This window comes from Lytechinus variegatus, chromosome 18 (assembly GCF_018143015.1).
Source record: "Lytechinus variegatus isolate NC3 chromosome 18, Lvar_3.0, whole genome shotgun sequence".
In the NCBI taxonomy this organism is placed as follows: Eukaryota; Metazoa; Echinodermata; class Echinoidea; order Temnopleuroida; family Toxopneustidae; genus Lytechinus; species Lytechinus variegatus.
In genome coordinates, this window is record NC_054757.1 from 2956325 (window position 1) to 3028413 (window position 72089).

General features: G+C 35.2%; 5 protein-coding genes across 6 annotated transcripts; 4 read left to right on the forward strand and 1 right to left on the reverse strand.

Moving 5' to 3' along the window:
* The first annotated feature begins 251 nt into the window (after positions 1-251).
* On the forward strand, positions 252-4000 carry LOC121405560. 2 transcript variants are annotated; one of them, XR_005968647.1, is made up of 8 exons: positions 252-391; positions 779-1006; positions 1364-1428; positions 2017-2136; positions 2275-2506; positions 2796-2992; positions 3382-3595; positions 3795-4000. XR_005968647.1 is itself a non-coding variant. In XM_041596486.1 (4 exons), exons 1-2 carry the CDS (start codon positions 2348-2350, stop codon positions 2970-2972), a joined length of 336 nt encoding a protein of 111 aa, XP_041452420.1. In that variant the 5' UTR covers positions 2247-2347; the 3' UTR covers positions 2973-2992; positions 3382-3595; positions 3795-4000. The 2 variants fall into 2 exon arrangements, 1 of the variants encoding a protein (XP_041452420.1); XM_041596486.1 differs by lacking the exons at positions 252-391; positions 779-1006; positions 1364-1428; positions 2017-2136 and having other exon boundaries at positions 2247-2506.
* A 5185-nt stretch (positions 4001-9185) lies between these two features.
* Positions 9186-14268, forward strand: LOC121405584. The gene is made up of 4 exons (XM_041596511.1): positions 9186-9964; positions 10866-10936; positions 12590-12758; positions 13535-14268. The coding sequence occupies exons 1-4, from the start codon at positions 9646-9648 to the stop codon at positions 13861-13863; spliced, it is 888 nt and encodes a 295-aa protein (XP_041452445.1). The 5' UTR covers positions 9186-9645; the 3' UTR covers positions 13864-14268.
* A 2618-nt stretch (positions 14269-16886) lies between these two features.
* On the reverse strand, positions 16887-27578 carry LOC121405606 (eukaryotic translation initiation factor 4E-binding protein 2-like). The gene is made up of 3 exons (XM_041596538.1): positions 27298-27578; positions 25114-25275; positions 16887-23817 (listed from the first exon to the last, which is right to left on the reverse strand). Exons 1-3 carry the CDS (start codon positions 27437-27439, stop codon positions 23783-23785), a joined length of 339 nt encoding a protein of 112 aa, XP_041452472.1. The 5' UTR covers positions 27440-27578; the 3' UTR covers positions 16887-23782.
* A 324-nt stretch (positions 27579-27902) lies between these two features.
* Positions 27903-33228, forward strand: LOC121431914 (leucine-rich repeat-containing protein 20-like). Its single transcript, XM_041629695.1, has 4 exons — positions 27903-28218; positions 29156-29299; positions 30607-30774; positions 32865-33228. The coding sequence occupies exons 1-4, from the start codon at positions 28152-28154 to the stop codon at positions 33026-33028; spliced, it is 543 nt and encodes a 180-aa protein (XP_041485629.1). The 5' UTR covers positions 27903-28151; the 3' UTR covers positions 33029-33228.
* A 30907-nt stretch (positions 33229-64135) lies between these two features.
* LOC121432252 lies at positions 64136-71942 on the forward strand. Its single transcript, XM_041630106.1, has 2 exons — positions 64136-64845; positions 71240-71942. The coding sequence occupies exon 2, from the start codon at positions 71266-71268 to the stop codon at positions 71773-71775; it is 510 nt and encodes a 169-aa protein (XP_041486040.1). The 5' UTR covers positions 64136-64845; positions 71240-71265; the 3' UTR covers positions 71776-71942.
* The last annotated feature ends 147 nt before the right edge of the window (positions 71943-72089 follow it).

Below are 72089 nucleotides of genomic sequence, written 5' to 3' on the forward strand. Positions count from 1 at the left end.
TTTTCTAAACAAACAAATAAGTAAAGGGATGAATAAATAAATAAATGAATAAATAGATAATGAATAAATGAGGCCTACTTATTTTTTTTCTAAACAAACTAGCACCCCCTCTTAGAAAATAGTTCCCAGCCCCCTGCATAATTATGATATCTAGACACTGATTTATTGACACTATTGGTGTCGTCTTCATCATTATCAAAATAAAACTATTCTCAATAATCAATTTCTTTAATTAAATTACTACCAACAGAAGCTGTGCTGGTCTTACGGTGACCCAACCATCCCCCTTCCATCTCAGACGTCCCCACCAGCCAACCATCTGACGGGCAAGCTCCTCACAGAATGCCTAAAGAACTCTTCCGAGATACTTCAAATTAAGGAACAGCTTCTTGTAAGTACATTGTTTAAGGTTCAGTATATTCTTCATTGCAATTATTCTTTTACATACCAATATTTCTGACATTGGATTTCAGTTTTATTTGTTATGGTTCTAATCTTACAATTAGGAGTTTATTTTGGTCGAGTCCACCCCCCCCTCTCAATACCTTTCCAAGTAGATTTCATTAAAAAAAATGCTTCTTCTTTTTTTTTCAAGATTCCTGAAAGCTGAGAAATTCTTATTTGATCATATCAACAATTTGAGGTAATGAATTATCGCAATAAAGTAACATGAATGAAACATTTCAGTAAACATGGTAAAAGGGTATTAAAAAGAAGAAGGGACAAAATACAATGCTATATAAAGCATATATAAATTATATTTCTGTCCTTTTCATAGGACTTGGCATCAGAGTTTGGCATTGAGACTGGTGGAGGTGGCGTCAACGAACTCGTGGACGTCGTCAGACGTGGTTTTCACGAGGCCGAGGGGAAGAGGCTGGCTGCTGAGAAGAGGGCTCAGACCATCGAGCAGAAACACCTCGACTCAGCCATGAGGATTCAAGTCTTGGAGCTGGAGTTAGCTGAGGCTAGGAAACAGCGAAACATCGCTGTTCATCAACTCCAGGTATAAAGTCATAATTATAAAACAATCTAACAGCATTATGGGAATTCAAAGGCCGTTTTACGAAAATACTCTGCACGACTTGGCAGCCAACCGAAGCCACGGTCTATATAGTTAGTTACCTTACCATTGAAGTCATCATAATCACAAGTCTTCATGTCCCGTAGGCCTACTGTAAAACAAAGATATGTGTGTTGATGAATTAGATACAGTATGTCCAAAATAAATTGCATTAAAAAAAATCTGCTCGGATTTTTTTATCTAAATTCATAATCATTCCCACAAAAATCTATAGAGAATGAATGACTCTTTACCGTATTTTACTGTATTTGTAATATTGTAATATTCTATATATTTCAGGATTTGACTCAACAGCCTGCCCTTGCTTCTTCTCCTGTCAGCAGTCAGATTCCTAGTGTCTCTTGGTAAGAAATAATCTTAAGAAAAAAAAGAACAAGATGAAGATGTATTTTTTTCTTCCAAACTTAGTTTAATGAGTATTTATAAGTAAAGTTATCTTTTGAGATAAATGGATTATCGAAAAACATGAAATTAAGATAAAGAAGCATCCTACATGAATACTGATCAGAATGTATATATTATCATGATTATTTTCCAAATCCCCCAGCTCTTCTGAGGTTAGCTCCATAGCATCTTCCTCAGAACTTTCTGACACCGGAGAATCTGACAACAACACCTCTTCCATTTCTACACCAGAATCTCCCTTTACACCCTCCATTCCCTCTAGTACACCTGATTTAGCACCATGTCCAACCACTACACCCGACATAGCACCTACTGATACCTTAGCTGTGCCCACTGGGTAAGGAAATAGCGATTATTATGATATAGAAGTCATTGTGTTTGTTCCCTCGAAGATGTACTTGAATATCAGAAATACGAAAACAAATAACCGAAAAAAATAATGCAGCCAAGTAAAATCTGCAAAATAGCTTGCTGAATAATTCCCCTCCGATGTGGTAGTTTTCTCATTTTATATTCCTATATTATAGATTACCAACACCAAGTCCAGAGTCTAGTGGTTCGGTGCTTGAAGTCAGCGACCATACTTCTTCCGATCCTGCCGTTCAGAGCTCAGTGGCTATCGTTTTATCACCTCTTCCTAGTCCACGGTAAGACTTTCAAATTTTATCATGACGGATATACTTTTTGGTAGGTAAAGTTCTCTAGGAATATATAATTTATATCTTTTAATCGACATTAAAAAACTACAACACATTTTTAACACTGTCAATCTTTATATTTTGCAGATCACCATCAGTGGGTGGGGTTGTAGCCACCGTGAGCCAAAGCACTGCCCAAGCCATCTCTCGAGTATGGAGCATGGACGACCTTAAGTCCTTCCATCCAGGAGGTGATGATATCATCCTGGGTAGTGGTATGAGCGGTACTGTCCATCTCTACAGGCATAAGGTCACCGACGAACCCATTGCTGTTAAGAACTTCAAACTCCCTGCTGACATTGATGGGATGAACAGACAGGTAAGCTCATCTTTTTATTATAGGTAATCTATATTTAGATTATGGCCAGGCCCTGACACTGACTCCAATCAAAGTAAATATCTTTTCTTTTTTAAATAGTGAATTTCGTTAGGGTAGTTCAAAAACTTTGATTGGAAGTGATCATTTTAGGGTGAACTAATATCCTCAAACTATGTCCTACATAATAGCAGGCCTTTGTAAAGAAGGAGGAAGAAAAAAGTTTGTTTGATTCATACAACAAAGAACAAAGTTATAATATTTATTCTTCTTTTATTGTGTAACTTGACAGATGGCCTTCATCCTTGAGGAAGCTGACCTCTTAGAGACCTTGGGTCGAAATGACTGCTTCCCAAGCTACCTGGGATGTCTCCAGACAAGTCCAGGCTACGTAGGCCTAGCAATGGAGTTCATCGGTGACGTGACCAATGGAGAATCATGGACATTGGATAGAGGTATGGACGAGTAAGATCTGACCAAAAAGCAATGGTAAGTAACCTTATAACATTGAAATTTCTATAAGTAAGAAATAGAATGTGAACAAAAGTGTAGGCCTAATCCTTTTTCCAGTGTGGAACACCCAACCACGCACCTAAAAATACTGCAAGAACTGCAAAGTGTGCCACTGAAGGTATGCCTGTATAACTGTGGCATATCATATTGATCTTACGAATATAATGTAGTAATTATATAGGTTTCTCAGTATTATTATCAATGTAGCTGTCATTAAGTCAGTCAAAATCTTAAGTTCTTTTAGAATTATATTGAAAAAATATCACTGTTTCTTTATTATTTAAGAATATGCCTTTTAAGTGTTCACTTTTAAAACTTTTATTCATATTCCGGTGGAAAACTGATATTCTTTCATTTCATTACAGGCTTAAGCTCGCCCACAACATCTCCACCTCCTTGGGTCAGATGCATGAGATGGGGTTCCTCATGAATGACCTCAAGGACGACAACTGTCTCCTAAGGAAGACACAGACTGGTCAGTGGGAGGCAGTGATCATCGACTTTGGACTCGTCTCTCCAAGGACGAAGCCTTTCTTCTGTCTACTTTCTGATGATAAGAAAGAAAAGTACAGGAGAAATGTAAGTATGGTTCTACTCTGATTAGAAATGTTAGCTTGAGTTGCAGAAAATTATTAAAATATACATATATATGTTTATATAAACCTGTTTGTGCGATATAATATCAAAATGATCAAGTGATTTTGAAATTTGCTTTCATCTCATCTCATGGTTGAGACACTGCTTGTGATTTTTTGTCGTGTCTTTTATCAACCTACAGGAAAACTTCGTTCACCTCGCTCCTGAGTGCGCCCTTGATGATGAGGCCACAACCACCATGAGCGATGTATACCAACTTGGACGACTTCTGAAGTTGATGGGAGATGAAACTGACATCGCCGAGCTTAACTCCATTGGTGTCATGTGTATGCAGACCCCTCCCACTAGTCGACCGACCATCGAAGATGTCGTCGACTTGCTGGAGTGTATGATGTAAAAAGGCACTGTTTTAGAAAAAAAATTCTAAAAATAAAAGAAAAAGAGTTTGGGGAAATATTTTGAAAGGTCATAACAATCTTGAGATAATTATTCCAAAAAAAAAAGTTTGAGCGAAATATAAAAAAAAACTGCTGCAAACTTGAAATATTATATATAAAAAATAATAAGAAAAAAAAACAGTGTGGGTTAAACTTAAAATTATCATTGGAAACTTGAAAATAATTATATAAAAAAATGAAGAAAAGTTTCGGGCGAAAGAAAATAAATCCTGGGGACTTGAGATGATTTCATTTTTAATGCAAATTCTAAAATGATTAAAAGGATAACTCGAATATAAAGATTGAAATTAATGCAGATCTGTAACAATTTACCAAACAATTTCAAATAAAATGATATTTTTCAAAATCACTGCTGACCTCAAATTATTTTATTAAAAATAGTTATTAAATGATAACATTCAAAAAAATTCTAAAACAGTGTCTAGGTAAGTATTTGTAAATATTTCTTTTTTATTTATCAAAGCTTGTAAATAGTTGATTTTAAACATTGAAATCATAATAAACTGAAATCTTAGAAGCACAAATATTTAAATTTCTCGGTACCATGCACAAACTAACTACGTGAACAAACATTTTTATCTTCGTTTTATTTAAACATAATTATGAAGGCTGAATTAAAGGGGAAAAAGAAGATCGATTTAATCAATGCTTTGAAATGAAAATAATGAACTTATAAAGATCACAGAAATTGCATCATATTTAATCAAATCAACCAAAACATAGTTTTACTGAGAATGTAGGCATACTAATTTTAATATTTGGAGATGGAACAATCGTTCAATCGATGGTAGTCCATCACGGTGCAGAGCGGGGTGGGGCTCTGCACAAACATTGTTCGCTTATTTTCTGAATTATCTCTTTTAATAGTGCATGCTTAAGATGTTTAATGAAATCATGAAAGATGCAAATCATTTTGGACAAAGATACCTGAGCAGAGGAGGCAAACAAAAGCAGATTATCCTAACCTACCCAACGTAATTCATTTTCAATATACCGTACCCGTATTCAACGTAATTCATTTTCAATATACCGTACCCGAGGGGGCGGGGCAAAGCGTCACCGACAATTTTGTTATCCTTTTTTTTTCTGCTTACTCGAAAGACATTTTTTGCACCTCCTAGCAGGGTTCGGGAAGGTACTCCACTGAATAGATAAATCCTTCCACACTATTTAAAACTAAATGAACGCCTGACGAAAATGTTTTACAAGCACATGTCATATTATGCCAAACATTTTAGAGATGGAACAATCGTTCAATCGATGGTAGTCCATCACGGTGCAGAGCGGGGTGGGGCTCTGCACATTCATTTATTATTATTATTTTTATTTTTACAGATTAATTTTTTGTATATATATTTTTTCATTCAAAATAAATGCCTCCCATACAGGGCTCCTGAACCTCCATTATTTCTGTCGTATCTTGTTTATAATTCTGTGTAGAGCTGTCATGAATGAGATGAAATATGAAAAGGGGAAAAGTGCGAATTAATTAATTAGGGATGGCACAAGAGTCACTTGAAGAGGAGGGGGGGGGGGGGGCAAACCAAAGGGCAAACATATTCATAAAGCAATAAGGGCTATAATTGTTCATTAGGTCTGCAATTCTTGTGGGATGGTCACTCTTTGCCGCGAGAGTCATTAATCATAGAGGACCGTTATTCATAATCGGGGCTATTATTCATACAGCTGAATAAAAAATCGCTAATCAGGTTATACATAAAAGCACGTACTCTGAGGTCAGGTTTAACTTAGACATGTTTTAGACATGTTAGAACATGGTCCTGTGCTAAAATTATGGGAAGCCAAATGTGTCAAAATTTTGTTTACAGTGAATGCTTCTCATGTGTACTGTACGTGCTCTTTACTAATTCTTTAATGGTGAAGACAACTGTCATACTCATCCTTCCCAGTGAGTTAAACTAGCCGATAGAATGGACATCTACTATTATAGATTTATGTAACAACTGGCTTTCCATAGTTAAACCACAACTTAAAGTTTGAATTAAACCCGACTTCAGAATACGCCTTAGGATCACTAATCATTAAATCCGATTATGACTGGCAACAATCTTGTTTAATCATGTAGAGTGACATTGCCAAGTTAATTATGAAGAGCAACCCAAATGTTTGATTGCAATATATTTCTTATATGAATATTAAACTTTATCATACATCTTTATTTATATGAAAGAGACTTCAGATTTATGACCCCCTTTTCGTGATTTGACTAGCGATCATCTTTCTTTAAAAATCGACCCTTATAAATTGTAAACCATTTTATTTTATTATCCCGAATATAAGGTTAGTGAACTTCGAAAAAATGATGTATCATAATATAAATTTATAAATCTATACTATCTAATGCCCTCAGTCTTTCAAATAATCGCTCTTCCTTTCCCCTTTTTTCTTACTCTGTCCATTTTTGTTGTTGTTATTGTTGTTATGATTACTTGGAATATCATCCCGTGGTGCTGGATGTGAACATGGTAAAGTAAGAAGGTTTTTAAGTTTTTAAGTTTTGTTTGATGTACATCCCGAATGATATGCAAATTATGGAACTGATGTGATCCCCCACTCACTATTTCTCTACATATTTTATTATATGAACTGTGAGATATAATACTTCCCTCATAATGTAATAAGGTTTGAAATTTTCTTATTGGTGGGATTACCATTGCTGCGACGCGGTGCGATGTGATGCTTCATCAATATTGCCAAATCTCTACAAATTGAAATGTTATATAAAAAGTTCAAAAGAAATAGTGACATCATGTACTCACTAATTTGCATATGGTGCATATACGATAACTGCTTTGCGGGAAATAAATGAATATTTGAAATGTCACAACCTTCATATTTACATCTGATTTTGGTAAAATTTTCCAGCATAATGCTTGTTCTACTTTCCTCTCTAGTTCTTTAATCGACTCTTTGATGGGGATGGACTTGGCATCAAACATGTCAAAGCTAATATGATGATGATGGTGATAATATAAAGTTAATAAACAATGATAATATAAAGTTTCAAAATTTAATGATCAAAATCCACACATATTGGATCATTCTCAATTTTACACACACAAAAAAAAACACTTGGAAAATATGGACAATTACAGTGAGACACAAAGGTACAAATCAAATATATGAACATACAATAAATATAAATACGAAATACAGAAAAATTAAGGTTAACAATCTTCATGTTGAGCCCTAAAACATATTCGATACGATTCGATCTCATTGCAGGTGGGGGAGGAGGCGAGGCATAGACGAAGGAGGAGGAAGAGGAGATCGAGCAATGCCGTGACGCTGATACTAATAATTAGTGAATCAAGGATGGGGAGAAAGGGAGCAGGAGGGGGGGGGGAATGGGTGATAACGGAGAGAAGGGAAGGAGGATGATAATGGGGTGGAGAGGAGGCGGGAGGGTATGATAATGAGAAGAAGAGGAGAAGGAGAAAATATGCGGTGACAATATAATTATTGACTCGAAAACAGCACTTAGCCAAAATAAAGATCCTACATACGATCTATGACCAAAATTACTCTGTGGTATTATTACCGGTTCTACACCAATACTATACAGGTTTTTTTTTTATTAGTATTTGTGATGTGTGCATCACCTATTATACGGATGTTAAATGAAGTGTGAGCACTCTGGTCTGTTTTTAAGCTAGCTCGTTTCATTTATTTCAAATTCTCATTAAAAATATATAATATAACATACAATTCAAATGGGAAGAAGAATACAATGTATACAAATGAATATGCAAACAGCGAAATACATAAGAGAAAAAGAAGATTGCGGGGGACCAGCATAGTGGCCTATGCTATAGCAATAAATCAGCAACCACATATATATAGTTTCAAGTTTCAAAATTTATTGATCAAAATCCACGCAAATTGGATCATTTTCAATTTTACAAACAAGCATTTAAATGGACAATTACATTGAGACACAAAGTTACAAATCAAACATATGGATATATAAATACAAAATACAGAAAATACATATATGGGATGTTGGAAGTCATCAAATTTGATGCCCTAACTTTTTTGATAGAAATTGAGAATTTCATAACAGGCCTAAGTAAGAGAGGATTATGGCGCATTGCAGATGACCACATTATTGGGTTTGAAAAATTATTTTATAAATTATGAAAGTGAAGATTTCTCGCTCATTTTTTTTCAAAAACGAATAAATATCTGGACGAGCGAATGAACCACAAAGATGCCTTTCTCTTTTTCTCTCCTCCCTTCTTCCCCCTTTTTTTGGAGGGGGGCATTTGTGGAGACTGCCCCCTGGCTAGATGCCTACGTACATGTTTAAAGTTCTCTGACCTGTTAAGTTTTTCTCTTGAAATAGAACATTTATGTTCTCACTCGTATTTTAGGTTTCCTCAAGTATAAAATTGACACTTCTGGACTTGCATACAATACATGCACTGACATCTCCCTTATTGCCATAAGTCTTATCGCCACCGGCGAAATCATATAGGCCTATATTTTATAGGCCATGTATTTTGAAGAAAAAAAACCACATCAGTGAAAATGTAATAATATACATTCTTAATCAATTTTGATATATCATCATCTTTTTCGCTAATTCATTGTCATTCCCCATGCTACCCAGCATTACAATTATACTATGCATTATGTTGCCATGGGGGGGGGGGGCGGCACGGGCTGATATTGCCACATTGCAGATTCTGAAGCCTCCAACTGTCTTGTTAAGTCTCCCATGCACTCAATGGTGCTCACGATAGGCTTTATTGAAAATAATTTCACACATTTTATACTCTCTTTCAAATGTTAAATTTATGGGCTAATAACAGATTAAAAATATATTTGTATATTACAGAGGCCTCATTCTATAAATCATATAGGGAGCCTCTTTCGAGGCCTGGCTCGTTATAATTATTGTACGAATATAAATGAATGAACAATTTTAATTCAATGCGAATTCTATTCAATCATAAACTGTTATTATTAAGAAGGGGGAATTTACACTCCGGGTCCAAAGTTCTATTTTTTATGGATCACTAAATTTTCATTGAAATGACATGTTCTAATATTTACAAAAGGCCCATTTCAGTAACTCCGCATTTATCATCGTGTGCATTATGAATGAATACAGGGGTGGAACTATTTTAAACTGATCATATTTGGTTGGGTACGTGTGCATTGCTATTACCATGGACACTACACAATTTAGCAAATGGTAGTCGGTTTTATGACTGGTGATTTCTCTGTCCATCTTCTGCATCGATTTAAGTGGTTCAAGACCAACTTCTTTGAATTTTAATGAGAGGTTATCAAAGTTTTGAAGGTCGCGGTTCTTTTGCTCGTAGTGTAACTGGAATTAAATCATGCATTTTGAATCTTAGATGACAAGACTTGTAGTACTTCATGCGACATCAATGTGATATATATTTTTTCGTTTTCTGAACTTTAGATAGTGAATAGAATAATTTGAAGGAACTCAAGACGGATTAATCTATAAAAATACGTGTGTCTGCATGTTTGCTGACGAGAAGACGTCGAATTATTATAACTCTAGTTTGGCCCTTGTCAATGTTATTATTGATCTCCAACATGAAGTTCAACGTTAGTCCAGTCCGAATCCTCGAAAACAACTTCGTTATCCCAACCGTCCTCATCGTCATCGTCCATTATGTGACGATGTCGACTTCCACCTCGTCCGCGGAGTCGTTGGTGCTGGAGGACTTCCAGCATTTAACCGACAAGCTCACTCATAAGATCATGGAGAATATCGAGAGATTGAAAGCAACCGACCCAAACTGGGGGCAGCCCCCTAAGGATATGGGAGAGGACGATATGACACAGGAACAGATGAAAAGTATCTCAGAATGTGAATTTCATTGTCCAAATGGTAACTATTTCGGTCTATTTCGCTTTATCAATACGATCTGTAGGCCTACAATGGCATAGATACACTGTTTGAATCAGTTACGATTTGCATACATGTATATTTAAAGTTATTTAAAACATTCACAATCAGTTGAGAACATACAACATGATAAACCACCAACCATCATTTTTTATCATTCGTTTGTCAAATATGCATCACAGGTAATATATACAAATTTAGATAAATGAAGTTTCCCTGTTAAATGTTTTATCTGTTTTACAATTGACAACGCTTAATATTAACATGCGGGCCCGAAACAGGAACTGATTTTTTTTCAACACTAAGACCTGAAAATGGGAAATTCTAAGCACCATTGTTGTCTACACTGGATAGGTACTTTACTGTAAAGATAATGCGAGCGCGAAGCGCGATCTGAAATTTTGATATTTTGGCACGTCGAAAGGATAAATTTAAGACAATAACATCAACATAAGGCCAATATCAATGTGAGGTCGAAGCACGAGCTTCAATAGTTTGAAATTCAAACCTATATTGTTTCAGAGTATACGTATCCTCCTTAACAAATTAATATTGTGAGCGCGAAGCGCGAATTTAAACATTTTTATACTCAGACCTGAAGACAGAGAATTTCTAAACAATCAAAACAAAACATAGGGCCTCATCAGGATGCGTACTCCACTGCACAAAACAACTAGCTTGTGTAGTTTTCACCCAAAACACACATTATTGGTTTAGAACTACCCAGAAGTTTTAACCAATTGTGAGGACAGTATGTTGCCCAGCAACAGAGTGTACAATAATGATTGATTAGCAGGCTAATTACTCCTGAATTTTAGTAATACATGATTGATAAGAGAATAGCCAGCCAATAAGCTAACCGTTTTACCCCATTTTTTTACAGGTCAGATGGAAGTGGAAAACGAGCAATTCAAAATGCCAGGTTATAAAAACTGCAAGGATTATGACAGCATGGTTCGTATAACGACTACTCCTATTAAAGGTCAAGTCCACCTCAGAAAAATGTTGATATGAATCAATATAGAAAAATCAGACAAGCACAATGCTCAAAATTTCATCAAAATCGGATGTAAAATAAGAAAGTTATGACATTTCAAATTTTCGCTTATTTTTAACAAAATAGTTATATGAACGAGCCAGTTACATCCAAATGAGAGAGTCGATGATGTCACTCACTCACTATTTCTTTTGTTTTTTATTGTTTGAATTATAGAATATTTCAAAGTTTACGAATTTGACGATTCGGACCTCCTTGCCTGAAGCACAAAATGTTAAAATAATGGAATTCCACGTGTTCAGGGAGGAATGAAACTTCATTTCACATGACAATGACGAGAAAATAACAATATTTCATATTTCATATAATAAAGTACAAAAGAAATAGTGAGTGAGTGATGTCATCAGTTCCTCATTCGCATACCGACCGAGATGTGCATATAACTGTTTTGTGAAATGAAGCGAAATTTAAAATGCCATAACTTTCTTATTTTACATTCGATTTTGATGAAATTTTCAGTGTTATGCTTGTTGAATTTTTCTCTTTTTATTCACATCAGGTTTTTGTTGGGGTCGACTTGTCCTTTGCCTTACTGCCATTTAACTGAATGATTAGATAATAATATTGTTAAAGGTAACTTTATATTGGATCTATCATGAATGTTTAGCCGAGGCTACCCTTAAGATTGAAGAAATAGAAAGGGGCAGGGGAAATAACCAGACAGAGATAGAAATAATGGAAGGGATGGGGGGGGGGGGGGGGGCACAGAAATAGAGGGAGACAGGGGTGGTGGAGAGGGAGTGGAAGAAACAAAATACTTAAAAAAGGAATCATGATTTCCTTCTAATTTACAACAAACGAAGTACAAATTCCGTATAAATCAACAATTAAAGTATTATTTGAAACAGAATTTGATGAATAATAGTTCCAATCAATACTGGAAGAACAGTAGCATTTTATTTGTGAGAGAAAAAAATGAAGTCCGTCTTTTAATCACTCTTCAGCCACTTGTCCTACTTTGCCTCAATTCGCTCATTATATGTTAAAGTCGTTTTCATCAAAGACAGTTTCATTTTTATTTTACTTAGGTTCATTTTTAGAGTCGAGACATAAAGCAAGAAATACTTTTGATATACTGACTGACATCTAAAAGTAAATTGCCAATTCGACTATTGCAAACTCGTCCACTCATCACATGGCCTGCCTTCATTTAGTCTAGTGCCATTACGTCCATCAACGTTTCGTCTAACAACCATTTGGTCCAATTACCACTCGGTTCAATCATCACTTCGTTTAATCACCATTTCGGCTATATGACCAGTTCAACTAATAACTAGTTGGTCTAAATTCCATTTCCTTTTCACTCATTTCGCCCAATACCACTAAGTCCAATAAAGACGAAATGGTATATGGACTAAATGGCTATAAGACCAACTGGTTATTAGACGAAATAGTGAGTGGACGAAATGGCATTAGACCATGTGGATAGTAAACGAACTGACGGTAGACCAAATGATAGTAGACGAGTTAGTAATTGGACGAATTGGCATTGGACCAATGATAAACCCATGCACCATAACGAGTAAGCTTTGCATTTGTTTTAATTGTAGTGGGACCGGATACCAGGTGCCTCGGACTGTTGTAAGCGACATCAGATTTGCTACCATACATGTGGGCTTGAAAGAACACGGTGTGACATGGAGTTTACTAGGTGTATGGAGAATGTTTGCGAAGAATTACAAGAGAAAGGAATGATTAAAACGGAGAAAGTTATCGAAGGTAAGACGGTAGGATAGGAATAGGATCCAGAATAGGTAGGGTAGGATAGGATCCAGAATAGGAAACTTACTTTTGTTACAAAATTATTGACTACACTCTTTACATAGTTGGGCAAGAAATGCCCAACTTTTAACAACCTCTGTGATTTATTTTGGAAGAAAAAAGGTGTGTGATTTGCTCATATTAAGCACTTTCTTATGTCAAAAGGAAGCGCTTAATTATGAGCGAAATCACACTTTTTTTTCTTTTAAAATAAATCACAGAAGTTTTCTTGCTTCGCGTGCATGAAAAGAAAAGAATCCATCTTCTACCTTGCATCATATCCCTTAAAGATTTTTTTCTTCGTAATCGAGTTATATAATCTAAGAAATATTAAAATTATAATTAGAGCACTCAAAAGTTTCAAAATTTCAGAGCTGCAACGCCATTCGCGGGAAGGAATATTTCCTCCCTGCATCTTCTACACTGTTTTGCGAGTTAAAGAAATTTAATGTTGCTAACATTCTTGCTATAAAATGTGATCAGACCAAGGTACTACCACTTTTGTTCTCAATTTGTATAAAACGTTTTAGCTTTTGCTCATCGCGCGGGAACATAAATTATTTCAATCTTAATTGCTCATTCTTTCCCTTTTTTTGGCGCACATAATTTCTTTCCAAAACGATTTATTAAAAATCACAGCAAGTTATTTGAAGGCGAGTTGATAAGGGTACGCACTAGAGACGCAAGAGACGTCTTCCCTCTTATCTCTTCGTTTTCTTTTTCTTCATCACCAGCTTGTGTTTCTGCTATGAGAATGCTTGGTATCATGGTTATGGAACCCGGATGTAAAATGTATCCTAAAGCACAGGGCGCTGCCTGTCGGTGTGTCGACAAGGATCCCGATGATGATGTCGACGCTGATAGCAGCCTGTCTGATTCAAATACCTCAGGAAAATTTGTCGACAACGAAAGAAGGCTAAAGGACTTGACACCGAAGAAAGATGACATCGTGATTAATGATAAAGGCAATGAAAACATTGGTGATGTTGAGATGACCATCGACGACGACGACGACGACTTCGACAATGGTATAGGCGCTCGTGTTGACCGGGATGAGCTATGATAAGAAACTTTATCTAAGTTCAACATCTTACTTCAAAATCACTCAATAAGAATCGAATTGGAATAACATGAACTTTATTTTCAAAAGTTTTATTTTCAATGCACAGTTCATTGCTTGTTTTTGTACGGCCCATGGGGCTGTAAACCATGCAGCCAAAACTGATTTTCAAACTTGATCTAGTTTTAAATAGTGCCCTCATGCGATAAGTATGACTATCATGAGTTGCGGAGTTCAGTTGTTGTATACGGTTTTGATAATCGGTAACGTTGCAGAAAAGTATACTGTTTCATTTTTTTTACAATAATGGTTATTGCTGTGTTATGCCGTGGTGTCGTGGTCAAGTGCAGTGGTGTAAGGTACAAAAAATATATGGGACAAATTTCTAAAAAGCTGCGAGAGGGCGAAGCAATCGAGCAAAAATTCTAATTTTATTACCACCGAAAAATATCTGATTTTGTGATAAATTTTGATATAGTATTCAGAAAATTATGCCATATTTCATATTTTCCTTTCATTTTCTTTTTAATTTTTTTAATCCCCTGGTCGTGAAAATGTTTGGATGTCCATGGTCCCCTTGCATTAAAATGAATGAAAGTGATTATCGGTACTAACGTGTGGTTATTTCTTATATCAAAATAGTAATTATCAAAATCAATAATAATTAAAAGTCACTCGAACAACTTTGTTTAGTTTGTGATACAACAACGTGGTAAAAGTTCATTAACCCAAAATGACATTTTACCTCCATTTTGAATCTTTGATATACACCAAATGAATAATTTCTGTTTTATCTGTTTCACGAAATAGGTCGCTATTCAAAAGGTAACCTTGATAAACGTATTTTTGTAGAGAAACAGCGAATATATTTCGCTTATGCCATGAAGACATCAAAACCCAAGATGAGAATACGCCTGAAACATAATCTTTCAATAATTCAAACGAATAAAATGAAGAAAGGGGAGAAAATGATTAGACAAATATTGATAAATGAGCATATATGATTGAAAATAACGATTATGAATATTATGAAAACAAAGTTAAATAGAATACCCTGTGTAAAAATAATCATGGATTCAAGTCATGCACCAAATATGAAATATGTGAAATATATCCCAATTTTGCAAAAGAACCGTTTTACAGTCTGTTGAAAGTATTGGTTAACCAATGCTTTCAAACTCTTTCAAAAGTATATTTTTTTGTCATTGATTCTTTGGGAAAGGTTGAATATTACCTTGTACTCTTTCTCATTAATGTTTATATATTTTTTTTCACTTAGAAACTGGCTATTGTAGGTTAACTGTTTCATGATACTCTCATTTATTACTCATAAAAAATTGTAATGTCCGGAATTTTTATGCTCATTCCAAACCAAAATTGATTTTCATATGAGACAGCAAAATTCATATTATTTTCTTTTTACACAGTATTCACACACACCATACACTGTTGGCAATAATCTAAACAACGATGTTTACAATGTGAATCGCACAGTAGTTGTTAAAACATTTAAACAATTGTTTAAAATCTTAAGCAACAAAGTTTATGCAAATACTTAATAATCAATATTTTAAGCATGGTTGTTTAAGATTTTAAACACTTGTTTTAAACTGTTTAAACAATTAAATAATTACAACGTTATTTAAATCATATTTAACAATGTAGACTTTTATGATTAAGTTTTAAAAAGGCCCTTTTGTTGGGGGGGGGGGGCGGGGTACCTTTAAGGGTACCAAAAACTCCGGGCCAAAACTTAAAAGAGGCTCTAAACTCTGGCTTTAACACTAGGCTAATTTCAAATAAGTGAAAGCACAAATAGGCCCAAATGATAATAATAGAATGGCTTCTTAGAATACCCATCCCCTAGATGAACTTAGGCTGTTCTATTACCTTTTCCACCTATACAACCCCAAAACAAATTAAAGTTGATTATTAACCAATTTAAAAAAACCGATATTCAAACTTGATTATGCATCCATATAACTCCATATAAATTTCGTTTTATTTTGGACTAGCATGCACGGAGAAGTATTTGATGGTGGTGATGATGATGACGTAAGAATGTACCAAAATAAAAAAATAAATAAATAACAATTGTTCGTCTTTAGGTTTCTAGGTTATCCTGGTAGTGACAAACAAATGTCATTCTTAATCGATCTGTTGTCAGATAAAACAGTCTTATCATTCATATACGAGTAGAATAAAACACAATAATAGGTACGAAGTACAATTCATATCATCAAATAGTGAGGGCATTTACAGGTCACTGTTTGTAGACCAGGGAAATAAACGTTGTGCTTCATAGGGATGTATCCATTTAAGGGTAGAGTTTCGCAAAGAATGGGTTAAATTTCTAATCAAAAATCAGGATTTTCACAAACAGAAGCTTAACAAAGAGGAACTTCTCCCTGACGAAAAGTTTATTGTAAAAATAGAAGAAATAATAATCATGAAAAAAAACATTGGTTAAGGTTTGAGGAAAGTCCATTGGCATTGAATACGTTATTAGAATTTTAAGTTTTTGATTTGTGACGTCATATACGGGCAGCTGCCCCATATTATGCATGACCCTGGGAACGATATTTTTTTATTTGGGTGCTGACTTAAATTTGAAAAGCAAAAAAAGTTTCACTACCATTTTTTGTAGTGGTCATTTTTGTACTTTGGTTACAATTTTTACACATCTTCCAGAATACCTGCAGGGAGTGCTGCTTATAATAATGTTTATTTACCCAGGGTATAGCCACTTCAGTTAGAAAACTGCTCTACCAGCGGGCCCTGCATAAGTTATTACCCTTCTCCAATCTAAATGCCAAGCGCCTAGCAAGAAGGCAGAAAGTCCCATTTTTATAAGTCTTTGGTACGATTCGGTCGAGGATCGAACCCACGACCTCCCGTTCATGAGGCGGACGCTCTACCACTGAGCCACCATTTTAAAAGTTAAACACAATCCTATACACACAAACGCTATCACAAACCAAATCAAAAACGCAAGAAAGCACATAATCTTTAAAATAAGAAATATTCACAGGTAGTCATTTTATTTCCCTTTCTATAAGAAGGAACGCCATAGGTGGCCTTAGTGAGGTTCAGAAACACATAATATCACATTGTCATTATAATAACTCTTTCCATACAGTTTTTCTTCAATGAATTCATAATAGAGTTCTATATTCAAAATAAATTATGAATGTTTAACAAGAAATGGACAAAGAATGGGGTTGAAAATTTGTAATTGAAATATGGTTTCACAATTCTCAGTCTTCAGGGTCCTCATCCATTTGAAATGGATATACCTAAGGTTTTACTTTCAAAGGAACTGTTTTACATGTTTCATTGTCTTTGTAGGGCAAAGAACTGGATACATGGATATCAACATACAATTACCATAGCTGCTGGGATGTGAATATCTTGTCCACTCTAGGGATCAAAAGTGGTCAAGAATCTCATCAAGTATATGCGCGCGACTACATTGTCTGGTTCCAGAAAAAAGATACATGCAAACAAAAAAAAGACATATATCATTTCTCATTAAAAACCAGTGTCAATATCTTAATGGCATTGCAATTACAGTATTATATGCTCTGACCCATATACGTTGATCACAGCGACAGAGCGTGTCTTATCAATCCTATCACACAATTAACCCGTCTCAGTTTTTTCACCTTCATTCGTTTGATATTCAAATTAAAACACTTTCCAGCATCCTTCATGTAGTATACTGTAGCTAGCAGCATATCTAGAAAAACAATATAGTGCAGAGCAAGTAATAACAGTACTATAAAGTTAAAAAGCCGTTTTTGCTAGGTTCAGTTTGCAATCAATAACAACTCCTATTGCTTACAAGTACACATATGATATGACTATTAAATAATAAGTATAAATGAGATCAGCGGGGGGGGGGGGGGGGTGTTTCATATAGCTGTAACTTTAATAATAACTAGAGTATGACATGCCAAGTGGGTTGTAGCAAGTTTACCACTTCTGATAACTTTTGCTAAATTTGAAATATGCTGGGTATGTCACTTTTATACTATAAACTGAGTTAAATGACTTTGTAAGTGCTAAAGCTAAGCTATCATTTGTCTCGGTGAAATTAGTGCACTGAAAATCTGCCAAACTTCATTAAAAGCAGTTATTGATCAGTGAGATAACACCAGTTCAGGCTCATTTAATGGAACTTCATACCCCAGTCATTTGTGAAGTCACTCGTAACTTAATGAACAGTGCTTTATGAAACCACCCCCAGGTTCAATAGGTTATTGAGAGGAAGTACACTGGTAGATAGATGCCTTTACACCTAGTAGACATATGGGTACAGTTACACAAAAGGTTAGCCAATAATCATGTACAATTGATTTTCATGATTGATCGCACAATGGTTGATTTCAAGTCCGGTGTTGGCCCCAAGGTGTTGGTGTTGAACTTTGGATTGCTAACCCTAGCTCCAAATCTTATTCAGAGTTTGTAAAACTAATCCAGATCACTTTATTGACATCTCAACAACTAGTGAGTGACTTTTCGGGACCATCTTCATTTTATGTCTGGTGTTATAATCGTGTAAAATTTGACCTAGCACCAACACCAAAAAGGTCAGCACTGAATTTGAAATCACCCAATGTAATTGCAATCAAATATTGTAAAGTCTACAAATAATTGCTAAGCTTCGTATTACAGAGCCCAGGTAAGCATAATGCCTTCACATAATCCACATGAGATTATGTTGAATCAAAGTTCATCTCATGCTACAGAAAGCAAAAACACAAAATTGAAAATCAAGAACATGTTCAATGTATCAGAATTATTCTTCATATTGTGAGGGGCTGTAATATCTTTGTGATAAGTACAGAAGAGCGCTACTTGATACTCTCTCAAATTACTGTAACCATGTGACATATCATGTGACAGAATATCAACATGATAGCATTGGACCCAAAATAACCTTCACATAAAACACATAATCATTAGATAAAAAGACAATTTTGATCAGCAACTATTCAAAATTTTACAGAACAATTTATCCCAAAGAAACACATTATTCTGCTGAAAGAACGTTCTACAAACTCTGAAAGAACATATCAATTGAGCAAACATGAAGCTCCCGTGAAAAACAGCACCGAGAGCTCCCTCATGATCATAACTGTGCACCTTATGGGGGCATTCTGCACCATGTATGGTGCAGAATGCTGCATTTACACTTTGGTGCAGAAAGCAGATCAAACGTGCACCATTTCAGGTGCATAATTACTGGCAACTTGATACAGATAATGCTATTGTTATCACAGACTAGCTGCAACTCTGCTTCTTTGTTTGGGGTAGCGGTAAACATGCTACTATGGTTGTTCGAGGTGCAAAATGGACCTTTTATTCTTCCTTTGACAAGGTGCACTTTGCACTAATTCATTTACCTCCAAACATGATCTATAATGTAATATTAAATGCAGGGCAACCATATGCATCTAATGCTGTGTTTGACACATGGATGATATCACCAACTATCGCCCGCTGGCCCAATACAGGGATCACCAAGTGTCAGGGTAAAAGGGGGTACGCAGGAAAGGAAATTGATTTCAATCACTTCATCTTAATAAAATAAATTCTGTATGACCTGACTATAATGCAGAGTTCATGTTCTTTGCCTAGTTTTGCCCATTACCAGTTGGAACTATTCATGTAAGCAGGGATTTGCAGACCTGAACATGAAATTGGTCAAATATCTAGGACAAGATTTTTGTTTGTAATGCCTGTGAAGCAAGTCTTATTTTTTTTTAAAGTCAGGTATTATATAAAATAATGGTTGCTAGATATAAACAAAAGAGAAATAAAAAAAGAGAGATGAATTATGCAATTCCCATAAGCTCTACACAGGGATCACCCGGTCCCAATAGTCAATGCGTTAAAAATGACTCCATGTAAAATAGTGAACAATTATCTCTCCATTGTAACAGTTTGCATGCCATAGTGGAAAGATAATCAAGTAGACACCTCCTCTTAGGCAACAAAAGTGTTCAGGAATATAGCACAGATATCTAAAAATTTTCACAATGGAGATTACTACACAACCTCTACATTGCTGTATTTCAACGAATTCTAACCTTTTTAGGTAAAAACTACATAGATTCTTGACAGCACAAAGTCAACATTTATGCCTCCGCCAATGCCAGATCAAGAATATTTTCCACGCCCGACTTCATTTTTTTTCTCCAATAATCACAAACATATATGTGACCTTTGACCTTGTTAACCCATAATCGAATCAGACAATTGTACCTCCAATGTGATATGAAGTGTGAAATTGACATTTCACCTTTGACCCCAAAATCTGATCAGAAAATCATCACTCCAATAGACCTTATTGACGACATCACGGCGCCATGTTAAAAGCTGAGGCATTTGCCTTGCATGCATAAAATGATCTGCGGCTTGCGCTTCTCTGATTTACTTGTATTCCTATACTAGCCTCTGTGAGACGGTGATGACACATGCGCATTATTAGACTTTAAAAATCTGCTGTTTTGGAGAATTTTAAAAATGTTTTCTGATTTCCCTCAATTCTCCTTCAACACATGGAGGGAAGGGAAGCCGTGAAGCAAGATGAGGTCTCCTGACCGAAAGAGATTGATGTGTGTGTATTTGAGTTTTGTCAGACATGTATCAATCAGATACATACATGTATGAATATTTACACCTGGGACCGACCTTAAACGTCACCATCAGAAAGATGTGACCAGTGCTTGAACCTCTGCATCAATTTGTAACTTCCCCACATAGATTGGATTATAGGCGCACACCACAATGCCCAGTTTGGTCTAAAGGTCTATATGTGACATGAGTAAAGAGTGAACACTGAACACAGTAAAAACTTAATTTATTGCAAGAAAGAGATATTTCAGTGTATATAATGACCTCTGTGAGTTTGACCTTGCTTGCTCCGGAAACTAATCAGATCATTGTCAGTCATACTCATGCGCTTGAACCAAGATTCATATTGATCAGTCAAATTGTTCTTTAGTAACTTACAAGAATGAAAACCAGGACAACCCTGAAAACACAATGTCTGGCACCAACCTATGTGGGCGGAGGCATAAATATTGCCGTACCAATCACATTGAAAAAAAAAGAAAGCACCATTGCCTCGTTTGAGAAGGGTCACAAACATGACAGCTTCAGTCAAAATACAAAAATTCTGCTTAGAAAAAGGAATGCTTTAGGTAAACCGATTACTAAGAAGTAATTTTGTTGCATGATGTGCCTTGTAGTGCTCTCATACCAATTCAATCACAGAAAATTAAATGTGAATCCCTGTTCAAAAAGTACCCGGTATTTCAATATACCAACGTGGAAGCAAAATACTTGTATTATCCCAGAAGAAAATACCTGAGTAGACACTTTTCATAATCAAAAGACTGGCAAGGAGTTCAAAAAGGTTGAAGGGATTTTAGTTCAAAGAAATGATGAGGACTTAAGAAGCGAACTGAGAAAAAACAGCCAACAGGTATCCTTGTATAGAGAATACAAGAGTCTTATTGCTGGCTTATTACTATTGGAAATTCATTTGATTCAGGTGGTTTGAATACAAGAAATAAATGTTCAGGTACTTTATATTTTGAGGCCGGAATAACAACAGGTATTCTTGTGATTGGATGGGTATGAAAGCACCACTTTGAAAATATTTACAGTTCCCATGATGAAAGTATGACATCATTGCAAATACATGTACGTGTAAATGGGATAGAGCAGTTTACATACACCAGCCCTGTCAGAAGGAAGAAAAGAAGAGACTCTACTCAGTCGTAACCCTTACCCTGAAGAGCAAGGGTAGATCCAGGATTTTCCAAAGAGGGGGGAGGGGGCACATTTTCCCCAGGAAAAATTTGACAAGGAAAAAAAATTTAAAGAAAAAATGGACACAATTCTGTTTTAAAAGCATTTTAACATTACAAATTTTAATTGTGCCTGTCAAAGGGGGGGGGGGGAGGGGGGCACAAGCCTGCTTTGCCCCCCCACTCCTGGATCAGCCAGTGATACAGAGCATTATCATGTGATGACATCTTTAAATGCCTCATATATTTCCACTGGCCAAGTGAGGTGGGTATACCATTTTAATCTCACATTGAGTGCACTAACTACTAAATATCATTAGGCAACAATCTAGTATTACATGTATCTGTGTATGCTAACTGCATTCTTCACAGTATACTGTGTCAAAAGCTTTGAGGCTGGATTGGTGAAAACGACGAAGGATTACGTTTTTGGAGAGTTATAAGAATAGCTGGTATTCCACTTTCACACGGAAGGGGGGGGGGGGTGAGTAGAGTCCGATTTTCCTACGATGCGTATGCAAACTTACATGCCCAACTACAGTGTATTTAGCTCAATGAAGAATCAATAATGGTTGGAAAGGCAATCCTTTTCTATGTACAATCTACTGAGGTAATTTAGCTATAACTTCCATTATAATAGCAAGGATATACCATAATTTACAATATTTTCTCTCCTCTCCTTTAAAGAAGTTGAATAACCCCTAAGTGAAGGGCCTTTTTTAATTTCCAGTTGGACTATAATCTGTAGACCAGCTAAAGAGGAGAGATTGATTGAAAATAATGGATGACTGGTTAACTAATAATAGCCTTAATCTGCATGATAACAAGGTGACATTGAAAAATAATGATCATAATGAAGAATACAGCATCAAATTCATTATTACATCAGGACAACAGCAAAGCATTTTAAAACGGAGTAGCCCTGTTAGGGGATTCTGGTTTGTCTACATACAGTGTATCCACAATCCCCACTCCCAGGAGAGTAACTGAGCAGCTAAGCATTTTAGTATGACATAGAGCTGCTCCAATAAATATCCCAAAAGATGTTTGAATATACAACACTGGAACAAGATGAACATCGATAAATTGGTTCGAGAGACCAAATGCAGGACTCCTTTCCCATGAAAAATTCCTGCATATAAAAAATGCTCAGTGGTCAGATGTCTGTATACCTCAATAGGAATATGCATGTATTTATAATTCAGTATCTCTTTTCCTAATAAATGAAAACATGGCACAGTAAACAAAATAAAAATGTAAGATCCTTTTTGCATTCAAGCACATGGACACTTAATTCTAGAAAACAAAGTGCAATTGTGAAACGCATTTTTTCAATGCAAAACTGATTTGATTGGTTATGGGGTATTCATCATTTTCTTGTAAGGTAGAGGGATTTTGGGTTTGCTAATATGTTTGCCTAATATGGTCATCGTAATAATTGACATCATCTCACATTTAGAACAATAAAATTGCAAAGAGAGGTATTTACTATAAGAAAATATAAGACAAAATTTTTACTTAATGGCTTTGCCTGTCAAGATTGCAAAGTTAAGCTTTAATATTCATGGAAAACAGATATTTGAACTGAAAAAAAAATATGACACCTTTGTTGTAAAAAATGTATTGCACCTAAATATCTGTGTTGTAAACATATATGTACTTTGTATTGATAGAGAGAAGAAAAAACAAACACAAATGGGAACTGATTAATATTATATTTGTGTATCATAATTCCTATTCATTCTGCAATAAACTACTAAGCATCTTGCCCCTTGTTTGTTTGAATAACAAAATTTTCAGGAGTTTTTGATGGAACCTTTTTACTCTACCTAGCTTATCTTTGGAGTTATATGTTTTTCATCCATTTTTTATGAGAAGGTCTTGATATTACATGAAAGGACATGATTGATATGATATTATTTAGAATAAATTCAGATTTGTCCCCATCAGGAACTTAAGTAAACAAAACAAACAGAACTGCGATGGTGAAATAAACAATTCAGGATCATTTATCTTTTTTACCAGCAGTATACATCTTTTCTTATTTTGTCTTAACAAGCCATCTTAGACAGTTGTCATCTGTATGTTGGTCCTCCGTCTCAGATGTCCATTTGGAACTGATCATCAGCAGTGTCTAGTTAAAAGAATAAGATAGAGAGAGAGAGAAAAGAAAGATGGTGAATTATACCAAGAGCACGCATTTCAAACAAACATATTTCATTCCGGCAAGACATGACAATTTTGTTACAATTCCAAAAATGAAATCTTTTAAAAAAAGTTGTCACTTTGCATCATAAATTTTCTCAGCATGACTTACGATGTCCATTGAAGCATATGAAATAAATCTAAAGTTTCCTTCAAAAATGTAATCAGTTAGTGATAAGTTCATCAAGTGCTATTCATTCTTGAAACAGCTGTGTTCAAACTACATTGTACAAACAATATAGACTTAATCCAAAGGCCTGTGAAATGTGAATTCATATTCCTAAATTTCTGCAAGTTTTTGTTTCACTAGGTCTAGGTGTCTGATTAAGAATCAAGAATCCAGGATTTTTATTTCTTACGACATAAAGAATAAAAGTTTGCCACTTAAGACAGAGGCGGTACATGTACCTCACCATCTTTCTTGTTAAAAAAGGGAAGTGGGCACATGCCCCACTCCCATGTATACAATGTACCTGCTGGGACCAAATTAATTATTAATGTAATCCAAGGCCATGAAGAGCCATGGTACATGTAGTTGATAGTGCAGGGTGCTGTTTCATAAAGCTGTTCGTAAATTAAGAGCGACTTTAAGAATGACTGGTGAACCTTCTTACAGGCTAAACCATGAACATTTTTGTATATACCATTTACCACAAGAAAGGAGGTCTTAAAGTCGCTCTCAACTTACAAACAGTTTTATGAAACAGCCCCAGGTCAATATTGCCTAGTCTAAACATTCATATTTGTCCATTTTAAGTGGTAATTCTGTGAGAGCAGGGAAGGGAAAAAAATCAAAGCAAGACTTTCAAGTGCTTGTCCTTGAAGAGTGGGCATTTGTGTACCAACTAAACTAATAGTTCTGAGTTGGTTTAAAGCAATTCAGAGCAGCATGTGGTCAATCACTAGTGATTATCTTTTAATAATAATAGTTTTTGGCATATAGTGTTACTATGATATATCAACATATTCATAAATCATTATCAAATAATATTTTTCAATATCACATAATATCGATGATAAAGAATTTAGAAATATTACCCAACACTAGCGGTTGATGCCCTTTTTATTGGCTTTAGTGCCCCACTCATTAACCTCAGAGACTTATTGTGCCTTTTTAGATTTTTTTTTTCTTCTTCCATTTGAGCTGTAATGTATAAACATAACATACCTTCAGATGTTATGAAAGTGGACTTGCCCTGAAAATATTGAAATGTAAGGTGTGTACCTGTTTTACTCTTCGGAGCCTTGCTTTCGCCATTAGGTTTATCACCGGTCACTTCTGGACAGGTCACTCCAGGAATTGAAGGCAAGTTCTTAGGAGGAGTCTGGCTCAGTGGAGAATTCCTCATATTCAACAAAAAGTGACGATCGTAAATGATGCGTGTTCCTAGGGAATAAAAGAAGGATAGAGTTTCACATGGGTAAAGTAACCAGAGGGCAGTTCATAAAGCTATTTGTAACTAAAAACCAAATTGACTGGTAACCATTTCTTGGGAACTCAAGTTACTCAACAATGAAAATTTGATGTGTACCATTTACCACAAGAAAGGATCAGCAGTCAAACAGCTTTATAAATAACTCATCCAGGCCTGGACTGTAATTGTAATACATGTACGGCAAACAATAAATAATCATTCATTAAAATCAAGTTTCAAATTTAATTATTTGTTAAATAATAATTTCTATAGATCTGTATATAAATTGTCCTTCAAAATGGCATTTTGTAACATCGCTTATCGAAGCTTCGTCATAACAAAATTGGGTTTTTAAATGGGCTCTAAGAGCCTCCTTAACCCTGCCACACTCATCTGTACACTCTCGTCGTGAAGACAGTGAGATGTGGCCATCAAGGTAACTTCAAGGTAACTTCAAGGGTCAAGGCTGTCGTATTTGCGGTGTTTATGAACGGATTGAGTGATCTACACGAGATCGGTCTGGTAAGAAACCTCTCATATTTACATGTATACTAACATTTTTTGAAGGTGTATAGTGAACAGTCAGACATTCAAATAAAAACAATTAAGTGATTTGTACTAGTTTATAGTCAGATTTGCTAGGGAAATCCATCCGTGTTTATGCCACTTTTTTATTCAAGTACATCACATTCACTGTGTATGGGGAGGATTCATGATGAACAGATGAAAAAGTATACTGTCTATGAGTCTGACATGTCAAAATATTTAAAAATATCATCACGGAGTCCTGGGTCAAATCACTCATTCAATGAACAAGGTTATGGGTCAAATCGGCCTAACTAAATGTGTACGTTAGCTAATGAGCATGATGAGTAATGCCATGGCTAATCTTTGCAGTTCTTTGCCCCAGGGGCCCGTTGCTGAAAGAGTTGAATTTAAACGCAAGTCAAAATATCAAGCGCAAGTCCGAAATGCATGCTGTTGATTGGTTGAAAATCAAGTTGCGCTTGATTTTTAGAGTTGTGATTGATTGCAACTCTTTCTGCAACAGACCCCAGGCCTGGGATCGTGATCGGGAGGGTCGAAGGAAGGCTTGGGCCGATTGCACGAAAGGGTCTTTGCAAGGACGGTCTTTCGTGTCACCCCGGGGGGCCACTTCCATTCACGAGTGGATACCATGCGCGACCATGGGGTCTCGAAAAGCACCCTAAACACGTAATTTACATATTCTGAAAATGCACCCCTTAACAAGTATTGGCGTGTGAAACCCTACCCTTAACAAGTATTGGAAACAAAACGATACTCATGGCAAATATTCCCTGAAATGAACCCCTAAACAAGTACAGGAATGTTTTATTGTTACGGGTCCTTCGGTCGTCGGCTTTACCTTATTTGGTTTAGTACGACCCCACCTTCTACACCTCGCGCAAATAAGACTCTAAACACGTAGTGTTGGGGCAAAAAGGACGTCCTTTATAAAACATTTTAATTTTGTTTTATCATCCCCGCAAATTCGACCCTAAACACGTAATTTTCCTAGCGAAATAGATACCCTTTTTTCATTATTTTTGTGTTTTTGACACCCTTATCACGTTACGTACGTAACGTGCCCTATCGTGAAAAGGACATCCTTTTTACGTGTTTTTGGTCGCGCATGGTATCCACTCGTCAATGTAAGTGGCCCCCCCGGGCGTGTCACCCATCTTTTATGATGCGCCAAGAAACGCATTTTAAATAAATCATCTCCAAACATATTTCATTCGTCCGTTAAAATTAACAGAATACTTGTTTATAAAATGATATGATATCTTATGAAATTGTATAAAATTTGATTTAAAAGCAAGCTAACAAATCTTATTCTTTATCATAAATTTCAGAAACACCCCGCTTATAGCGTATCATAAAAGATGGGCGACACGAAAGATGGTCCTTGGAAAGACCCTTTCGTGCAATCGGCCCCAGTATAACGTTAGCGTTAGTGTGTGTTTACGCACCTCCCGGGGTCGTTGAAAACAATGTGCCTCCTGGCGTTGTGCTGTAATCTTGTGGAAGCTGCGATGGGTCGTCGACGGCTACTCTTTTCGCTGGAATATCCCGACCAGCACTGAGTTGACGACTTGCTGCAGGGGCTGACATTTTGCTTGAATTTTAGAAGATTGCGGGACAGCTAAAGTTGCAAAGGAATGGACGGCTCTTCGGGTTCTTTTGAAGGTAAATATTGTGATGACGGATTTAGGGGAAATCCGCATCGGACGTTACAGCAAGGAGGTAACAGTTTTGCCAATTTTGTGAGTCATACAGAGTTGCGATTTTTAATTTGTATGTGGATCGTTATTACAAATTCGTATTATTTGGAACAATGATAAAAAATAAAATTAGTTCAAAATAATTTTAAAAAGTGAAAACGCTAGATGAAACTGATATTTCTTAATTAATATTTGGGATATGTAATATTCTTACTAGATTGGCAAGTGTATTGGGTAGACTGAAGTTATCAACTAAAATTCTCTTATGGAAATTAACAATGTATTTTTTCAACAATTTAGTTCATGCGTTTCAAAAATCAGGGTTTTGAGAGGAAATATGATAAACATTCTGTATCTTATGTAATTAGAATGAATATCTGCTCATTTCAAAGGATTTCGATGGAGATGGACGAGAATCTACGCTTTGGATTTGTGCCAATGGGTCGACGACATTTGCGATAGCATGTCAAGATGATGTAAACAAAACCACGTGATATCAGCAAGCACGCACACAATGCTATGACCTTTCAAGGCGATAGTTGAAGGTTCAGACTATTTTAGATGCATTATCAGGACGGACTGAAACTGCAATCTTCACCAAAATGGCAGCAGAGGCAGTGACAAGAGTCGTACTAAGATGTGAAAAGGCGCAAGAAGATAGAAATTTAGGTGATATATTCATTCTTTTGTAATTGAATGTTCGGGTTAACGTTATGGGGGGAAAACTTGAACATGAAAAGGCTAGTCTGAGTCTCCTGCAATTCAGCGAACTGCTGATATATCGGTTCGCATGCCGAGGCCGTGTTCATCGATCGGGGCGGCGCAGGCGGCCTAGCCTGGACTCTGTCCGGACGTTCCCTCATTTTAGTGCCGAGATGGGCGTGGCAGCTAGCAGCTAGACACGTCCATTTATTGTTTGATGTCCCTATTTTTTCCTCATTTACCAGTACAGTCAGGTGAAGATTCAAGAACCAAACATCAGATGGATTGATAATCAAAATAAAACAGGATCTTGATTTATATATTCTTTCATGATTAATCAGTTAAAAAGGAAGTTCACCCTGAAGAAAACTTTGTTGTAAAAATAGCAGAAAAAATATTGGTGAAGGTTTGAGGAAAATCCGTTAAAGAGTAAGAAAGTTATTAAAGTTCAAAATTTAGGATATAAAATGTATGAATTTAAAAGTTTGTATGGTTCCTGATGACTTAATTTTGTTTTCTTTTCATGATTGGGTGTGAAACGATTTGTCTCTTGATATACAAAAGTTACAGTGAAAACCATTTTCAATTTTCTGAGAAAATGACATTTCATTGATTTTTTACCATTCGCTATGTAGGAATGCTGCTCGCATATGATGTCACAAATCAAATACTTGAAATTCTAATAACTTTTTAATTATTTGATGAATTTTTGTCAAACCTTCGGCAATATTTTTTATTATTTTTTCTGCTATTTTTACAATAAACTTTTTGTCAGGGTGAACTTCCCCTTTAAGTTCTATAGATATTGTATATGTATTTTTAGTGAAATAAATAAATAAGAGTGATATATGCACTCTCTCAATCTTAACATTAAGTATCTTAATGTTTTTTTGTCACTCAACAGATCTATCAAGCTGTCTACTGGAGTCAGTTCCGCAAGCAGTTTACCATCTCATGAGGAACACACAATTATCATCCATTGACCTCTCACATAATGCACTCACTATAATGTCAAAGAAACTCCCAATGAAATTTCCAAGTGTTACAGGTAAGCTAGAGTATATTATAAGCATACTCCCCTGATATATTTTCATTATTTTTGTTTTATTGCTGTTATCATCATTATCATTACTATCATAATCACTGTTGTTTTTTATTACTTATATTTTATTATAATTATTATCATCATTATTATTATTATTATTGTAATTAATATTATCATCATTATCATTAGGCCTATTATTGTTATTATTATTATCATTATTATTATCATTATTATTAATAGTAGTAGTATCATTATTATGCATTAATCATTATTATTACTATTATTACTATTGTTAACTTATTATTATTATCATTATTCTTGATATTATTGTAATTGTTATTATTACCATCATTGTCATCATTATTATTTATTAATGTCATTGTGTTTTGTAATCATATTGAACAGGGAGCCATGCACCAAAGATTTTTAGGATAAGTGATATATGACAATGTAGGCCTAATTTGTGACAAGACGAGCAGCTTTTATTTTGAATTTCCCTTTTTCCCTTATTTCGTGCTGTATTGGTGTTTTGTTAATTGTAGGCCTATAGTAGATATTTATAGTTTTTTGTGGTAAATGTGCAAAGAAGCGTATACAATTTTAATTTGCATTGATGTGTAAGGTATTGATTGAAGAGATTGATTTGAACGCATGCCAGGCAATTCAAAAGTACAGAAATCCAATTGCTCACAAACATGAGTTGTAACAGCTGCAATTCTGTGAATCAAATGCTTGCCTAACCTGAAATAATTATATCCTCAATAAAAAAAAAGAAAATTAGTTTTGAACTGCCCAGTCACTTTGATAATGATAATGTTATGATCATGAAATGGTCAGTGCATAGGTGATGGTGATGTGCTCTTGTAATTAGGAAGTTAATTGGTCCATGGTTTAAAGCCTGGGTTATGTTGAAAAAAAGAACAATTAATCAGCCATATGTAAAAAAATAAAAACAAATAACATGTCCAAAGAGAACAACTACATAAACATGTCAGGTGCTGATCCAGAGTTGAAATTTTACAGGGTGCTAGAGGATCCTTAATTTTCAAAAAGGGGTAGCCCATTTTACCTGTTGGAAATTTGACAGGCAAAAAAAAGAAAAAAAGTTTTGATCTATATAAGGTCAAATCATCTCTCTTTTTATTTTATTTTTATCTTTTTTAAATCCTATGGGGCGCTAGCACCCCTTCAGCCCCTCCCCTGGATCCTCGCCTGCATTTAAGGTAATCAATGGTGTGCATTGAATTGTGAAATTTTTTCGGTGATAGTGCATGCTCTATCCTATTTCATTGTTTCTTCTCTTCATGAAGCTTTAAATATTTCAGATAACAAAGTTGAAAAGATTCCAGATGAGATCAAGGAGATGACTATGTTAGAAACACTGAATGCTTCTCATAACCAGCTCACTACCTTGCCAGAGACTTTCTATGAATTGCCCTCTCTCAGAATATTAGATTTGAGTCACAACGATATTACAGGTTAGTATACATGTACATGTATTTAAAAATAGTTATGGGGGGAATCCAACCCAAATATAAGCTTTTTTTCAGAGGGAAAAGAAAACTCATAAAAGTTGATAGATGAAGGTTTGAACAATATCGTACAAACAATAAAAAAGTTATGAATTTTTAAAAGTTGTGAAAATTATTTATCACTGTACACATGGAGACTTCAAATTGGCCGCATATGTGATGTCATAGTGATGTAAGGCAGGGTCTAATCTATGTACTCCTAAAACATGAAATAGCTAAAATGTTTTGTCTTTTTTTTTCCAAAGTTTTACTTCAAATCATATTTTTCTTTCATGAGGATATAATACTATATGACCTGAGTTATTTTACTGCCCCAGGGGAATGGTTACTTCAGCAGTGAAAAAACGAACCCTGATAATAAAGTACTTGGCCTAGATGGGAAAGTTGTCCTTTCAGTTTGGCATAATTTACCCAGTTGCCAGTTTGAAATCTACATAGTCTTAATATGAATTTTAAAGCAGCCATTACTGTATTAATGCTTGTCTGATTTCTTACAAACATTACCATTCTGTTTGATTTATTTTTCTCCTTTCTAACACAACATTTTATGACTAAGGCTGGCTTCCCCTTTAGTACTTCACGTTGGAAACAAAATCTTATGATTTTTCCTGAAAAACCCTAGGCAAATTTCTCCAATCTGACAAATATACAAAATATCAATAAAAAATGACTAAAATCAACTGTATAGGCATATGATGAGCTAGTTTTTGTTCATTCTAGCATTAGGTATAACAAATTAAAGGAGAATGAAACCTTTGGACCAAGATAGCTTGTGTGAAAACAGATAAATCAAAGAAACAGATCAACGAAAGTTGGAGAAAAATCGGACAAGTAATGAGAAAGTTATGAGCTTTTGAATATTGCAATGTCTAATGCTATGGAGATCCTCACATTGGCAATGCAACAAAGATGTGTGATGTCACTCTTGAACAACTCTCCCCATTACTTTAGTATATATTTCACTTAAATTGCCTCTTTTATTACATCTATCAGTAGAACATGTATTCTTTCTATAGGAGGGCATGTAATACAGATTTTTAAAGAATACATCATGGATAAAGAGTTTGTACCACTATACGAAAAAGCAAAAAGACACATTTTCAGGGTATTTCATAGTCCATCAAAGGGAAAGTTGATCATGTGTGACATCACACATCCTTGTCGCGTTGCCAATGGGAGGATCTCCATAGCATTAGAAATTGCAATATTCAAATGCTCATAACTTTCTCATTATTTGTCCGATTTTTCTCAAACTTTCTTTGTTCCTATTCTTTGATTTTTCTGTTTCGACGCAAGCCTACTTGTTCCAAAGGTTTCATTCTCCTTTAAGAATCAATTTTCAGCTTGTCATCACCTTCTTTAATGTACTATGACATATGGATAACAATGTTTTTTTCTTAAATGATAAATTGCTTAGTGCTCGGTAAACGAAATACGGTATATATAAATGTATATATATCATGCAAAGGATAATAGTCAACATGATGATATTATCTTCTAGCCTCTGTCAGAAGAGAAGTGATAGATGAATTGTGCCCCAATAGCTTTCACATGAGATGTTTTAGCCTGGCAGGTATCTCACCTCACCTGGGTTGAGAGTGGCAAAATACAAATTTATATATCATTCAAAGGATAATAATCAACATGTTGATGATGGCCTGTATTCTGAACTCTGGTTTAAATTAAACCCTGGTTTAAAGTTGTGGTTTAACTATGGAGAGCCTATTGGGGCACAAATCATTAACAGTTCACATCCAATCTATTAACTCATACGACACCCGAATTGTTCATAATTGCCGGGGAATTAAAAATTAAGTATTTTGATTTTTTTCTTCATCATGAAAGCAAAACATTAAACACGCTGAGAAATATACAATAGAAACATAATTTTTGAATATTTGGCTTCCCATAATGTTAGCACAGAGTTAGACCATCATGGTCTAAGTTAAACCAGATTTTAGAATCTGGGCCATTATCAGAAGAGAATTGATAGATAAAAATGATCTCTTTTTATTTCCATTTTGGTATAATTGCAGATCTAGATGCAAGCAAACTGTGCAGAATGCCTGGTATCAGTGAAATCAACCTGGAAGATAATCCTATACCTGGTGATATCTGCACAGAACTATCACAACTTTCTCAAGAATCTAATCTTAAATTATTAATATCAGAACCAACATCATCAGATCACATGGACTGAAAGCAAACTGGGGGTGGGGTCAATGCACCCTTTACCCTTCCACCCCCACACATGCAAACACATAATTGATATCAGTGGTGCTTCCGGAAGACGAATTGGGTGTAAGGCAATATGTTTGTGCAGTCCATCCACATTTATGTGATTTGAAGACATTTTGTTCATAACTTTTTGGTGAATTTCTTTTTCATCAAATATAAGTATTAATCATTATTATTGTAATTGTTATTTATTACTATTATCATTATTATTATTTTTATTGTTATATGTAATATTATTATTATTTGAAAAGGCTGAATATACTGCATTTTTTTTACTATTTCCAGAGTGATACTGTGATTTGGATAAAAAAATATAAACACAAGAACACATTAAACAAGAGCAAATTAAGCCCATGAAAAAAATGGAAACCTTTGGCTTAAAATTTGGATTGCGTGAAATAGTTCATGAGGGCCCATAAAGGATTATAGAATTTTTGTAACTTTGTAATTATGGTAACTAGCATGGTAGCAGGGCTCAGCAGCCAATTACAATAAAAACAAAAATCCACGGTAGTTGCTTTTAAAGTTACAATAATTATCCAGCATAGTTTTGTGTTTATGAAGAGGAGTACTTTTATGTGGTACACTTATGGGCTCAAATCTCTAATGAAATGATTTGATATGTAATGAATGTTAGCATGCATTAAATGTGAAAGTGTTGACACGTTTTAAATATCACATGAGGCTTTACTTATGAAATAACAGTAATTCGAAGCTTTAATGTTACCCACAAGAAGGTGCTCACTCAATTGTGATTTGATTTGTACCTATTGAGTTTATCATTGTGATGAAACATTTTCACGAAAAAGAATGGAACATGTTTCAATTTACTGATGTACTTAATCGATTAAAAGATTTAAAAATTTAAGGGGCATATTTAAAAAAAAATCTTTTCTTGAGCGGAAGGGACTGAAGGACCTTTCTGCTGACCAAGTAGCTTCGAACAGAAGCTCCTTGTGCTGACCATGTGCTGACAAACAGTTGTACAAAATTATGAAGAGATTTCCTCTTTAGCTCTGGGGATAATAAGGTAAATGCTACCCTCTTGAGTTTGAAATCATACAGTCACCAGTTCACATAGATTATCATACCGGATAGTATACATTATACACTTATGGGGGGGGGGGGGGGGCTATGTAAATCAGTATTTCAGCATCGTCGAAATTGCTTTCTTGATTTGCAAAGGCCTTTTACAGGGTTCACAGCACCTCACTATCATTCAAGAACAAAACTCGAAATGTAGTGCCACTTCTCACAATTTAGAATGGATCATGATATTTTACAATGAACCGATCAATATCAAAAAGTGGTTACAAATAGCGAATGCTCTTCATGTTCCAAAGTTTAATCAGGTGTTTCTCAAGGAACAATTTTAGAACGGTATTGTTTTATGCTTTATGAATGATATACCTAATAAAATTTAATTAACTATTTGATTTTATACATACGATGGAGAAGTATATAGTAACCACAAGTGAATAGATTATGAGGAAATGATAATAATTTGAAAGTGAATGTTCCATTTGCTAGTACAGGCTACTTCATGAAGTCCTATCCTCAATTAATGAAAGTAATCAAGTCCAGCAAACAATAACAGACAATTGCATAATACCTTAAATTCTGAAATATCTCCAAGTGATAGACATTTGAAATAGTATCATTAAGCACTCTGAGTATTTCAAAGAATTAGTTTTTGTCTCTCTGATGTTATATTCATATTGAACTATAATTTTTGTTTACTTATTTGTATTTCTTATTTAATGTCAACGATATGTTTTATATTTCGTTTTATATCTGGGATGCCTTTATACTTGTGTGGTTTTTCCTAAACCTTGTTTTTCAACCAAAGACATAATATTTTATTTCATGGCTGAATAAAAGTCAAACCAACAGAAAGGGCTACCCCTTTGTAAATAAAAATAGAAAGTAAAATATGAATAAATGAATATCAAGCAAAATCTTTGTGCTTCCGTTAGCACCTCTTTCAAATAGGAAATTAATTGTTCCTTATTAAGATATGTGATGGTGCCTTATTATAACTTAAAATTTCCTTATTAAGATATGTGATGGTGCCTTATTTTGACTTAAAAAATAAGTTGTCTTTCATTATTTTAAAAAATGAAAATTCACATTGACTTTCCGTATCAGGCAATATTTCATATCATTACTCTTAAATCACGCACCCCGTAACAAAATGTGAATATTATTATGTATAAATCATGTTTAGTATCATTGGAAATTGAATGTTTTCTTGCGTATCTGTATTAAAATTCAAATAAACATTTATTTTCTTCTATTTCTTCCATTTCATTACATTTTTCGTAAAAATGAAACACAAACAAGACAAGGATGATTATTATTGCACCATCTATATATAGATGTAAATATTTATTTCCAATTCGTCTAATGCCAATTTATCAAATTGCCAACTCGTCTACTATCATTTGGTCTCCCATCAGTTCGTCCACTATCCATATGGTCTAATTGGCATTTCGTCCACTTACCATTTCGTCTAATAACCAGTTATTCCATGCAATAGCCACTTAGTCCATACACCATTATTATGGTCTAATTGGAATAAGTGTTAATTGTGCAAATGAAAGGAAGTTAATGAATATTAGACCAACTGGTTATGAGACAAAATGGTCAAAGACGAATTGGTGATTAGACGAAGTGATGAATTGACCAATTGGTTATTGGGCCAAATGGTTGTTAGACGAAATGTTGATGGACGGAATGGCATTAGACTAAATGAAAGTAGACCATATGGTGAGTGGACGAGTAGGCAGTTACGACTTGGAAATTTACTGAGGTGATATCCTTTAGAAAAACGATATAATTACAATATATATTACCAATGAAATATTTTTTTCAATTAAATTCTTTATTCATTCAATTTCAAATAGGTTAATAAACGTATGTACAATGCAAACAAATTAAAGATGCATACAATAATACAGAGTAAATTATTTCATAAATAAATAAAACATTGCCTTGATTAAATATCATAATTGAATGAAAGAGAACTTGAGAAGAAAAGCACAGTGGCCTTGTGAGGATAAGTTCTCAAAAGAAATTAAAATATATATTACACAGGCATATCTATGTAGGATGACATTCAAAAACATGCAAATAGGGAAAGCAAAATAATTAATACTTGGACAAGAGGGATTTTTTTAGACAGATTTTTAAAAAATTCATATTTGTGTATGATCGTATGTTACGAGATATGGAATTCCAAACAGTGGGAAAACTAAAGCGGAATGATTTTTTGTGAAGGTTGAGGAAAATTTAAACAAATGAAAATCATTGTTGTTCGAGTGTTATAATTGTGAATACATGTATTGCTATTTATCTGAAACATCTGTTAAACATTCGAAGGTAAAACATTTTGAAAATAAAAGTATCCAAGAACGGCAGTATAATAAATGTATAAATCACAAATATTCAATTATTTTTTAATGTTTATTTTTTTGATAATGGTGCAGAATGTGCAAGATAATGACTTCCTGTGCAAATCCGGACTGCTTTTTTTTGTAGTTTAAATTTTAGCTTGGACTGATTGCAATTGCTCCCAAAGTGGTATACAATATATTAAATAAGGTAATATTAAGGAATTATACAAAATAAGCAGAGCAGATAAGGATATAGTTCTTTTTAATCTCAGGAAATCGGATCGTACAGTGACATCGCTTCAGCCCCTTTCACAATATTGGTGCAACTGCTTACAACCGTTGCGATTGAGTGCAACATAATTATATTGTGACCAAAATCACAAACGATCGCACGAGCAATTGTAAAAGCCCCATTCCTCAGACCACCGCACACCTTACGACTGCTCCACGATCCGATTTTGGAATAAATCGCATTTTGCTTATGTTAGTGAGTGAAATGTGTATTTTTATTTGATGTTCGAATTAACTGAAGCAATGCTGATATAACAATTTTGGATGATTACAAGCCTTTAATTTGGAGTAAAGGTCAAATTAGTTTCAAATCGTACGATTGCGATGACGTCTTATAGGCTAGAAAATAAATTAAGTCATTTTTATACTAAAAAGGATGACAAGCAAAGTCACAGTCTCACAGATTTGAACATAGGTATTCGCACGATGGTTTAGAACATTACACAGTAAGATATTCCATGTCTCGATATTATCACCAAATTCTACTACTTTTTATTCCAAAATCGGGTCGAAGACCAATCGTAAGTTGTGCGATGGCCTTGATACCTAGTCCCAATGTCACGGTTCACATCACGAGTGAAACCGTGTTCTATCGTGGAGTAACGGTAGTGATCGTATCAAATCATATCTCTTCAATCGTAGCTAGCGTATTGATCGTATAAAAATGTTAATGGTCTTAAAATATTCGTGAACAATTTCGAAAAGGCAAATCGTGGCTTTCGTTATGGCTCGCACGACAGACATTGGGAACGAGGCGTTAATTACGACATATTGTATCGAGCAATCAAGAACATTCAGACGAAAACTAAAGTCTTCCTTCGGGATGATCACGCGAAATATGACTTCTATTCATCACCTAAGACTTTTTCCTGTCAGGTCACATCAAAATAATGATATTCGACCCTTATTTTCTTGTAATTTTTCATAAAATACTCTCGATTAAAGATACGGGATGTTTTCAAGGCCGATTTGGATGGGGGAAATACATGAGTGAAGTAGGGATTTAGAGTGTACGAGTGTTATGATATCATCTTAGGTGTTGAAACATGTCTTTATCCACTCTGCTAATGACACATCGTATCATGATCTCATTCACTCCCGTCTCATCATCAACATTTAGTTCTTTCCCCCCCAAAAAAATCTCACTTTTTTGTTAAAAAAAAAATCTCACTTTTTTGTTAAAAAAAAGAAATAAGCAAACACGCATACAACTTGGATTATCATGTACCTTTGAAACTGGTTCCAATAATGAATTGAAAAAAGAGAAATAACAGGCCTGGCTGTCCAAACTATCACGTATATATATAGGATTTCCCTTGATGCCCCCCTCCACGTGGAATAAGATATAACACAAAATAGGAAAATGTCAAGCATTATTGGACTTGGAAGCTTATTTCTTTTTTACGTGTCAAATTCTAGTGGAGTCGAATGTCGATAAATTCTATCATAATGGTTTACCACATTTTTGACAAACTGGAGTTAAATACCACCCCTCCAATCATGCCAAAACGGACATTTAAAAGGATATTTTAATAAAATAGTAGTAATGTAACGTGAATAATGATGATGATAACAATGATATTAATAATGATAATAATAATAATAAAAACAGCAATATTAATGATAATAACAATAATAATAATGATGATAATAATAATGAAAATAAAAATGATATTAATATACTTTAATGTTTACATTGCGCTTAACATCTCAATCTCAAAAGACTTAATTAAAACTTAAGCTTTATATTCAAATCCACAAGTATTCAATCTAATTGTTATATTCGACAGGTCACTCATTTTAAATACTTGTAATTTAGAATGTAATGTAGCATCTCTGTGATTGGGAACCATTCGAATATTATATTTATTTCAATCTTAAGGATTAACTTTTGTAGATCAAAAGACTGAATTAAAATTTAAGCTTTATATTTAAATCCATAATGTTTAAATTTGAATCTAATATTCGACAGGTCACTTGCTTTAAATCCTTATAATTTCGAGTGTAGTATAGCATAACGATTACTCTGAAGTGCAACGATAAAAGATATAGGTGTTTCCATAATAAATTAGATCACTCTTCGTTTGATTTGATCAAAACCAAATACTCTTCCATGACCATCACCATTATCATCACCGTCATCATCATCATCACCATCATTGTCATCATCATCACCATCATCACCATCATCATCATCATCATCATCATCATCATTATCATCATCATCATCATTATCATCATCATCATCATCATCATCATCATCACCATCATCATTATCATCATCATCATCATTATCATCATCATCATCGTCATCATCTCCATTGCCTTCATTTCACCATTGTCATCCTCCTCCTCATTCTTATCTTTTTCATCATTAAAATTATGAACAATTATGACCATTCTGCATGAGTTTTATTTCGGGGTTGCTACCGCCCCCCCCTCCTGTCGTGAAAATAAATAGCTGGCCCTTCCTATAAGCATGCAACTTGTTTTTCCCAATACAAATTAATCATCTTTATCACTGGCGGATCCAGGGGGGGGGGGCACATCCGGCTCGTGCCCCTCTTTTGAGAGTCATTATTAACAAAAAATTAATGTAAATATGCCATTTTACCCAAGTGTGCCCCCCCTTGAAAGAGAGAACCTTTTTTTTTTTGGGGGGGGGGGGCTTGTCAAATTTTCAACATGAAAATGTGCCCCCCCCCTTGGAAAATCCTGGATCCGCCCCTGATTTTTATGTATATTATTTGCAATGTACAAAGTAAGTCTTAAATTTCACTTTATTATTTTTTTTCTGTATACGAGAACACTTTTTAAAATGAAATTGTTCGAGTGTTTGTTATTTTTTTATATTGATGAGCTTCAAATACAGCTCTTATCTCAGTTCACTGCCTCTTCCTTTAGTTAACAAGACATGTTTCATTTATTCATAATCACTGTTTACTGCTTGGTGTAACGTTGATCCATTTCTAAATTCTTCGATTAGAATTTCCAGCGGTGAAAATCCCAAGCGCCTACGAGTCGGAGCCGAGATGGGGCGCCCGGATTTCTGGCGTAGATCCCGCGTAGTGGGTCGGAGTCGGCGCCCGGTATGTAAGGGCATTTTTGCGATTTCCATAATGAATTGGGCATGGTTTTACAAGGATTATGTTTTGTAGCTTTGAACGTTGTTTATAAGGCTTTGAGTTAGCTAATAAGTAGCAGCAAATTCAGGAGATAACATGATGACGTAGGTGTACCGGAGGAATAGTGTGGTATAGGGTTATGTGGATCGACCCAGGGGGCGAAGGGCCACCCCTCCCTATTGCTGGCGAAAAAGGAGGGTAAAAAAGGAATACAGAGTAGAACAAGAAGAATGAGAAGTCAAGAGAAGGAAAAGAATAAGAAAATGACACGAGGAAGAGAAGTGAGGAAAAAGATGTGAAGGAGGTGTTGCAAAACTTTCATGATATTTAATAAAAATTTCGCCCGCTCTTCGCGCTCTAATTTCCTGTTTAATTAGACACATATCATATAAATGAGGATTATATTGCTATTAAAATGTCTCGTTTTCAGATTGAAATATTAGACTTGCATTTCAGTTCGCGCTTCGCGGTTGCATTATTTGTTTATTCGGATATGTATTTCACTCAGGACTACATGCTTAAAATGAGCGGTCCAATATTCAGGTAATTATATCATATATAAAAAAAATCTACCCCACCTATTTGACAAAGCTGGAGCCGCCTCGGGTTATTCAATTGACTGCATCGCACACAGGGCAATATGTTCTCGTTAAGAAGGGGGGGAGGTGGGTGGGTGGGTGGGGGGGAGCAAAGGGGATCCTGGGGCAAGTGACCAGAATTTTATTAGAAAAAATACTGTCCCATACTGTTCCATTTTCAAATGAAGATTAAATTATAATCCCCTTACTATTGAAGACATTGGTTGGTTTGTCAAAGTCTATGTCAACATAATTTGAATTAAGGGGGAAATTTACTCCAATTCATTTAGTTTTAGAAGGGGTGCATTTTTTAACAGGACCTCATTAGCACCTCTGAATAGCATTGAATGACCCCCCCCTCCTCCCCGGCCAGGACCTCATTAGCACCTCTGAATAGCATTGAATGACCCCCCTCTCCTCCCCCGGCATCCGCCCCCCAAAAAAAGGTAAAAGAGGGAGAGGGGAGGGGGTGATGAAACAATAATGGTTACTTCATGCACCCATTATACGAATACAAATTTTCAAGTGTAAACGTAGTTTATTCCTCCTTGATAACGGTATTACAAACATACATTTATATTAATAGAATTATATATTCAATCTTTGAACATGTTGAAAGTGAATTTCACAATGTCGTCAACAGACAAGTCATGAGAGTCGACTGCTAATTTGTGATGCACAAATTACACTCGTTCTGGTGCAGAGATGTCGGGCTTTTTGGTTAAATCCATGTAAAGTACCGTGACCTTGGTTGGTATTAGAAATCTCGTAATGTATCATCGTTGCGGATTAACAGGCAAACAGTAACTTAATACCATGTCATCACCCGCCACTCATCACTTCTACACACAAAGCGACTAAGATGGGATTTTTAAAATCAATTTCATTTAAACTAAAAATCTTGGAACTTTGTATATAGGTTTTTTAAGCTTAAAGATTGGTATACCAGCTAATGCATAGGATTTGGGATTTATTCTAACGGCATGAAAATCGGTCATTAAATAAACAACTTTCACATGGTCTGTTAAGCTACATGCAAAATGACTTGGCTTTAATAATTCAAAAACTTGATAATGTTGTGTTTCTAATGTTGTTTCTCGATGAAAAATATTTTGCGTCATTTCATATCATTATTTTTAACTCAATTTTGGAGGGAGGAGATTTGACTATTGCCCCAAAAGAATAAAAATATCATATTGCTTGAATGCAATTTGAAGGCAAAGACCACACGATGTATTTTTGCATTATTTACACCATTCACCGTTCGTATCACATCAAATTCTTTACAATATTCTCTGATTTTCACTCCTTGCTGTGAAATTGTAATTTATACCGGAAAGGTGAATTCCATTGGCAATATATCGCCATATTTGGTAAACATGAAGACAGACAGTGAGCAAAATCAGCATATTAATGACGGTGCGGGAACGCACAATTACTGAATATACGGTTTTATATTCCAAAAAGAAATGTGTGATTGAAGAAATAACAAAAATTAGAGAGCCATAAAACCAATATTTTAACACTTTATGTCTGTCCCATCTTAAAATCCAACGAAGCGCCGACTGCAGCGAGCAGGAAGTCGGCTTGAATCCATCGTCTTAATACGATTCGAACATTTTGGAGAAAGGATGTTATGCACGCCGAAGGGATGTGTTCAGAGTACGTTGTGGTGTTTTGATTATTATGACATTTTGTCTCTGATTCAGTTCATTGGATAGTTAGTGATGAAAGTTAACTAAGGATGATGAAAGAAGGATGAAAAAAAAACAGGGCAAGATTATGTCCAACCACCATGGCTGTAGTCATACACTCTTAAAACAAATCAGTCAAATTGACTAGACCAGTAGTCAGCTGGGTGCAACTGATTTGTCTAGCACATTTCTTACATAATATTCTAGTCAGAAATAGCTCTGTTCTAGTGAAATACGACTAGAAAATATTTAAATATGACTGGAATAACAGTTACACTCAGCTGACCCTATTAACTAGTCATTTTTGACTGATTTGTTTTTCGAGTGTACACTCTTAAAACAGATCAGTCAAATTGACCAGACCAGTAGTCAGCAAGCTGCAACTGATTTGTCTAGCACATTTCTTACATAATATTCTAGTCAGAAATAGCTCTGTTCTAGTGAAATACGACTAGAAAATATTTAAATATGACTGGAATAACAGTTACACTCAGCTGACCCTATTAGCTAGTCATTTTTGACTGATTTGTTTTTCGAGTGTACAGATCAGTAGTCAACTGGGTGCAACTGATATGTGACCGAGGGCATATAGTGACTTTTCTGTCATTTTGTTACCGGTATATCATTTCATTTGATATTAATAATCGCGACCAAAGCAATGTTTTTAATACAAAAAGATCTCTCATGATAATTTTCTTTTTATTTAATTCTTTATTTTTTTTTCATTCCTACGGCTTTTAGGCATTTTCTTAGCTTTGTATTTTGTTCAAAGTCTCCCTTAATTTTCATTAAAAAAATGAGAACCTTGCATGTTCATAATATTATTTTCTTGCCTATACTGGGATTCGAACCTGAAACATTGCCATTGTAACTATCGTAATGATTATCCCTTTGCGCCAAGCTGACGAGTTGCTCCAGACGTCTATGGTTAGGCCTACCACTTTAGCTTTTACGATCCGTTTTCATCTTTCCTATTCTTACGCCGGGAAGAAAATGTCGTAGGACAAATAATTTAGCGCTCGGGAGGGGGGGGGGGGGGGGGTTGTTACACCCACAAATGTAATAATCGCCCACAAATGTAATAACGCCCACAAATGTAATAACACTTTACCCACAAATGTAATAACGCCCACAAATGTAATAACACTTTACCCACAAATGTAATAATTTCACCCACAAATGTAATAATGCACTTTACCCACAAATGTAATAATTTTTGATCGCCCACAAATGTAATAATGACTTTACCCACAAATGTAATAAATTTGAAGGGATTTTTGGCAAATCCGTTCTGAACTAAAATCGTATAGTAATGCGTTCATTTAGCACAAAAGTGCAAAGTCTCTTTTCCTGACCCGGTCAATAAACAAATTATAATATAAATCCAAAGTCTTTATTCCAGACCCGGTTGTTTCAAAAATGATAATATGAGCCCAAAGTCTTTATTCCAGACCCGGTTGTTTCAAAAATTATAATATAAATCCAAAGTCTTTATTCCAGACCCGGTTGTTTCAAAAATAATAATATAAATCCAAAGTCTTTATTCCAGACCCGGTTGTTTCAAAAATAATAATATGAGCCCAAAGTCTTTATTCCAGACCCGGTTGTTTCAAAAATAATAATATGAGCCCAAAGTCTTTATTCCAGACCCGGTTGTTTCAAAAATTATAATATAAATCCAAAGTCTTTTCCAGACCCTGTTGTTTCAAAAATTATAATATAAATCAAAAGTCTTTATTCCAGACCCGGTTGTTTAGAAAATAGTAATATAAGTCCAAAGTCTTTATTCCAGACCCGGTTGTTTAAAAAATAATCATATGAGCCCAAAGTCTTTATTCCAGACCCGGTTGTTTCAAAAATTATAATATAAATCCAAAGTCTTTTTCCAGACCCTGTTGTTTCAAAAATTATAATATAAATCAAAAGTCTTTATCCCAGACCCGGTTGTTTAGAAAATAGTAATATAAGTCCAAAGTCTTTATTCCAGACCCGGTTGTTTAAAAAATAATCATATGATCCAAAAGTCTTTATTCCAGACCCGATTGTTTCAAAAATGATAATATAAGTCCAAAGTCTTTTCTCCAGACCCGGTTGTTTCAAAAATTATAATATAAATCCAAAGTCTTTTTCCAGACCCTGTTGTTTCAAAAATCATAATATAAATCAAAAGTCTTTTTTCCAGACCCGGTTATTTCAAAAATTATAATTTTAGTCCCATATGAGATACATTAATGATATTCCAGTGGAATAAAAATGAGAATCGAGCTTAGTCTTTTCTCCAGACGCTAATGGTAAATTGAAAATCAAGCATAGTCTTTGCTCCAGATCCGGTAACTAAAAGCTGAAACTTTATAGTAATGTGTTTATATAGCACAAAAATGCGAAATCTTTTTTCCAGACCCGGTTAATTAAAAAATTATAATATAAGTCCAAAGTCTTTTTTCCAGACCCATTTATTTCAAAAATTATAATAATTATAAAAAAACAAAGACCCACGATCCTTTTTATGCTGAATAACATGGAACTGTAGCGTAGTCTTTCTGTCAGACCCAGTTATAAAAGTCATTAAAAACACAACAACAACAAAACAAAGACCCTGCAACCATTAAAGGTCAAGTCCTCTTCAGAAAAATGTTGATTTGAATCAATAGAGAAAAATCAGACAAGCACAATGCTGAAAATTTCATCAAAATCGGATGTAAAATAAGAAAGTTATGACATTTCAAAGTTTTGTTTATTTTTAACAAAATAGTTATATGAACGAGCCAGCTACATCCAAATGAGAGAGTCGATGATGTCACTCACTCACTATTTCTTTTGGTTTTCATTTTTTGAATTATACATTATTTCAATTTTTACGAATTTGACGATTAGGACCTCCTTGCCTAAAGCACAAAATGTTAAAATAATAAATTTCCACGTGTTGCAGGGAGGAATGAAACTTCATTTCACATGACAATGACGAGAAAATAAAAATATTTCATATTTCATTTAAGAAAATACAAAAGAAATAGTGAGTGAGTGATGTCATCAGTTCCTCATTTGCATACCGACCGAGATGTGCATATAACTGTTTTGTGAAATTTTTCTCTTTTTATTCAAATCAAGTTTTTGTTGGGGTGGACTTGTCCTTTAAAAAAAAATAATTTCTTGTATATTCCTTCCTTTTTTCTATGAAAAAACCTAAATAACAAAACATTAAAATACATATGAAAAAAAAACTGAGAAATAAGATATCAGTAAACAATAGGGGGATTACTTCCCGAAAACGATAAAGTTGTTGATTGACGATCTATGATATATTATATAAAAGAAAAACATTCTAACAAGAGGGGATAACCATTCCATTCCATGTTTTTATTTGGCAATAAGTCATGATTGACTATTTTTTTTTGTATGAGAAGTAGGGTAACAATTTTATTTAGTATTATTTTTATTACTTCTTTTTGTCTCACCTGCATAGCAGAGTGAGACTATAGGCGCTGCTTTTCCGACGGCGACGGCGGCGGCGTCAACATCAAATCTTAACCTAAGGTTAAGTTTTTGAAATGACATCATAACTTAGAAAGTATATAGACCTAGTTCATGAAACTTGGTCATAAGGTTAATCAAGTATTACTTAACATCCTATCAGAGTTTCATGTCACATGACCAAAGTCAAAGGTCATTTAGGGTCAATGAACTTAGACCATGTTGGGGGAATCAACATCAAAATCTTAACCTGAGGTTAAGATTTTGAAATATCATCATAACTTAGAAAATGTATAGACCTAGTTCATTAAACTTGGACATAAGGTTAATCAAGTATCACTAAACATCCTGCATGAGTTTTACGTCACATGACCAAGGTCAAAGGTCATTTAGGGTCAATGAACTTTGGCCGATTTGGAGGTATCTGATGAATTACAATCAAAACTTAAAAAGGTTTTGGATCTGATTCATGAAACTTGGACATAATAGTAATCAAGTATCACTGAACATCCTGGGCAAGTTTCAGGTCACATGGTCAAGGTCAAAGGTCATTTAGGGTCAATGAACTTTGGCCGAATTTTTTTTTTTGTGAATTACCATCATAACTTTGAAAGTATGTTGGTCTAGTTCATAAAACTTGGACATAAGAGTAATCAAGTATCACTGAACATCCTGTGTGCATTTTAGGTCACATGACCAAGGTCAAAGGTCAATGAACTTTGGCCATAATGGGTGTATCTGTTGAATTACCATCATAACTTTGCAAGTTTATTGATCTGACTTTTGAAACTTGGACATAAGAGTAATAAAGTATCACTGAATATCCTGTGCAAGTTTCAGGTCACATGATCAAGGTCAAAGGTCATGTGAGGTTAATGAATTTTGGCCACATTGGGGGTATTTGTTGAATTACCATCCTATCTCAGTAAGTGTATTGGTCTAGTTCATAAAACGTGGAAATAAGATTAACCAAGTATCACTTAACATCTTGTGCGAGTTATAGTAGTTTTCAAAGTCAGCACTGCTGCTATTTTGAATCGCGTGATGCAGGTGAGACGGTCAGAGGCATTCCACTTGTTTATTATTATTATTTCTTGTATATTCATTCCTTTTTTTTATGAAAAAAACACAAAACCTTTAAATACATATAAAACAAAAAAAATGAGGAATAAGATATCAGCACACAATATGGGGATTACTTCCCGTAAACGATAAGGTTGTTGATCGACGATCCATGAGATATTATATAAAAGAAAATCATTCTAGCAAGAGGGGATAAAGTTTTAACAAGTTCTTCGGTATTTTAAATTTTCAGTGTACCAAGCACCATTTGTAATATATTCAGCATTTCTTTTTATTAGTTACAATTCCAATAATCTCAGTGGCCTAAGATATATTTTCTGGGGTTATATTGACCCGTTAAGTAAGTAAAGAGAGAGAGAGAGAGGATTTATGTGATCAAGAAGTGATAAGATAGGAAAAAAAAACTGATTTGAAATGACTGAAAGAGAGACAGGCAAAGAAAGAAGGGCCCCCTCCCACACCCGTACCAGAGTTACGGAGTTAGGCTGTCCCGTCGGTGGATTCAGGTCCATCAACATCTTGAGGTTTAATCTTTCCAGGGGGCAAACGTATGTGTGTGTGGATTACAGGCGCACGCCACAACGACCAGTGTGTGTGTGTGTGTGTATTTGAGTTTTGTCAGACGTGTATCAATCAGATATGATTATTTACGTCTGGGACCGACCTTTAACGTCACCATCCGAAAGACGTGACCAGGGCTCGAACCTCGACCCTCTGCATCAATTTGTAACTTCCCCACAGCTTGGATTACAGGCGCACGCCACAACGCCCAGTCTTTAAATATGGTGTAGTCTTTGCTCTAGACCCATGCAGTTATTTCAAAATAGGAAATTATTAGAAACGATAAAAACAGACAAACAATATTAACCAAGACGCCACAATATCATTGATGTAGAATAACGTTGTTGTTGTTGTTATTTTGGGTTTTTAAGGCGCGTACCATTCAGATCTGAATATTTACGCCTTTTATTAATTTGACGTTTTTGTGGTATTCAATTCAATTCAATTTTATTTATTTCACTTCCATCAAACAAAAACAAGTTGTATACCAACTTACGGTATGCCTTATCACAGGGTTTTATAGTTTGGGAGATGCTGGTGTCTAAGTTTTTAGATTAATCTTTTGCTTAATTTGTATTTTAAGAGAACTGGATGTGGGGTAAAGACAACTCTCTAAACCCAAGCATTTAACTGGGTTTAATTTTAAAGATTGGTCTTAGCTTTGATTTTTTTTTCAATATTTGTTTATCTTATAAATAGCTGGGTCTAGACGAAGGTCTAAGCATAATAATAATGTTATTCAACAGGAATAAGAATATGACAAAGTCTTATGTTTTTAAGATTGTTTGAATTAATTTCTAAATGACTGGGTCTGGAATAGAGACAACGCTCTAAACATGTGCTTTTGTACTTGGTCTTAATTTGGAGGATTGTTGGTTCTTAGATTCGTTGTTGGGGGTTGGGATTTATTGTTTTTTTTATTCTTGAAATAATTGTGTCTGGAGGAAAGTCTACAATCGATCTCCATGTTATTCCACAAAAGTAAGATTATTGGGTATTTGTTTTAGACAATTTTATTTTTAAATAATAACCAAGTCTGGAAAATGGACGTTTTCTTTGCAAATGCATAATTACAATGTTTTGTAGGGGTCTTAGTATTATTATACAAAAGAATCTGGGTGTGGGGTACAGACATATTTTTTACTGGGTGTAATTTTTGAAAACTGGTTTTAGATTTGATTTTCTTTTTTAATTCATTTCTTAGATAACCTGGTCTGGAGGAAAGAGTACGTTTTACAACTCATGTTATTCCAAGAGAATATGATAGGGTCTTATGTTAGATTTTTTTTCCGTAATTTTTGTAATAATTAGGTCTGGAATAAAGACAACATTCTAAACCTCTTTTTTAAAACATGTTCTTAGGTTCAAGGATTGCTTGGTATTAGATTTGGAGTTATTTATATTTTTACTCTTAGCCTTATTTTGAAAAACAAATGACTGGGTCTGACTGAAAGACTACGCTATATGTCCATGTTATCCAGCATTAATAAGATTATGGGGTCTTTATACGGTTTTTGTTGTTGTTGTTGTATTGTTATTTACAATTTTTGAATAACAGGGTTTGGAGAAAAGGCTAAGCTCGATTTTCTTTTTTTCCACTGGAATATCATTATGGTATCTTAGTTTGGACTTATATTGTAATTTTTGAAATAACTGGGTCTGGAAAAAAGACTTTGGACTTACATTATAATTTTTGAAACTACTGCGTCTGGAAAAAGACTTTGGACTTTTGTGCTATATGAAGGCATTACTATAGGGTTTTAGTTTTTAGTTTTAAATAACCGGGTCTGGAGAAAAGACTATGCTTGATTCTCAATTTACTCATAGCGCGTATATTCACAATACGTTCAGTATAATTTAAAACAACAACAAAGACTTTGATTCCACCAGTTTTAATTAACTGGGTCTGGAGAGAAGACTAGGCTCGATTCTCATTTTTATTCCACCGGAACATCATTATCGTATCTTAGTTTGGACTTATATCATAATATTTGAAACAACCGGGTCTGGAATAAAGACTTTGGGCTCATATTATTATTTTTGAAACAACCGGGTCTGGAATAAAGACTTTGGATTTATATTATAATTTTTGAAACAACCGGGTCTGGAATAAAGACTTTGGGCTCATATTATCATTTTTGAAACAACCGGGTCTGGAATAAAGACTTTGGATTTATATTAATTTTTTGAAACATCCGGGTCTGGAAAAAGACTTTGGATTTATATTATAATTTTTGAAACAACCGGGTCTGGAGAAAAGACTTTGGACTTATATTATCATTTTTGAAATGACCGGGTCTGGAAAAAGACTATGGATTTATATTATAATTTTTGAAACAACAAAAAGACTTTAGGCTCATATGATTATTTCTTAAACAACCGGGTCTGGAATAAAGACTTTGTACTTATATTATAATTTTTGAAACAACCGGGTCTGGAATAAAGACTTTGGGCTCATATTATTATTTTGAAACAACAGGGTCTGGAATAAAGACTTTGGATTTATATTATAATTTTTGAAACAACCGGGTCTGGAAAAAGACTTTGGATTTATATTATAATTTTTGAAACAACGGGGTCTGGAGAAAAGACTTTGGACTTATATTATTATTTTTTAAACAACCGGGTCTGGAATAAAGACTTTTGGATTTATATTATAATTTTTGAAACAACAGGGTCTGGAAAAAGACTTTGGATTTATATTATAATTTTTTAAACAACCGGGTCTGGAGAAACGACTTTGGACTTATATTATCATTTTTGAAACAATCGGGTCTGGAATAAAGACTTTAGGCTCATATGATTATTTCTTAAACAACCGGGTCTGGAATAAAGACTTTGGGCTCATATTATTATTTTTGAAACAACCGGGTCTGGAATAAAGACTTTGGATTTATATTATAATTTGTTAATTGACCGGGTCAGGAAAAGAGACTTTGCACTTTTGTGCTATATGAACGCATTACTATACGATTTTAGTTCAGAACGGATTAGCCAAAAATCCCTTCAAATTTATTACATTTGTGGGTAAAGTCATTATTACATTTGTGGGCGATCAAAAATTATTACATTTGTGGGTAAAGTGCATTATTACATTTGTGGGTGAAATTATTACATTTGTGGGTAAAGTGTTATTACATTTGTGGGCGTTAATAGCTCTATGATTTGTGGGTAAAGTGTTATTACATTTGTGGGCGTTATTACATTTGTGGGCGTTATTACATTTGTGGGTGCAACAGGGGTACATCTTTTGGGCACTGTAAGCTTCCGTCATCAAAACCAGGTTCGAAGTAATTTTATACCACATACAGGAAAGTCCCTTTTCAATTTCATATTTCTATGTCTTGAATTGTATTTCACACCAAATTTCGAGTTTCAAATCGTGGTGTTACATTACACTCAGTGGGGTAACACACTCGATTGTTACACGCATCTTAAAACTATTTTCAATATTCTGGTTTCTCATTTAGCACCGACCACAAACTATTGACCTTTGACCACATCGTAGTATTTAGAGTGATGATGATGATGATGATGTTGACGATGATGATGATGGTTATGGTGATGATGATAATTATGATGATGATGATGACGACGATGATGAAGATGATGATTATGATGATGATAACGATGGTTATGAATATGATATTGATCATAGGTGTCGATCACGGGGATGGGGATATTTAAAGTCGAGCATCATATCATTTTACGACGAACAACATGACAAGTATGATAATGATGATAAGGAGAGAGTTCGCGATGATCGTAATCATGATGGTAACATTGTTTGTCGTATTAACACCATGCATTTTTTCTTATTTCAGCTCGCGCTTCGTGTTCGCATTATTGATCTAGTCCTTATACGAAGTTCCTCATTTTGTTGTAAAAAAGAGATAAAATTATGCTAAAACACTGAGCTGGCGTACTGATGTAGGCTTGGGGCTATGTATGATGATGATGATGATGATGAAGAAGATGATGATGATTATGATGATGATGACGATGGTGATTATGATGATGTTGATGATGATGATGTTGATGATGATGATTATGAAAATGATGAAGACGATGATGATGATTATCATGATGATGGTGATATTGATTATGATGATGACGGTGAAGATGATTTTGTTGATGATGACATCCCATATCTTTGACAGAATAAATAATGCAGTGTATATAGGACTTGTTCGTCCTTCTTTCTTTGCAATATTCAGAGTAGTGGACCATACCATATCAACCCTCGATGTTTTTTTTTTACTCATTACGCCACATGGCACAAGCACGATCAAAATTGACCAAATTCTGCTTATTTTTAATGAATATATTGATATATACATGTATAGAGAGATGACACAAGTTCGACAAAAGATATTAAATGTCATTTTTCTCTCAATCTTGTTAATTTGAAACTGGTACCCAAATGACACGTGTTAAAGTAAAGTTATTCAATTGCCATTAAAATTCAATCTTTTTGTTTTGACTAAAATTTCGTCAATCGTAACATAAAGGCAGTCAAAGATTTGGCTAGATTTGATCTGGTAATTTGACAAGACCACGTATAGCCATTCGTGAATACATGTGATATTTTGATGTGATTTCAACCTTTGGCAAGCTTCCATTGATGCCTAGTGACAACATCGCCGCCATGTTCGTCTCGTAAAAACAATTAGAGTTGACTGGAACAACCAAACTTGGTTTTATACATCGTTTTAGAAACCGCCCCGATGGCGTGGAATATATTACAAGCAGCAAAATAACACACCACATAATTGGCCAATTAATAAGTTCCTAAATCGGGCGCGCCTGCAGTATTCTTATGAAAGTGAACGACTAAAATGTGACATTGTTTTATTAACCTTTCCCTCACTCCCTCATTGTCTCTCTGATTAAATTTTCTTTCTACCTACTTATCTATTCAACTATCTATCCATCTATTCAATTGTTTTCCTGTTTGTACCTCCCCCAGAATCAAGATATACTGACGATGGAAATGTGACAGGAGAAATGTCATCGATTTTCTTTCTGCTTTCGATACGATTAATCATTCTATTCAATTTACATGATTTAAGAAACTGGAACACTATTCGTGGTATGGAATTAGAATGGTTTAATGAGTATGATTATGATCTGATAATAATGATAATAATAACAATAATAACGATAATAGTGATAATAATAATAATGATGATAATACTACTACTACTACTACTACTACTACTACTACTACTAATAATAATAATAATAATATGACCGATTTATATAGCACAGCTACTATAATATTGTACTGTGCTTGATAAATGGTATCATATTATTATCCCGGCTGTAGCTTAGCCGCCGTATAGGCGCTAAAACATTCAAGGAATTAATCCTACCCTGTACCCATTCAGCATGTTCAGGATTCAGCACACCTGGGTTGACTGAAGCACAACCATGGGGTAAATTTCTTGTTGGAAGAAAACACGCAATGGCTTGGATTCGAACCCACGTCCCTCTGATTAAAAGACGAGCATCGTAACCACTAGACCACGAAGACCCCACATTGTGATGATCACTAAGTTAGATGGCATTATATCCAAAATACAGGTCAATTTCTTGTGGTATTCCACAAGAATCAGTTTTGGGTCCAACGTTGTTCCTGTTGTAAATAAATGATAACAGAACCAGGATTTAGCAGGTTATGGAACTCCTTACCAAACTTGACTACTAGGTTATATAACTTCTTACCAAACTTGAGCAGGTTATGGAACTCCATATCAGACTTTACTAAGTTATGGAACTCTTTACCAGACTAGATCAGGTTATCGAATTCCTTACCAGACTTGATCAGGTTATGGAACTCCTTACCAGGCTTGACTATTTTATGACTCTCCTTACCTAACTCGACTATATGTTATGGAACTCCTCACTAGATTTGAGCAGGTTATGAAACTCCTTATACCAGCCTTGAATAGGAAATGGAACTCCTTACCAGGCTAGAGCAGATTATGGAACTCCTTACCAAACTTGACTATAATTTATGGAATTACTTACTAGATTTATGCAGGTTATGGAACTCCTTAACAAACTTGACTATAATTCATGGAATTACTTACTAGATTTGAGCAGGTTATGGAACTCCTCACCAGCCTTGACTAGGTCATGGAACTCCTTACCACACGTAAACTAGGTTACGGAACTCTTTACCAGTCTAGTCCATGCAGGTTATCGAATTCCTTACCAGACTTGACTAGATTGTGGAACTCCTCACCAGACTTGACTAGGTTATGGAATTCCTTACCAAAGCTGACTCTTCTGATCTCCTCAAGCAAAACGCATAGGCCTACACTGCTCTGCTTTAAAAGGAAGGCATGCATGGATTTAAGGTTTTACAACACTTAAAATGCTAGGGAAATTGTTAAACTACACTGTCCCCACATCAAATGTAATCCATTCAACATTATAATCAATATCATTATGTTGGTTTAGATCATGTAGTATATTGGAAATACAAATGACTGTGCAGGATCCAGATTTGTCAAATAAGATCAAGGAAAGAGTTACGATTGATCCAATCAGTGTCAGATTTTTTCTACAGGAAATTTGCAATATGTCCTTTGTAAACAAAGGAGAACTCATCAATTTGTCAAAAAAAAATCAATGAATTTATGGATATACATTCATATCTATTTCTTTTAACAAACATGCATTTTCGACGTTGTCTCTGCTGGCTTTCCATAGTTGCGATTGATTGGATCAATCACGTGGATCAATCACAACTCTTTGTAAGACGGGGCCGAAATATTTTAATGGAGTGTGTATGTTGGCAGATATTTTCCCAGACAAAGCGCCACGCCCTGCTGTATGCGTCGATAATCCTCATTGGTTTTATACAAGCACGCATTGAATAGATGAAAGGTACTACACCCGTCTATACCAAGAAACTACTCCCATTCGTTATTCACTGGCAGACAGTTATCATGGTTACAGACTGACGGAAATTAACTGGTTGTGTGAGAGGGGCTGTTGCCTTCTTTTAATTTCCATAATTTTGTCTAGTTTTTTTTCAGTAAATATAAATATTGTCTATTTATTCAACATTACGGTTTTCACCTAGCTACTTTGAATTTCACATTCCTATTTTATTATTCTGTGATACTACAACTTCTATTGCTTTGTTTTGTAATCTAAATACATGTATTTTGGCTTGCCATCAGGTCGGAATGAAACTATGGACCTGCATGGAGCCCGTTTCATAAAGAGTTACAACTGTTGCAACTTTTCCATTATACCATGGCAACAGGGCTCAGCAGCCAATCACAATCAAGGTTACCATGGTACTTGCCATAATAGCAAAATTATAACAGTTGTAACTCTTTATGAAACGGGCCCCTGTTCTTTTTATATACGTACTTGTTTGCTACATTATCATTGTCTTGAACTTGAATAAAGCCATGATGAAACAACAATAGCAAATTATCTTGATTGCTTGTTCGTTTCATTTGGTCACCAATTTCCCAACGAGTGAACGATATCTCAGCCCCTTAAAGTGGTTGTCTTTTCACACCACTGCAGACAAGGAGGGGTTAAAGTCAGAATAAAACAATAACTTCAATAAAACAGTGTTTAACGTCGTTAAATTTTTTTTTTTTTGGGGGGGGGATATTTTTTTTCATTGTAATCGCTTTCTCACCACACGATCTCTGCTTGATCAAAGCTCTATTATACACGTTCTTTTTTCAATATTGGATAAAAATGTCAACTGCAGGCAACGGGATGGGCATCATTCGCATGTCGCCAACCTTGGTTACGCGACGATTTCAGGGGCGGATTCTGTGCGACGGGTGCCGAGATTTTCATCGGCGCCAAAAATCAAAACGCTATACTGTCATGTCTACCTAACCATTCATTGTAATGTGCAGAATTTACGTTTTAACGGTTTTTTTCAGAAACCTCCCACCGCCAATGATATCTTTGTTAACACCCTTTCTGTTTTTTTTTTAAGCTTGGCATTTCGTTCATAAGCGGCGAAATCTTTAATTGTTGCTAGGCGTGGTAGACAGCGTCGGTTTCATGATTTAAAAACCCGTTTCCCAAAACCCCCACCCCCCCTCTTCAGGCGAAAAAGTGGGTAAAATGCATACTTACATTTCATGGGTAAATGTTAACACATGATATATATGGCGTATATACCTATAGGGTATTGTATTTTTTATATTGATACTGAAAAGGAAATTTTTACATTTTTTACTGCAACCAAAAATCTCCAGAAATCATGTAACATCCTATCGACGAGTTGGTTTACCTATTAAGAAATATTTACTTCAATCTATATAAACATTTATTTTCATCCAATTTATAAATCATTTAGAGTAAACAGTTTAAAAAATGAATAAAGTATTTACAAATTACTGATGTGTTGCTTTCATTATTTCTGGAAAACAAACCAAAAACTGAAATAACCTGAATTTGATTCATTAATTCATTTTTATCGATTTCATTTAATTTTTTTCAAAATAGGTAACCGAGTAACATTATCATGATAATCTTAATAAAAAAAGTACCAATAATATCTATAACCCCTTTACACCAAACGTGAACCCCTAATCAATCATTTCTATCAAAAAATAATCAGAAACGAATATAAGCCAAGTCAGGGATCGCGGAAAGGTTTTAAAGGGGACGGGGCTGATCGTGTACAAAATCAGTCAATTTTTAATTTTAATTTTTGCATTTTTGTACCCGTTTAATGAATAAAGTGGGGGCACCCCCATGCAGTTCCACTGCCCCTCCAAGTGGTATTTAGTGCGTGTCAGTCAAAAAAGATTACACTCGTAGTATTCTGCCGTTTTCTTCAACATTTATTGCCTTAGGTCTCTTTAAGCAAATAAAAATATGAATATCGAGGAAAGTTTCCGCTTGAGTGAGCACCGTTTATTTTTTTGAAAATTTGTGAAAATGATTTCCGCAAAAATTGGAAAGATTTGCATCGATGAGAGAGGACTTAAATCATGAAGGGCACTTGCACTTGGTAAGAGGATTGATTTGAAGATGTTTTCCCAGTTTTTAACCCTTTCCCTTGCCAAACGCATTCCATTCAGCCCTATACCCCCCCCCCCGACCATCGTGACAAACATGCTATATATGAGCCGCATGAAATAAGTTCGATTTTTTTTGTTAATATTCCTTTGTTTCCCTTTTCTTGTTATTGTTATGATGGAGAAAGTGAAGAGAAATGCGTGATCAAAATCGGATAACAAATAATAAAGTTATTGAAGTTTAAAGTTTATAAATAATTTTTGAAAACATAAATATTCATTAGGTGGGCTGATGATGTCACATCTCTACTTTCCTTTTTTTTAAGTTACTACATAAAATCATAATTTTTCATTATTTCATAGTTGTGTGAATAATAATTATGTCTCCCTTATAATGATATAAATTGCAGCAATAAATATCTAATGTACTTAATCAGTTGTCAATCCAATTTTGCTAGTTCTTGGAGGAAAAAAAATGAATAAACCTAATTTCATATAATAAAATACAAAAGAACAAGTGGAGATGTGACATCATCAGCCCACCTAATGAATATTCATGACGACTGTTTTCACAAAATATTGCTAAACTTTAATATTAAGTAACTTTGTTATTTGTAATCCGATTTTGATGACATTTTCGCCATTTTACTCAGTGCATTCTACTCTATTCATTAAGTTATATACTTTGGCCCAGGCCATCCCGTTAATATATAACACACGACAAAACGTAATCATGAAAAATTCTGGAGATGTTTAAATGAAATTGTGTTTACTTTGATTTGTTTCACCATGCCCCCTCAGATCCAGCTGTCACAAATAACCTGAATTTATGTTTGTTTACCAAATGCTTAATTTCGGTAGCAAAATTATTGAAATAATTTGAAATGTATCATTATTTTCATTGATAAAACATTTGAAGAAATCATTTAAAATGCCAATTCGTTGTATGCCCTTATTCTTTGACACAGCGTAGACGTCAGCATTTTTGAGCAAAACAATTTCCGCGAGCTTTACACAAATGGGCAGTGCTCGCGTACTCAACCGAAACACTCAGGCCATTATCATACTGACATCTGATGGTAGAGACCAAAGCCTAACTATGTGCATTTTTCAAACTTACCCGGCTTTTTTCAAATTGTAAACTTTTTATTGACACTCAATGATACTGTCAAGTTACTGTAAGATCATCGTTTTTATTTAATTCTTTTGCTGCTTCAGTGGCCCTGAATTTGCAACATTTTTTTAATTGAGAAATATAAAATTGGTATACTTTGTTATTGGCTCTGATTAGCCTATACTATTATTTTACGATTTCTCAGTATTCGTAGGCAAATACCATAAAATGGTATTTTACTGGGGTCCGCAAAGGACAACCATTTCATGGGATCCGTCCATTTCCATATATCATATATATCGATCATGTGTTATAATCTGCTCATCCGGGCTGCTCTTATATTTTGTTATGTTAACTCACGATCAAAGGAAAATTACCAAGCATTTATAATTATCGTATATCATAAACAGTTTCACTTACATTTCTTTTATTTTTCTGTTAGAAATAAAATAAACATGAATTATTTTTTTATGCACACGAATCCTATATCAATTACGTCAATCATATTGAGAGAGCAAACTAGTGGTAAATAGAATTACAATTTAAAGTTAGAGTTTGTATGGTTCCCTTTTTAAATTTGATTGTCTCTTAAAAATGTAACCATTACGAAATTTGCCAAAATCATAGATGAAAATAAATCAACCGTGATCTGAAATGGAGACTCGTGGAATTTTTATTCCAGAGATGGCGCGAGCAAACCAGGATGTGTTTAAAAATACCCAGCAATCTTTGGTAGGTGAGTCGACACGCTGCGTGACAGTTGCACCGGAAGTGCTCGTTTACAATGAAAGATTAAAGTGTCATATCCTATGCAGTATGGCCAAGCGTAGGTAACGTTTGGTTTCGTGTTATTATTTATTGTTTTGATGAGACTTCGCTTTATATATACTTTGATTGAAAAAAAGTAAATGAAATATACGCCTACAACTTATTTGCTTGAATGGTTGATTGATTGATTGACTGATTGATTGATTGACTGTTTGATTGATCGACTGATTGATTGATTGAATAATTGTTTGATTGATTGAATGAATGATTGAATGATTGATTGATCGATCGATCGGTTGATTGATTGATTGGATGAATGATTGATTGATTAAAATAATGACCGAGTGACTGGTTAAATGATTGATTGTTTCTACAGGTATAACGTAACAAAAATAAGATTAAGAGTATCAAAATACATTTGACAGTATATGTAGCCAATGAAAACCGAGAAGGATCCCTCTCAATGGGGTCTTTACTTTATCAATGACAGATCTGCTATATTATCGTCATCATCAAATCATAGAGAGCTATCAATAGCTCCATGATCAAATCAAATGAAAGCAATTTCAGTTATCATTAATATAAGGACCTATTGGATAGGTATTTAGCAAAACGGGTCCCAGTTCGTGTTGGATCCTGACTGATTTAAATATTCATGATAATAAAAGAGGATAATAATGAATGATAATCATAATAATAATGTAAATGAGCAGGGGAGCTTTAAAAGAAATTTTCATTTAGAAATAGTTTAAGGTACTGACTAAAATAATTTAACAGATGATATAAGATACCAATTCTCCACAGGTGTATCCCGCCACAAGCATGTGCTTCTAGGGACATACGCCTTCCTCTGTACACATAAGTTGTATATATTTATATTCTTTATGGAAATTGATTTCATGTGATTTTTTGTTAACAAAATGAAGAAATTTTGTCAAATGGAGGTAAATAAATGTTTATTAGAAATGAAATTCCTTTCTCCCTTTGTGATGAGCTGCTGTACGAGAAACAAAGAACACACCTGTGATGGCCAAACTGTTCCAACACCTATCCATTCTTAAGTTACAGTCACACCGAGACTTGCTCCTAATCGGCCTATGGTTTCTCACGTGCTAATAACGTAATAGCTTTGATCGTTTTTCACTGGTGTGACTTGCATAAGGTGCAGGGGGACGATCAGCCCAACCACTCCCCTCTCTCCGTCTCTCTCTTCCCCTCTCTCTCCTTTCATACGTCACATTCTATTACTCGAATGGGTTGGACCCGTCAGCTGTCATTCTAATAGTGTCCACTCGATAATTAGTTAATAGTCGGCGTTTAATCACCCCCATATTGTAATTAATCGCACGCCTTACGAACGTCCCCGTTTTACAAGCCCATCCAATCTCACCAGCGACATTCAAACCTTTATTATCCACAGTCGACATTTTAAACCTCTCTACAATCCTGCTTTTGTCTTTCCTAATACATTTAATGAATACTTCTATACTTAAATGCTTCTCTTAGCTTCTTTAAGCCAGGGATAATTCGATTGAATACTCTGTTTTGGCGGGAACTTGGAATGCATATAAAGCACGGTCGATTGGATTTAAGTTATTATTTGGGGTAAATTATCGGTAAGAATTGGGACGAAATGTTTGACGGTAGTTTACCCTTAGTGAATTACACTTAATTTTTATATGCAGGTACAGGGCGGCGGAACGTATTTTTGTTTGGGGAGGGGGGGGGGGGGGCAAAGCCAACAAGGGTACTGTTACATCAAAATGAGCATTTGGTGCAAACGTCTATTTTCACCATGAGATTACCATCAGCGTCAAGTAGTTGTGTGTTTTGTAATAATTGAGCCTTTTTTAAAATGATTTCTGATTGATAAGGTATATATTTTTTCCAAGAGAGAGCGAAGGGGCGTTTTGGTAAAATCAAATCAATGTTAGAAAACTCGCCTTTTGGTCAATAATGGCACAAATTTTACAACTGCATCCAGAGGCCTGAGAACGATTTTTGGGATGAGGGTGATGAAGTTAATTTGACAGGCAAAAAAAAAGTTTTTCTCTTCAAATTGAAGGTCATTTTGGTCCCAAGAAATTTGAAAAGCAAAAAAAAAAAAAAGGGGGGGGGGTTTCCAAACGAAATGTTGGTCTTTTCCATATATTTCTCCAATTTTACACACCTCTGTTCCAGGGGTGCTGCCTATGGAAAATAATACACGCAACACCCCCTGGGAAAATCTTGGGAGTGCTGAAGCACCCCCCCCGCTTACCTTGGCCATGAGGGTATCCTTGCGAGATGTTGCGAGCTCGAACTTTTGGTCATTTCAACAAGACGTGCAAAGTAAACATTCCGAGCAGTTTTTTTGTAATCATGAAAAAGATACGTATCTAACTAATGAATTAACTCGAGCTTGATGCGCGAGCTGAAATTTTTTATATTCTGAACAGAAAATTTAGTGACTAATAAATAGAATACATCTCACCAATATAATAATGCCAGCGCGAATCGCGAGCTGAAATTCGTAATATTCCAACCTGAAAACTGGACATTCTAAGATATCTCATTTTGAAAAGGGGCATATTTCATTTTGAAAAAAAGGTATTTTGCATTTTGAAAACTGGGCATTTTTTCTAATGTGATTTTTTTTTTTTTGGGGGGGGAAGTGCCCCCGCCCCCACTGGTTCGGTTCCCTATACAAGTAGCAAACAAATACAGAAGAGAAAGACATTTTAGATCTAGAAAGTTCTATCTTATACAAACAAAATGCAGTATCAATAATTTCCCTTTTTTTCTATCCAAGGAATTCATTCTTTCACTATCTTAATTGAGGAAAACATAATAAATAATTTTACTTTCTGTTGGGGTCCTGTCTTTGTAAGAGAATAATTGGGGCTTCGTGATCATTAGGAATTCGGATCATATAATTTGTCAGCACTGTCACTTTCTCATCATTAGGAAGTTACCATAGTAACAGATACAAATGCTCTTCATTGGATCAAATCCAAGATATGCAAGACAAATTTATGGGATCAGGGGTTCGATCCCCGGCACGGCACTTATGCCCATTGAGCTAGGCATTTTATCCACATTGCTGTTTTATCGTATACCAATAAATGAAAATGCTATCGGAATACCAATGCGTTGGCTTAAAAAAAAATAATCCAAGAATTTTATCGAAGTAATTTTTAGACGTTGAAAAAAAATCTAGGTTTTCGGAAAGAAAGTGAAATACTCTACTCTTAAATTATACATAATTGAAGAAACGAATTTATACATGTATACTTGTGAGCTTTTATTGAACAAAAATAAGTGAATTATAAAAGAAAACATACAAGAGCAAAACATCATACTTATTTTCTTTTAACTATTCTTAGTATCAAACCAAAAATTGTTGATATACTGACCTGGAAACTGGCTATTCTAAGTTCGGTTTAGATATTGAAGAAATTGTGTATAATCTCAATAAAATATGCTTTATTTTTCTGACCAAAAAATGGAACCTATTTAAGGGGTATTCCTGGTTGAAAATAATTAACTCTAAATAAACATAATGTATAAAAAACTGATAAAAATAGCGAAATAGTGAATGCTCAAGTTCAGCAATACAAGGTTGATTTCCTAATTGTTTCTCATAAATAAAGATATTAAAAAATTTGAAAAGATACTTTCGCATATAAAAGTTTATTTTAAAGATGGTGGTAATAAGACGCATGCCCAAATTAACCAAAATGGTGATGTCATTATGCCTTTTAAAAATTCAGCTTCAATAACTCCCTTTCCGGAAGATCAGCTATGTATCACACTAGTCTACTGTAGACCCACATCTGCAGTGTGTGTATCACAGCTGATTTAAGGAGTCTGCATAGCAGACTAGGTCTACTGGGGCTCGCTACGCTCGTCTTTAAAACCAGCAGCAGCGCGCTTCGCGCGCTTAGTTCCCACCTCACGAGCCATTCAGAGTCTGCATAGCAGACTAGTATCACACGGCCATGACGATTACTGAGACCCATAAGATGAAATAAGAAATAATTGCCAGACATATTGTAACCGGCCAATAATCAAATTTATGATCAAATAAGAGACACATGTTTTTAATGATTCTTAATTGGCATACACACGCATGCATGAACACATCACACGATTCCACAGAAGACTTATCTAATTGACATGCAGAGGGGATATACGGGGCAAAACAAAAGAGAAATGTCTCAAAATTGAAGACCATGGCTTATCATTAACATATCGAATTGGGGTCCAACTACCCCGCCGCCTTTATTTTATCCCAATACCCCCAATGATAATAAGGATTAAATATGATAAGACTTTCCCTCTTTTATCCCTTCCAACGAAGTAAAAAAAAAACCGCCGAATACTATATATGAACTATTTAAGAGTTTAATCAAGTGTTAAAAATCTTATACGCTTGTCTTGTTTAAACTATTAAACAACTATTGTAAAGTTAAAAAACATTTTTAAACAATGTTTTTATTGTGAATGTATATGTAACGCCGGATAGGGGGTAGATCGGGGGTGAATTACTTTTGTCAAAAAAAAGGAGAAAATTATCGGATAATTTTGCTCATTGTGTTTTATTGTAAAGATAAACCTAAATTTTGAGAGGAGTTACATTTTTTTTTATAAAGCTGGGGAGGGGGGGGGGTGCAGCGTAGTTCAGTCGGTTAGAGCATGGACCTTTTACTCTGACACAGTAGTAGGTCCATGGTTAGAGCGCCTGTTTCGAATTATTATTTAACGTGTGGGGTTCAAGTCCCTCACATGCCGAAACACGTCTAAAAAAAATCTGATGCTCTAGCGTTATGTGAAAGCGTGCCTCACCACTGTATTCAGTGCAGGTGTGAATGCAGCTGGAAAACAGTCCGTCCATCGGAAAGGACGCAAATGTTCTTTCCATGTGTAGGAGAGTCAAAACCTATGCAAGATAAAACCAACGCTCTGTTTGGCAAAGAGTAGGATGTTGCACCTACAGTGTTGCAAGGTCCAAGCTGAAGAAAATCCCCCAAAAGGCACTAGAATAATCTCCAATTGGACCCCAAATCCCCAAATTTTTAAAATCACATTTTTTTTTGGAAAAAAGAGGATTGATATGGTTATTGCCTCCTGTGCTTGTTCACATCGCTGCAGATTTTTTTTTTCGATGCAACATCGTATTTAGGTTGGAAACAAATAAACCATTGTATCATACAACTAAGTTCAATTTACTGAATTAATCGGTTGAATTGCATATAGGACAAGTGCTGATGTACTCTGTTTTAACTATCTACAGTAGATCGTATTAGCGTTATACCCGGCGGGCTTGATATTACTGAAAAAATATCAAATTTATTGCTCTTTAACAAAACCTTCAAAAATCCCCCAAAATAGAAAAAAATCCCCAAAATTTTGTTTAATCCTTTTTTTCATCACCAAAGGCTTGTAAAAATCCCAAAATTTTCAAAATTTTGGGATGGAAATCCCTAAATGGCAACCTGCCGACCCCGGCAAATATCTACAGGTCAAGTCAGTCTTGACGTTCAATTGCCACAATTATAGCTGATTGTGCATGGGCATTAACGGAAAGACAAGACATTTTATAGTTTTTAAAACTCTTGAAATTAAACATATAAACATAATATATTTCTACAATATTTGGCAAAACAACAAATCAACTTCAATCTCCTCTTAACAAAAAAAATCCCCTCTTAAAACTATTTAAATAGAACTTCTTTAAGAAACTTTTTCTTTCCTCTCCCCATTCAACCCTTTCCCCTCACCACAGATCACCGGCAGTCGGAAATCATTCGTGTTGTATATCTTTCTTGTTTAATTAACTCAAGAGTGTTGTGTATGGGGAGTGTTATGTGGTGAAGTTTTTAAGGGTGTTGGCTAAAAAGGACATGCCGTGATGTGGGGCTGAATCATAGCAAGCACGTTGTATAGGGTTTGGCTCTCATGATGAATAATAGTCGAGTTTGAAACGAGTGACGACGCTGGTCTATGCTGACAGCTCCCAGTAAACTATCGTCTCATCATTATACATTGTCGGAATATCATAATCTCTCCACTCACGTCTCCAAGTTGTATGGTTCCACTGCATTAATAAACATTGTTTATTTATATGTTCTTTACCTGTCTATTATATATATAAGATCAACCGCTCACTCGACCAGTAGTTCATTTTGCTGATTTATAGGACATCGCTCTCAGTCTATCGATATCATCTAACAAATCCGCGGGAAAAAGTTTCCGCCGAGAGAAAACTTTTCGTGGATGCACATGCGCAGAAGGGTGCTCCGTCATCGACTTAGGGGTTAAACCCACTTCAATCTCTGATTTCCTGGCCTAACCGTGGTGCAAGAAACAGATAATAAAATTTTCTTGGGGTTTATCATCGTTTTTTTTTCTGAAGCAGCAAGACGACAAGTTCATCGGAGAGGGGGGAAAAGTCAGAAAAAGAGAAATTACATGGGGTGAGATCATAGATTTTTTCCTAAAACATTCATCAAAGTGGCGGGTTGGTTGATGAGCGAGAGCATAGCACGTCGATTGCATCAACACTATAATTACTTTCTAGAGCCGACTGTTGATCCATCCAGTAGCGACTGCCACCTTGACAAGCTCGCCGTAACTTCAGGCGTACCAATCGTGCAATTCACCGTCTTCTATTCCCGTTGAAACCACCTCCTCTCCAACGGTAAGTCATGCCAATTTATCTAATTAAAACTAATCTCTTCAGTTCATGTGCGCCTTTTTCTCTTGCTTAATCTTTTCCGATTTTACTTGATCTGGTTAAGTAGAGCTGTATTCGTTCCCATCACCAATGTGCTTGTCACCTCATTAATGGATTAACCAATTAATTGTTACAGAAACTGAGCAAAGTAAATCTTACTCACTATAAATACTTCAAAAATAATCAAGTAGACGAATGCTTTGCAGCTCAACGCTTTAAAACAACGTTTTCAATGAAGATTACTGGCCCAGTTGGCGAGTTCATTCTTTATTCCATTTTCTTTTCGATTTCATATTTTTGGCGTTCTTCGTGATTCAATCAAGAGCAAAAAGATTGCATTATTTAGAATATTCTTTCTTCTTATCATGCTTATAAGATTAATTTCATTTTCATCTCTCACATACATCACACACTTTATACCTGTTATATTTCTTTTGCTAATGCTCTTCCAACATTGCTTTCATATACATATAGTAAGGATCCGTTTCAATACACTTTAACATCTAATCGTCTTATTGTTATTATCAGTTCACAACTATACAACAAAGTATCAGACAATATTTAAAAAAATGATACATATAATGATGGCCTGATTGTTAACATGACAACAACATTTCGAATAACATTGACATTTTTTAAAGTAAAAAGAAAAAAAGTCGGATGCTTGCCCATTATTGCTAATTAATATCAGTCTTATATCTGTAGAGAAAGGATCATAAAAGTAATTGCATTATCAAAATCATTGAATACGAACACAAAACGAGTTAACCTAAAGTGGTTTACAAAAAATATCGATCATTTAATAACAAGAAAAAAATATACATAAAGAAGTGAATATATATACTAGGAAACAAACAACGATGATTACGACAATGGTGATAGAAATTGTTGTTGATGATGGTGATGAGGATGATTAGAATGATGAGGATGATAATTATGATGATGATAATGATAATGGTAAAGATGATGATGACGACGAGAGCGACTATGTTGATGGAAGATGATGACTACGACAAATATGACGACGACAGAGACGATGGTGATGATAATGATGAGCGTTTTGAAGAAGATTAGTCGGATTTAATTATGATAACTTGCACAATAGTTGCATTTCTTAACCAGTACCCAGCCGAAAAAACACGATTTAACAGCTCAGTCGAATTTGATAGAAATTGTTGAATCAAAATGACAAGACATCGTTTTCTTATTGTTATCATTTTCTGTCGATTTATAAAACAAGGGACGTCGTTAAAACGGGGTGGTAAAGAATCTAGTGAGGAGGGTGCATGATAAATCGAATTACACTTTTTTTCTTTAAATCGATAATTTTGTTTCATAATAATGATAATCATTATCCGTTGGTGTTTTGAAATATACATTACTATGACACAGCTCCCATCAGCAATAAAAAGCAAGGGTCTTTACGTTTGAGTTATATGATGATTCTGTCATTTTCTGTGGTATGTTTCATCACCTTATTATGTTATCGTTGATTTAAATCAATCCGAGCAAAATGAGATCAAGTTTTAGATATCTCTACTCTCTCGCAAAGTGTAGATATATCACGTAGTAAGTTAATCCTTTCCTTTCCTCACCCCACCCCCAAGATTTCGTCATTGGATCAACTGATCAATGACATGATGAACATCACGATATCACATTCCGATTATACATCCCATTACTACACCTGTTTTATCAACACACATTAACACCCTTCTCTTCGGGCTGGGTGAAGGGGGGAAGTGGAGGGGGATCCCTGGGGTGTTATTTGTCCCCATTTACGCATTAATTTTGCATAAACCACGTCTAATCAGAATTTGAAAAAATCTAAAAAAAGTCTAAAAATGAAAGCCTGCTAAGTAGCATCCTTGGCCGTAAGTCTGAAGTGGGATGTATTCTCCCGAAGCTTGGCTTTTTAATTAAGTAATCTTGTCCCGTCTTAACACTCTCCCTACTAAATGTCCCGGATATAGGTATTTGTTTGTGATTAGACGGTTAAACCGGTCTTCATTTTAGGTATGTGGTTTCTGAAAACTGCATCCTCGGATTTCGGCCGGATCAGCTGAGGCAAAATGAGCTTAAAGATAATTTTGGAGTATTTGTGGACAGATGATTTTATATGCTTCTCCCTTTTGCAACTATGCCTTTTGGAGAAATTCCGAAATACAGGGCATCGATTTGATATGCATGACGTAAATCTCGGCTCGCAGCTTCAGTGCCCAAACTCGAACAAAATATCTAATTTGATATCAAATTTTGAGTAAAAGCCATATGCAAATAAAGTGACGAATAATTTTTCACCCGTCAATAAAAGTCATTCATACATGCACGCTCGTTTTAGTGTGTTATTTTGTTACGTATAGGTAACACTTAGACATTATATTGGAATTACTAAAAATCATTTCAATTATCTCTTCTTTGACAGTAGTGTAGATATTCATAATGGGATTGTAGTGAATATTTTTTTCAGTCAAATGAAATAGTGGTATTCATAATAACTGTAATTCATTTAGAAAAAAAAAATCATAAACACCACATCAGCATAACAATAACTTTATAGGAACTGCTTGAATTAAGAATCGCAATATTTCTGTATTTAGTTTTACAAAATATATAAAACGGAATATTCATTATAAGCAAATATTGAGTTCAATGATATTGAAAATAATTTTTGAGGGGGCGGGAAAAGACTGATAGGGAACGGGGAGAATACGAGAATAAAATAATTCAAAGTCGAAAGAAGGGTACGTGAACAAAAATAAAATGAATAAAGTATGTAATTTGGGCAATTCCATGAAATGATCCGCCTTTTCGTACGACCGAACCCCCATTTTCCTCAAGTTTTACTTCACTTCATAAACTGACCAAGTCATTGTCCATTGAGAACATCACAGACTGTCAAAAGAACAAGAAATCAGAGACAGACAATTTCACGAAGGTCCCTCATAATACATGTAATAGGGGATCGGACGTACATAATGGAATTGCCCATTTTTTTATTGATTCTACATGGTTTATGTAAAGAAAGTTTGACAAGGAGCAAACTAGTGATCCGTTTGATAGGTCATCGTTATTTTGCTAGATAAGTACGTTAACTGCACACAACTTAGTGCAAAGTAGAAAAAAGGATTTTGAAATAACTGGGACTGATATAAGGCCTTGAAATAAGGGGTAAATACGAAGAATGCGTATATAGGCCTCCTGAAATAAAACAACACTGTAAAAAAATAAAGTGCTAATTTATCCCTTACAGTGCTTGTATGGTGACTGCACTACGAGTGCAAATTTAAACTAGAAAATCAGCACTCGTAGTGCAGACACTATACAAACACTGTAAGTGCTAAATTAGCACTTCATTTCTTACAGTGTAAATAAAGAAACTGCGGAAAGATGAAGCATCTATGACATGGGAAACAAATGAATTTACACTTAGAACCAGGTGTGGGCATATAACGGAATACTGGGAATACTAAATAAAGAAAAAAAAATGTTCACTTCGAAAGAGAATACAGCCAAGGTGCTGACGACTATAATTAGCCATGCATGTTAATTACATGATTTATCACAAATGGGCTCGAAAAAGACGCCGGTTATTGGTAATTTACACCTGTTTGTATCATCCCATATTGATTTATCAAATTGGCATTTGTCAGAAAAGATATACTAGGGGTTAATGAACGCAACAACTGAGTCGTGATCAAACCTCATTCCTATACTGAATACAACTTGATGAACAACACAGAAGCGCGTATTTGGGACTTAAATGAATTTTTTTTTTGGGGGGGAGGTGGTATTAATTGCATTTTAGCATTTCAGGCAATGCTATTCATCGTGCCAGACTGCCAGGTAAATTTGTATAAGGATTATCATGATATCATGAGCTTATTCTTGATTTGGTTGGACTTGTATGTTAAACAACAACAACAACTAAGTCAGACGGTTTTGAGTCCTTAAATCGAAGCACTGAGCATGCCCAGATAAATCAACAGTTTGTCAGGACGTGGATCCCCAAAACTGCATCTTTAACAAGGATCTTCTTCTCCTCGCCTTCCCTTCGTGGCATTCTTCTTCTTCTTCTTCTTACGTATTTTTTTCTCACACCCCTCCCCGCGCACGTACAGCCATGTATGATTGGACAATTCCAGTGAGTCAGTACACTAATCATAAACTTCAGACCAATCACAAGTCTTGTTTTATTACCCAGCGTCTTACAATGCACGCATCTCACAAAATTCATGGCGATGATCATCAATCAGAAATATTAGAATTCCGAATGACGGTTCTTGTGAATATTCATATACAGTTTGATCACGAATAGTCTCTCGCATGAATCGGGTGCTTTGAACGATTGGGACTTCATTTTTTTGTTTTGTTTTAACGATTGACATTTGTTGAAAGTTGATCTATTTTCATTGTCATAGTCTGCCAGGGATAATCCTTGTATATCTAGAACCTCGTCATGTTTGATTGATTGCATATGGATATAAGGTTAATAAAGTATTGAGATGTCGATTTTATGACTGAGTATTGTGACGATTTTAGCAAGGAATCCTTATAAAAAAAAACCACCGTAAAGACGTGCGATAGTGAGCCATAAAAATAGAAAAAAACGTCATTATCCTATATAGATGTGAAGTCGTACTTTCGGATAATACTTTTTTAAATGTCCTATATTACCCCGTACAAAGTTATACTCTTTATATGTTTTCAAAAAATCAGTTGAATTCCATTTCAGTGTTCGACGGATTTACATACGACTTACAACCAATATTAAGATTGATTGATATGGAGGTGCCGTGGCCGAGTGGTCTAAGGCGCCTGGCTATACATGAAAAGTCCGGGGTTCGATCCCGGCCGCGTCACATATGCCCTTGAGCAGGGCATTTAAGCTACAGTGCTCTTTCATCCTGCTTTCAAATAAATGGGCTTGACCTTTATCAGCGTCGTACAAAATAGTAAAACCGTTTTTACTGTGTACAGTATTTTCAAAAGGAAGAAAAAAAAAAATTTCAACGAGAAAGTTAATCTGAAAACAGGGGTAAATGAATAATGTAAAGCTGACAGCCATGCATTGGTCGTGTGACATAGGCTAATATGTTTAGGGCGAATGTCACAAATTTGGAGTTGTTGGACTACTTTCGTTCTATGCTTTCGGCTGACCGTCCAAATGCGACGGGGAGGGGGGGGGGGGGGTTTCGTCACCACTTGCGTTCTGACAAGTTTCCGTGGTTTGATTGTCTGAAAAGCACTGTTACCATGGAAACAATGGAAACTGTCGGTTTAAAGGTTTATTTCCAATTCGTCTAATGCCAATTCGTCCAATTTCCAACTCGTCTACTACCATTTGGTCTACCATCAGTTCGTCTACTTACCACATGGTCTAATTTCATTTAGTCTAATGCCATTCCATCTGATAACCAGTTGGTCCAATAGCCATATACCATTTGGTCTACTTAATATTTAATTGTGCAAAATGAATGAAAAGAAAATGGGTATTAGACCAACCTGTTATTAGACGAAATGGTAATGGACGATATGGTGATTGGACCAAATAGTTGTTAGACAAAATGTTGGTAGACGGAATGGCATTAGAATAAATGAAAGTAGACCATGTGGTGAGTGGACGAGTTGGCAGTGGACGACTTGACAGTTCACCGGTGTAAACAGACTTTGCCAGACAAATTATTATCATGATTATTGTCAGTTCGAAGAATTTCAATGACGTATTTCATGTCTTTGGTTTTGATCGGCTGAGGAGAACTAGTCCATCACTGTTACTATGGTGACTGTCTGATAATGATAACTTGTCAGTGTTTATAACTTTCATGAAACGGTCCCCATAGACGTGTGAATTCTCGCTCTAAGAAGGCGGTAATTGTGACTCGGTAAAATTACTGCGAGGGCATGATGAACATCAAGCAATCGGTCGAGGAACACCCCCCCCCCAGCAAGGAAAAAAAAAACCTTCACCATTCTAATTCATCTTGCTATCAAAGTGCTTTACGTCTATCGCGTAAGATAAAACGGTTCCTTGGCCGATCTATACAAAATTATTTCATTGCAGACACATATTTTTAAAAAAACTTTTGATCCAACTGCTATTAATTTTTGTCGATATGTCATCGATTCCAAAAGAACAAAACTTGGAATCACTGACATTTTTGCACTTCCATGGCTTCAACTGACCTACCACGCCTGTTATAAGGATTCATGGCGATAATTAAATAAATGTAATTATAGATCTCAGCTCGAAGGATACGAAGACATACAGAATCGGTAGAGAATTTATGAATGACGGAAAATTTCTCCATAAAAGGCATTTATTAGCACGATTCGTTTCATTTTCTTTTATTTTCAGGTAGGTGAAAGTAAGACTTTGATAGGATGTACCACTCTTCGTTTGGATCAGACCATGCTGCTGTCCCTCGGATAGGTGACAACACCCTTCCGTTTGGCCTGGGCCTCGGGGCTATGGGTACTAAGCTATCCCCACCCTCCACGTCCAGTGGTCCGATTACGACGCAAGACGACATCATCCACCACACCGCTCCTCCTCATCGTCAACCGATGTCGCCCGAGAGCGCGAGTGGGGAGATGATCCTTCCTGAAGCGCCGTCAGCGAACACGGTTGGGAGGTCACTGGGTGGCGGAGTGGCTGGAGGGCCACGGACGGGACTTGAACTAGGTGGTCAGCTCGTCGCTGGTTTACCTACTCCATTGGAACGGTCTTTGAGTACGACGACGGACATGGATCCCCTCGAGTCACCGTCATCGAGGGCTGCAATGGGGTCTGTGGGCTGTGACGAAATAGCGCCATCTCCCGGCGGAATGAGAGATGATCCCGACGCAGTGATATTGGATGATAACGGCGAGGAAGTCAAAGGTAAGCGATAGGTATACTGAAATTAATTAATGCTCGTGATCATTTCTCATTTTCACTCTTTCAGTAAGCAATTTTATATATTTTATTCATTAGATTATTCTTCTTCTCTGCAATAATTCCATCGTCTATATCTCATCAGATTCCAAACTCTATGTCTGTTTATTTTTTTCTGCTCCATTCTCTCTCTCTAAAAAAAACCGGTTGTCATTTGACATTAACACTACGCGAAGCATGAATTTCAGCGATTATAATTCACACAAAATTAAAATTGAGTGTTTTGAACGAATGACTGTGACTGCTTTCATTTTTCTTCAACCTCCCTCTC

Excerpts from the sequence above, each read along its gene's own strand:
- LOC121432252 (XM_041630106.1), top strand. The coding sequence starts at position 71,266 with ATGTACCACTCTTCGTTTGGATCAGACCATGCTGCTGTCCCTCGGATA.
- LOC121405584 (XM_041596511.1), top strand. The coding sequence starts at position 9,646 with ATGTTATTATTGATCTCCAACATGAAGTTCAACGTTAGTCCAGTCCGA. Across the intron at positions 10,937-12,589 it reads GCAAGGATTATGACAGCATG|TGGGACCGGATACCAGGTGC; the intron begins GTTCGTATAACG and ends TTTTAATTGTAG. Across the intron at positions 12,759-13,534 it reads AACGGAGAAAGTTATCGAAG|CTTGTGTTTCTGCTATGAGA; the intron begins GTAAGACGGTAG and ends CTTCATCACCAG.
- LOC121405560 (XM_041596486.1), top strand. The coding sequence starts at position 2,348 with ATGGACGACCTTAAGTCCTTCCATCCAGGAGGTGATGATATCATCCTG. Across the intron at positions 2,507-2,795 it reads TTGATGGGATGAACAGACAG|ATGGCCTTCATCCTTGAGGA; the intron begins GTAAGCTCATCT and ends GTAACTTGACAG.
- LOC121431914 (XM_041629695.1), top strand. The coding sequence starts at position 28,152 with ATGGCAGCAGAGGCAGTGACAAGAGTCGTACTAAGATGTGAAAAGGCG. Across the intron at positions 28,219-29,155 it reads GCAAGAAGATAGAAATTTAG|ATCTATCAAGCTGTCTACTG; the intron begins GTGATATATTCA and ends GTCACTCAACAG. Across the intron at positions 29,300-30,606 it reads GAAATTTCCAAGTGTTACAG|CTTTAAATATTTCAGATAAC; the intron begins GTAAGCTAGAGT and ends CTCTTCATGAAG.
- LOC121405606 (XM_041596538.1), bottom strand. The coding sequence starts at position 27,439 with ATGTCAGCCCCTGCAGCAAGTCGTCAACTCAGTGCTGGTCGGGATATT. Across the intron at positions 25,276-27,297 it reads GTTTTCAACGACCCCGGGAG|GAACACGCATCATTTACGAT; the intron begins GTGCGTAAACAC and ends TTTATTCCCTAG. Across the intron at positions 23,818-25,113 it reads GGCTCCGAAGAGTAAAACAG|ACACTGCTGATGATCAGTTC; the intron begins GTACACACCTTA and ends TCTTTTAACTAG.